Raw genomic sequence first — 60,948 nt, 5'->3', positions numbered from 1 at the left:
TATCAACAGACGTACCTGAAATTCTCCCTATTTTAACTAGAAATGTTTGTAGTTATTTAAAAGATATGCTTCCATTATTTACTTGGTCATAGATTGAAATTTCTGCATATTTTGTGGCAATTTAGCATAACTTTTAGTAGTGTCTTACTGTATACCTAGAGTAAAAAAGAAATTGTATCACACCTGATGGCAAAAAGAAGGGAAAATATGGTTAGTGATGAAATCCTACAAAAATGAAAGGCTCAAATGTAAGATTCAGATGCTTATCCATTTCAGCAGTGTCATTCTGGCTCTGTAGTTTTTGAGTATTATTCTAATATTGCTATGAAGTCCATTACTCAGAAGATTCTTCCCGTGATTTCAGATGGAGATGCTTGAATATAGCTCTTCTATTTGTTTTTTGAAGTAATCTCTCAGTTCTGGTCTCTTAGCCTTTAATGTTGGTGTCAACAAACCGTTTTGCACCGAGAACATATCAGAGTGAATATAAATGGCTTTGACCTAAATTAAAAGAGGAATATATTTATAGCAAAGGTTACAGGCATCACACTGAATAAACATTAACTTTTTTTGCTGTGCTTCCCTCTGGTGGTGCCTTAAATCCAGAGCACTCTTCTGCTGAGTCCCCAAGATTTCCATCCCCTGCCCACAGAAGGGAGCTCTCCAAGAGAATGAGCGCATAAATTGCTTTTCTGTATCAAAGCCAGGCCAGAGCACAGCGAGGCAGCGCACAAGGGAGAGTGTGAGATCATCACTGCAGTTTCACACAGCTGAAAGGCACTGGAGGAGAGGGCAAGGGCAGGGAGAATTGTGCTAGGAAACCTCAACTTAACCCCACTGTAAAAGCAATCAAAACTGATTCAATATTGCAAAATTATCATGAAGCTTTTCAGGCACAAAGCATGTACATGATGATCATCTTTAGCTAATTAAAGTGATACAAATTTTTTAGCCTGTGCAAATGGCATTTCACAAGGCTGCCCTTGTTTGAGGCAGTGGCTCTGAGCACAGTGGGGAGCCTGGCAGCACAGATGGGAGTGAGCTTTTCCTTCCCGTGCTGGTGTGGGAGAAAGCAGAAAACTGCTGCGTGACTGGTCAGAGCCCACTGATTTAAGACAAAATTCCCCAGCCATCTGCTGCTTTTGTGATTCCCCAAGCCAGACTGCTTTGCAGTTTGTTTGGCTGGGAGCTGCAGCGATGTAGGCTGCAAATCCATTTTCTATTCCTTAGATATGTGATTCATCTTTCCCTGCAAGCATCATGGTCCAGGCCCTGCCCCCATGCAATCCTTCATAAATCAGTGTTCACACTATTAATGCTCCCCTGTTTGCTGCACTAGCTTTTAGATCCTGGAAGCTGATGGTTATAGAAGTCACACTTGTCATTCCCAAGACAGAAATCCAAGCTGCAGACGAGGATGGGGATGATAAAGAGTATCCCTATAAACAGGGGATCCCATTCCATGTGAATATTAGCCACAGTATCTGGCTCAAAATTTGGTTTTAAGATTACATACTGCAACAAAGATGAAGTTTTGAACCCTTTAATTTTGAAAATGGTATAATTTTTTATTCTATTCTCTTATTTTATTCCAATTTTTAGAACGATGACAAGGCTTTCCTCACTATTTTATACTTTAATAATTGTAAACTGCTGGTGGAATCAATTACTTGAGAATATTTCATACTGTGAAGACCATGACAGAGGCAAACAAGGTTTATTGGCACAGACAATTATGTGCATTAAAAACTATGCTTTATACTAAATTATTTTAAAATAAATTTCTTTTTGCTGTCATTTCATTTGCATAGGTAACTGAGAAATTAATAATAGGGTTTAATGATGCTTCTGCTCCACTCCAATATGGTGAATTACTCATTAGAATTATCACCCAGAAACAGTCTAAACAAAAAAGCCCTTGCTAATTATATATAATGATTAGGATGTTTGTTTTTTTCAACAGAAATAAGCGTTTGACATTTTAAAATGGGGTGGATAATTTTTCTGTGCTTTTAATTCTATGTGGACCGTGGTTGATTTCAGATCTCCCCTTCTGAAGTGTTTGTAGCTCTATTGCAGAAATATTTACACAAGCAGGAAAGAACTAGTGCCCAGACTAAAAATAAAGAAACCAGCAGCATTTCAAGGTCAGGTATAAGAGTAGTAATTAGTGACCCAATTTCTAACAGAGCTTTCAGTGGCAGAAAAGTCAGACTCCTACAGATGTTTATCTTGACCTCTGGTTGTCAGTCTGGAGATTATCCATGTCTCTGATTAAGATTTTGACCTCTGCACCCAAAACTTTCACTAAATTTAATTCAAATTTTAAACATGGGTGGTAAACAGAATCACAGCAAATCCATTTTTCTAGAGGAATAAATACAGCTTGCCAGGAATAAAGCTCTGTCCAAAAACATCATGTACAGCTGCAACAAAGATTTGTAGTAACATGATAAATGCCGACAAATCCCTCTTCTGTACAGACAAATGGCCTGTCTGAGCACACTGAATGTGTTTCATTTTACCTGCTCAAAGGAGTGAAGCCCACTCTCCTTCCCTAACCGTACCATGTCTTCCATTATCGCTTGCTGCAGTTCCTGCGTTAAAACACAGAAATTCCTCATGAGCTACCATAGTCAACCTTACATGCAATTAATGCTCACTGTTCACCAAAAAAAGTGTTTCTGAGCAAAGTTCAAGTGCCTTACTAACAGTTAGTATGTAATTAGCAAAACTCTGTTGTAATGTATGAGCATTACACTTAAGTGTGGTGATGTTAAGTTTCTCCTTGGTATGAAAAGTAAGGTTCTATTTTCTAACCAGCAGTGTGACATAGCTGTTAAATTTACAGTCCTTCAGCCATCTGCCAGACTTCAATGCAGAATCACTGCCCACAGACAGCAGTGGAATGGTTCAGTGGCATCAGTATTTACTGATGTGATCCAATGCAGTTCCTCAGTATTAGAGAGCATGTGTTTAAGACTGAGGTCCTTTTTATAGAATCATAGAATGCCCTGAGCTGGAAGGAACCCACAAGGACCATGGAATCCAACTCCCAGCTCTGCACAGAACAGGCCAAGAGTCATACCACGGGCCTGAGAGTGTTATCCAATTGGTCCTTGAGCTCTGTCAGAATTGATGGTGTGAACAGTCCCCTTGGAAACCTGTTCCAGCGCCCAGCCACCCTCTCTGCGAAAATCCTTTTCCTAATATCCAACCTAAACCTCCTCTGACACAACTTAGGCCCTTCCCTCTGGTCCTGTTGCTGGTCACCACAGAGAAGATCAGCAATAAGTCTTGTTTAGTTGTCTTATGTAAGAAATCTAAGCAAACACAAACTCTCCTCCTGCTGTACAGTTGTTTTCTGCAAGAGACTCTTAGCCCTCCCACACCAGTGCTGGTACCACCAGTCAATACATATCACTGGATCCAGGTGAACCCTACTGAATATTCAGTGAGGAAATAATTCTTGTCACTGAAATTGTCATTTCTAGACACAATATTGTGTACACATAATGCTACAGAAAAAAAAAAAATCTGTACTGCAGATACAAACCTTATTTTTACAGAGTTCTGCATATGTTCCTTCAAACCCTCTTTTCTTTGCCCAGCCTGGCATGACTTCAGAATCAGGCACCACAATTCCCACCAGGAAGGCCTGTAGGTAAAGGAGAAGGAGAGTTGCAGGTGAAAGCTGAACCATATTCCAGGGTCTACATTGAAGTGAATACACAAGTCAGCTGAATTTCTGCATGTTTACTACTTCTTGTTTAATGTCGTCAGTAGTTTGCTAATATATCGTCATGAAGTACATTCTGATGTCTGTGCCTTTTTCTCAGATAAAAGGTTGTCTGTGACTGCATTTACCAGCAGTTTTAATACCCTCAGTTGGGTTTGTGCTCCTCCTGGACATAAATAACCCACATGGCCCTGCAAATCCCAGGCAAACTCTGATGCCAAGGGAAGGCTCATGCTTGTGAGCCTTGAATGCAGAGGATGAATTGCCATGGCTTCAAAAGCTGTAGGTGTGTGTTTAAATGTGCAAATTAACAGAACAAGATTGGTCAGAATGGGCAGGCAATGTGGGGGGCAGCAGTGGCTTTGCCTTTTCCTGGCTTACCACAGGCATGGTGGCAAAGGACAGCATTTGAGACTCAAAGAGTGACACCAAAGCCAACTTAAAAGCTTGATCTTTGGTCACAGCATTCTCTAAGCTGCTCAGGGTCACACCAGCAGCTCAGTTCCTGCCTGGCTGTCAGCCAGCTCCAAAGCAGGAGGGAGCAATGTGGCATGATCCACTCCCATTTTCCCTTCCCTCAAGCCCAGCTCTCTGTCTTCTAACTCCTAAAAGTAAGATTTTCTGAAAGCTTGGTTTGTACCTGCAGGCTGTCTCCATGGACATAGATCTGAGCAACAGGGTCACTGCGGATGTAGATATTCTCTATCTTCTCCGGTGCAATGTATTCTCCCTGAGCAAGTTTAAATATATGCTTTTTCCGATCAATGATTTTAAGGGTCCCATTCTGTTAGGAGAAAGAAATGAGAATTCCCAGAGAAGTTATTTTACCACAGAAACTCAGCAAGCAGTCTGCCTTTAACAGAGCTTTCAATTGCCTGTAGTGCTTTCAAATGTTTATTCTGCCAAATATAAACTCAATCCTTTGTAAAGATAGAGCTGCTTGGAGACCTAAGTTCAGTCTTTGAAAATTTACTTGGGACAATAAAATTGTCATAAGAACTCTGTGTCCAGTACGCACAGGTAACCATTTTCCAATGTCTCCTGTGTGAAGCCAGCCGTCCTGGTCCAGTGCCTCAGCTGTCCTCTCTTCATCTTTCAAGTAACCTTTAAACACATTGGGTCCTTTCACACAGATCTGCAAAACAGCCAGGGGTGATGATGAATTATTTTCTTATTCTGCTATAAATACAAGTTAAGTATTAACTCACTAAAATTGAAATATTTTGATGACTGTGCTCCATGAAACTAAAATAGATTGAGTTATTAAACTATCTATGGATTTTTTCAAGCTAATGGAAATATGAAGTAGGGTTTACAAAACTGATTTGTTTGAAGTTGATTTGCATTCCATTTGCAGTTAAAAATAACAAAGTTATTTCAATAAGTTTAATATTTGTGTAGAATAGAAATCACAGCAATGTAGAGATTATAGCAATGTAGAAATCATAGCAATTCAGCTCTTCTTAGATGAACTAATTAATTCAGTCTTAGCAGTTCAAGGAATCAGGCTAGAAGTACTGCCACAGCTCCTTCTTCAATAATTATTTGCTGCTCTATTGTTAAACTTCCATTTTCCTTTCCTGATTGCACGATGTAACACATCAGCAACCATACACGCTACAAAGGTAAAATGATTCTATAAACTACTTCATACAGTGTTAACTAGTGAGAATTTGATATAAAAATGTGATTTGCTACCTCTCCTTCTCCTTTGGAAGCAAAATAATTCAGTTCTTCCACATCCTTCAATCTGATTAAGTTACAGGGCAAAGGGGCTCCTACATGACCTGGAAATCAAAGTTATCAAGTCACTTGTCATCTCTCCTATAAACAATAATTAGCATTTTATCATTAGTTACTTGCATAGTTGTAGATACACTGGTTGTTCTTGCAGGAGCTGTGTCTGTGTGCAGAAATAATTCCCTTAATTAAGGTTTTGCACTATTAAAACTAAATACCGACACCTCCTTTTTGGATATAAAACCTATTCTGAAATAGCATAGAGTGGTTTAGTTTGGAAGGGACCTTAAAACTCATCTCATTCCAACCCCCTGCTGTGGGCAGGAGTACCTTCCACTAGATCAGGTTTCTCCAAGCCCCATCCAACCTGGCCTTGATGTTACAGTCCATAATTTCCTAAAGGAATGTGCATTTCTTTTATTTCTTCAAATGGTGGAAGAAAATAATTACCTGATGTCCAGTCACCTGGAGTTGTAAAGGTGCATCCAGCTGTGCATTCTGTTTGGCCATAGCCTTCATAAACCTGACAAAGAGACAGGTATTTTTAAAGGATCCTAAAAGATTTTGCTATTACAAACTGAAATCCCCAGCATTGCCCTCTTTGCACAGCCCTGTGAGCTGAGGCTGCAGCTGCAATGTGTGGGTGCCCATTTGCCATGGGGACACTGTTCCTGGCTTCCACTGTGTACAAATTCCATTTACATGGCTCTATATCATTGAAAATAGGGAGATGATGAGTTGAGCACTTAGCCTTTGATTCAGGACATATGCTACACTATGAGAGGAACTTATTAGTGGGAAAAAGGTATTTTTGTGGTACATTTTGAAAATCCACCCTTTTTTTTTTCTGACTGATTTTAGGCCCTCAAGTGAGACCTTTCAGTTGCCCTGGGCATCCTCTCACAGAGAAATAGTGCAGGGACATCTCAGGTGGGTTAGGCTGATGTCTGAGGATAAGCTCTCTCCATTTATATGTAGAATAAAACTCATGTAATGAAGTTCCCAGCACTTGGACAAACACATTTAATTTCATATACTCAGTTTGGTGCTGAGAGATGGGTGGGATGAGCCTGTGGGTTTTTTCTGGGAGATGCCCAAAGTGAAAACATTTCTTGCCTGTTACTGCCATCCCAGGGATGTTCCCACCCCACTGAGCCCCAGGTGTACCAGGACTTTGCGGCTGCCTGAAGCCCTTCTGTTCGATCCATCCTGGTACAGATGTCCTAAATGCAGTTCTGAGGGTCTAACCCATCTCCTTTCTTAAACACCATGTGTTCTCTTGCTAGCAGTGGATGAACATCCCTGAGCAGGCACACAAACCCACCTGGCATCCGAGGGCAGCGCGGAGGAAGCCCAGGACAGTCGGGGACGCGGGGGCAGCGCCTGTCACTATCATGCGGACACACCCCCCAAGACTTGCCTGGTTGGTAGCAGGAGGGAACAAAAGAAAGCATCAGAAGCTACTGCACGTGGCAAAAACATGAGCTTGCACAAAATGCTCTCTCTAGGATAGATGTGCAGGATCTCCTGCCCATGGCATGGGGTCAGAATTAGATGAACTTCAAGGAGTCTTCCAACCCAGCCATTCTGTGGTTCTGTGATATGGCCATGTATGGAAATATGAGCTAGCTCTGAAGTTTTCCTGAGGGATAAAACCCCATTCAGTGTACAGAGACAGGAGTGCTCATGTCCCTGGCAGGACAAGCTGCTCAGCCTGGGCTCCTGCAACTGCTGTGCCTGGGCAGGCTGCAGACCCGGCTCTGGGAACTGCTGGGAAAAACAGACTCTTCCCCATCCAGTCTTCTTTGCTTATTTACACCTCACTGGTTTTAATGAATTGCCTCCCAAGCCCTCTAAAATAACGTTGTCCCTTTTTTAAGGCAGATGACCTTCAAATATTTCTGGAGGGTATTACATCAATTCCTGTGTCCTATTTCACTTCTTTCTCCTCCCCCTTCATTTCCTTTTCTTTATTCTAGAAGTAAAAAAGAAAACCCAGCACAAAAGAAAACAACTGCTGACTGAGTCTGCCCGTCTCGCCAGCCCTTGCATCAATATGCAGCCTGGCTCGCTCCCGGCTGGGTGAACTCTGCTATCTTTGCACACTGAGGACAACTAATCCACAGACCACAAGTACAGTCAGTTTCTTTAGTTAAAAATAAAGTGGCATGTCTCCAGATAAGTCATCCGATTAAAAAAATGAAGTAATTAGAGCCTCCTGGAGTAGTACAGAGCCCAAAAAAAACCTGGTTTAGAGCCAATTTATTTTCTTTTTTTACTGAGATGTGTGGGAAGCAGAAGGGCATTCTGATTTCTTTCTTCATGGTTGCTAAACCATGATTCATGTGTTCATTTTTCTTTACAACTTTATTCTTTTCCTAGGAGGGAAAGCAGGTTTGAATATGCCCAATTGAAACCCAGCCCTAAATCCAATCTTATTTGTTGAGATTTTGCAGAAAACTTTGGAGCAGCATCTCTTTGATCAGTGACTCCTTTCCATGACCACCTTTCTGAATTTTATTCCTAGATACCTTTCCTCCTCCCTCTCTCTTCTATGTTAGAGCTGCAAAAAATTTTTGGCCCTATTCCATAAATTAGTGCTGCTGAAGAGGGATGTGGCAAACATCATCTTAGCTTGCCTTGTGTTTCTCCATTTCCCTCTGGAAAGTTGTCCCTGAGAGAATTGAAATTTTGACAATAATTATGCATGGTGCTTAAAAACTAAAACAAACAAACAAACAAAAAAGGCAAAACTGAGCTACAAACTGTGCTCAGTTTCCTTCTTCTATTCCATTTTCCAGTCTTGTTCACTAGTGAGTAGTGATTGCCCACGGTTCATCATCAGGCCAGTGGACTACACTGACTTTAAGGAATCATAGAATCATAGAATTGTTAAGGCTGGAAAAGATCTCTAAGATCATCAAGTCCCACCATCAAACCAGCACCATCTTCACAACTAAACTATGTCCTGAAGTGCCACATCCACCCCCTTTTTTAACACTTCCATCATTCCCCTCGGCAACCAGTTCCAATACTTCACAATCCCACCAATGAAGAAATTTTTCCTGCTGTCTGAAACTGCCTTGTCAGAAAACCAGTCATTACTAGAAGAAACAATAATTCTTTGACTTAAGACTTATTTCTTGAATCTCTTACCTGTATTTTATTAAAGAAAAGTTTATCCCACAAACTGTCATTTCTAATGATGCCGTTTCGAACTTCAGCCTTTTTCCGTCTCGCTGCAAATTCCAGGATCCAGCGCTTGAGGGATGTGTCAGCCTGGCTGAAGATCTGCAGGAGCATGGGATGGCAGATGAAGTGTCACAGAGGAGAAAGAGCACTTCAACACCTGTTCTCCTCATGACACCCACACAGCCAGGTGGGCACAGTTACATTTGCAGCACAGGTAAACAAGGCTACACTGCGGTTTGTTAGTGGGGAAAAAGGAATGATGCGTTTTGCTCCATTCCCTATTGCACACATGGTTCCTTTGGGGGTGAAAAAAGACAGGATGGTGGTGCAGGCTTCAACTGGATTGACAGGGCTGCTCTTACTATATCATTTCTGTGGTAGGGTTCTGTGAAGTTCATGCAACCTGAGCAACAGGGAATAAACACCATGAACAGGTGTCAGTGGTGGCTGATGTGGTGATGGGGCTGCATTTACCTGAGCTTAATCAGGCACCGGCACAAACTCCACCTCAACAAATGAGAAATCCCCAGTGCCTGTCCCTTAATAAAGCACAGAAGCCTTGACCTTTGGGAAAAATTACATCAGTAGCTTGTGCTTAAGCTTGTCTTTAGCAGATAAATCTTCTGAGGAATAAATATTCCCAGCTAGTCAAACAGATTTACCATGATGACCAGACGTGCCTGTCTTAAATACCCTGCAATACCTTTACCTTAGTTTTAAAGATTTCTAAATCCAAAAGCCACTGTCAAATTTACACTGCCTAAATCCTCAAAGACTTTTTGAAATTTCTGATTTCCAGCTGCTGTTGCCACCAGAACAAGAGATTTGAGTTTCAAATCTGTTGAAGGGCACAAAAAGTCTTCATGCAGCCAGGTTTGGCTGATGTTTCTGTGATGAAAAAAAATCCTGTATCTCTGGAAACTTCACTGGTAACCTTAGAATAGTATAGGAGGCTAATACAGAGGGATTTCATATTCATATGTGATAGCTTTGTCTGGAGTCTGTGTAAATCATAATACAGACTTACACACTGAAAGAGCTGTATCCATTACACAGGGTGAGAACGTGTCTGCAGCAAGGCAGAAATAGTGTAATCTGCTTGAGAAATCTCCATGGCTAAGAATTCTTCCACATGAGTAGCAAAGGGACACAAACTCCATTGTTCCAAAAAGAGTGAAATCAAAATCCAGCTCACCTTGTCATACATTCTGTTCAGCAGCCGTGGCACGACGGGGAAGATGGTTGGCCGCAGTGCCTTCATATCATCAGACAGGAGGCGAATGTCGCCCTGGAAGAAGCCAATTCGCCCTCCGTGGCAGTACACTACAGACTGATGGGGAGAGAGAGGAACACATGTAACCCCTTGGCTTTCCATCCCCAAAGCAAAACATTCCTCCCAAGCACAGAAGCTCCTTTTCTGAATTTCTGCTTTGCAATGTGGCAAAAATGGGACTTCGGAAATACAATAAAGTAACAATAAATTTTGTGCAGAATAGAAATATCCAAATAGTTCTGGGCATTTTTCAGTACAAGCAATTCAGCATCCACCAGATTTACTACTTGTTCTGGAAGAACAAGGAATCAAAATTTTCCCTTCATCCCCTGCATATGGGGATGGAGAAATCCCAGTTAGGGTCAGAGTCTGGATCAGAACTTTCCTAAAGCCCAGCCCTCCCATGGCAGCTCACAGCATGAGGACCTATCATCAATACAGAAATGCAAAGTAAGAAACATCATAAAACACGGAGCAGCAGCCAATTTTTAGATGTTAATACTTTAGTTTTGTTTAAATACAACAATATAAACTACGTTAGCAATACAGTGCCTGATCCTGTATCCCAGAAATAGAAGCCCACTTCATGAAAGGTGCTTGACTTGTATGGAAACTACAAATCCAGAAGCCTTGTACTTGAAACAAAGCAGGGTGTTTTCCTCATCAGCAGAATGGAGCTCAATATGTGAGGTGGGGCAGAGGGGCTGCTGGCCATGAGCCAGCTGGTAGCTGGTTACTGGTAACCAGTAACCCTGCCAAGGAGCCATCACAGACTGAGTCAATCTGGCATTTTGTCACTGAAGAGCATTTGGAGACCAGCACTTCTCCCATGGTTTTACAGTGCATGGAGGAGAAAGTGTCCTCAGCAAGTGCCTGTGATGCCAGAGCTGAGCCCAGCCTTCCTGAGTAGACTGAAAACTTCAGCTCCCTTTTGTGGGCTTGTGTTCCCCAAACAAGTTGAAAATTCTTTAAGAGACATCTACATCTCTTGTGCAGCTCCTAAAAATCTGCAGTACTAACCAAATTACTCTCACTGCTCTGTCAGGCAGTTAGAGTCTCCATCAGCTGAAACCACAGGAATTTTACACATGTGATGTGGGTTTAATGAAAATCACACTGCTGAATCTGTGCTTTACACTGCACATGAATTTTAAAAAAAAGTAACCAGTGTGCTCATTGGGAATTGAAAATGACTAGAGGTTTTTAGCTTTAAAGAATGCATCTGTATGATTTTATTTGTAAATTACAAGAATGAATAATATTGGCTAAAACTAGGGACCCCGATGCAGTGCTTGCTGTTCAAAATGCTTTTGAAAATTACTTTTCAGCCCTTTTGAAAAAATCTTTATATTAAGCTGTTTCAGATGGAAGGTTAAACCTGGACCTCCTTTGGAGGCTGTCCCTTTCAGTACAGCAACATCCTGTGAAATTAAGGATTTCATTGTTTCTAATTTCTTTCTGAACAGATGAATTTTGAATAATTATATTCTTGTTTGCCTGAACAGTGCTGGCACACTGACCAAATTGCCTTGCAGGTGGAGAAAGGCTGGGCTGTAATTCTCTAAATCTTTCATGGGCTTTTACTTCCAATTTGTGAGAGTTTTAACAGGGAAAAATATATTATTTCTGGCACAGATGTTACTAAGAAGTGGGAGCTTTATATTCAGATGCTTGTCTGACTCAGAAAGTGTGCTTTCAGCCTGAAACAGGCCTCCCTGAGAAAGTACAGAGCTGCAACTGGATCTAGATCCAACCTTCACATACTGGATCTATTTTAAGTTTGCAGCTTCTCAGGCCAGGAGACCTGATGTGGCTGTCTCACCTGACTTGCCTAACTCACCAATTACAGCACAAGTCATCGCCCTTTTTTTTTCCCCCAAAGAGACATGGAGTCAGTTCTGTGGGCTGGCAAGAGCTTGAATCTGCCATAATTCCCAGGAGACACAGGCTCCAGTGAATGAACACCATGTGCTGCCCTGCCAGGAGGATCATGTGTCTCACCATGATCTCAGTTTCTTCTTTTTCAGCGTCTGCCAGGTTGGGGTTGGTTTTTTTTGGTTATTTATGCAAAAAAAATCATTTTAACTGATGTAGAAAATGGCATGAAATTATCTTGCCTCACACGACACTTCATCCTAGAGTGCTCTGAAAGTCTGCCCCACAATTGCTCAGGTAGCAGTAGCCATGAGCTGCATGAGCCATGAGTTTGGCTCATTGCTGAAGGGCTGTTTTTCAATCCCTGAGCCAGGTGTAAGCTGGAGAACTTGGGAAACTCTCCTGGCCTCACTCTGGACTCACAGCCATGTCAGTGAGACCATGGCTCTGGTGTTATGCACATGGCACTTCTGGAGTACAAGCCTTTTTAGTGCTACAAGATATCGCTGGTTATTTAGTATTTTATTCATTTTATTTAATTTTTTTTGTGGTTGGCGTGGAAAAAATACGATTTCCACTGACACCATGACCTTACCTGTACCATTCTCTCAAACATGTGTGCTAAAGGCAAATAGGAAATGTGTACATCCTCACAAGTAGGAGACCACTGACTCTGGAAGAAAACACAAGGAGCCCCACGAGGCCTCGTCAGTTCAGGCACGTTTCTTACCTGTATAACTCTTTCAAACATGTGAGCCAGAGGCAGGAAGGAGATGAGCACATCGTCCTGTCTCGGAAAGATCACTTTCTGCAGGTGGAGGGCATGGGAGACAGAAAGGAAAGAAACACTGACAGGAAGACAACAAGAAAGTCATAAAATAATAAAAAGAAAAATGGCACCAGAGGAGCAAAAGGGTAAAGATTGTCAAGAGAGGAGGGAGCGGCGGACACAGGGAAGCGTTAAAGCCACAGCATCATGGAGCTCAGTTAGCAGGAGGAGTAAAGAGCACAGAGATGTACACACAGGGCAATGGAGAGGGCTCTCCTTGGCAGAAGGCAGATTGTACCCACGCAGCTCTCGCTGGCAATGGAGGCTCACCCTGATGGAGAATCCCATTTTTATTCACTGCTTTCTACCAGGAGGTGCCAAGACCCTGATCTGTGCTCTCAGCTGTGTGCAAGCAGCAGGATCCTGGTGCAAACCTGCAGGAGCCCCCTGGACACCAGCAGGGCTCTGCAGGAGCAGCACTTTCCCACACTGCATACAGCCCATTCAAAAATCACAGTGTTACTAGAGTCAAAATTAGCCTTTTTTTCCTTTTCCTGGGTTAATAATTGGTTTGAATCAATGTGTTGTAAAACTAATGATTTAATCTTAGGCTTCAAAAACTAATTACTTCTGTTAGTGTTTCTCGTCATTTTAAGTGATTAAAATATTATTTTGAGGGCATTATGACTGTCCAACCAACAAGGGAAAGAAGGGAAGAAAAGTGGCCAAAGTCTTGATTTTGCTTTTTAACTCTCTCTTGAAGGCTGGAATAAACAAAGGGCCCAAGAGCCTTACCTAACCCATTCCCCAAAAGGAAATAACCTTTCTACCTGCATTTCTAGGGTACAGCTAGCTGTAATATTATGGATTAGAAAAACTGAAAGTTTGACTACCCAATAATTTGCATCAAGGCCAGTGGTTAGTGGAAAATGGGTATAAAAATCTATCAGGTCACAGTATTAACAGTTTATACCCACTTGCACCTCCACTGGTCAGAAGGAATCAATAGCTCATGACCTGGGATACAGTGGAGACAGACACAGGAGTTCATCCCTCAGGGGATATTTATTGAAGTTAAATCTGGGCTGGTCAAATTTGGGTATGGCCTCCCAGCCATCAGCCACCAAAGTCAAACATCTTTGGCCATGGGGGTGTTCTCAGCATCCCATTTCATATTATTGTGTCTGTCAGTCTGAATGAAGCCATTAGGGCCTGCAGATCTATTTATACATTATTTCAATTTGGCTTCATTTTCTACAAGCACAGTAATGCAAAACCTTCAATATCAACCAAGTTTTTTTTTTTTTTTTTTTTTTTTAATTACAGCTGTAAGAGCCCAGACAAAATAATCTGGTTTTAAATCAGACCAAAATTATGCCATTCAATTGCATTTCACAGTTGGCACAGTTGTCCAGTTAAATGCAAAAATGCAAACAGCTTCTTGGTATTTGAGAACAACCTTATAATAAAGCTCTGGACTCACTTAAAAATACATTTGGTTTGTAAAAATCACTGAACTAAGCAAAACTGCCACAAGAACTTGTAAACAACAAACCCAGAGAACTTCTCATTTTATTTCTTTAATTTATACTACCTTCAAATGCTTCACACTTTACTCTATTTCATTACTATGGACAGACATTACCCAAATCTTGTGGATCAGCTACAGACATTTACCCTCTGCTAGCAATACTCTGGTGACTGGAGATAAATTTACAATCACACCAGACTTGGGTCTCAATCTGATACCTTTGAGATTAATCAGGGTCCCACTCCATCAGCAAACACTAAATCCATTTTAGTGGACCAGTTCTGGAAGATGCCAAGTTCCCTCAGCTCTAAATTAGTGCCCTTTCAAAATAAACACCTGCCCTTAGAAGCTCAGGCCTCTCCACACCTCAGCTTTCATTTGTGCCTCTTGCTGCCACTGAAGCTCCATGCTGAGGAGCCCCCACTGGAATTTTGTCCTGCACACTGTGGAGGCACAGTCCTGCAAACATTGGAACATGTGAGTTCAGTGGGATTTCTTACATCACATGGCTGAGTTTCTTAACACCAGTGGTCTGGAAATCTCAGAAAATTCCAGGATTAAAGTAAAAAACTTCAGTAATTTCAACATCAACAATAAGACCAGTAAGGGGTATGAGGTAACCAATTGTCCATCCTATGTGCATGTAAGTACTTTATAGAATTCCTGTTCACTACCAGAAATTATTTAGATTTGTCTTATATAATATGTATAAAATCCTTACTATGTCATGATCAACTGATTTTGCTTCCTATATTGTTTCTAAACATGAGTTTACAGTTATGTGAAACAGATTATAAAGGCACTTGGCCAGCACTCTGCTATCTATGCTCTATTAGAAATATGTATAACAAAAACTGAACTATACTGGAATATCAATGAAATTAACCATTCTGGTAAAAAATCATGTATGTTCTTATATATATACACACACACACTTTGTATGCAGAGAGGTTTCAAATAAATGGTGACATTTTTGGGCACAATGGGACACACAGAGCACAAGAGGAGCTTGAACTCCTCTTCAAGCACCAGTTGTAACTGTATAGGGCTTGTGTGCTCTCCTAATTCTTCAAAAAGAGTTAATGAACTGATTTACAGAAGTCAGCATTGTTTCTCAGAAGCCCTTAGTGCCCTACAGAGCCTGGGAGCCAGAGCTGCAAAGAGGATTTAATGCCCTCCAGTACTGTAGATTCAGCCTTGCTCCATTTCCATGGATTTGGCCCTCTGAGCAGAAAAAATGTCATCTTTTATCTGCAAGAGCATCCTTCCAGCCCATATAGGGCCACAGCTTAACCCACACACCCTGCACATGGCAATGTTTTCTAGCTCAGGGTAATCACCTCCGTCACTTTCAAAAAGCCTGAAAAATCCGCCACCACATTTCCATGGGTCAGCATAGCACCTTTGGGATTTCCTGAAAGGAAACAGAGAGGAAGTTTAAAAGGTAAGCCAGAAGGTAACTTTCAAAAACTAAACAAATAAACCAAAACAATAAATGGTTAAAATATTATCTTTGATTCTTCAATTTTAAAACAGTAATTTTCACCATCATTTCTGTGCACTAATATGCACCAAAAACACTTCAGTACTCAAAACTTCATAAAGTGATACTAAAACAGAAATATTTCTCTTGGAGACTCTGGAAAACAGGTTCCAGCAGAAACTGCAATTTCTGAGAGTGCTCAAATGGAGCCACTCAATGAGCACAGCCGTCTGACTTGGCTGGCTGTTCCAGCCTCTCTTGGGAGGATTTATTTCATCCAGATTTTGACTAAGAATGATCTTGAACACCAAGAAATGCTGCTAAAAGGCTGTTATACTCTTACTTAGCCAGTACTCTGGGTAACATGAGAAATGCAGAGACCAGTGCAGGTAAAAATTAGGCTACAAGAAGACCCTTTGAGACTACAATTAAGGGAAGTAATGAATAGTATCAGCAGCAGAGGTGTCTTGAAGACAGCCCTAAACCCACTGGGGAGCCAGCAGAGCCCCTGTGTTTTGTTCTAGAGCTGGGCACTGCCCCTACAGCATTTCATCCACCACCAACAGGCACCTCAGCACCACCAATATTTGCCTTTTTACACTCCTTTTACACATGGTCAGCTGACCATGGTACACCTCTTGCATTTCATATCTTTTGGACACCAAAACAGTGTTTGTTAAGCAAATACACAGGCTGGAACCTCCATGTTTACAAAAAAGTGGCATGGAGGGCTCTGCACATCCTCCTATCACAGCACTGTCCCTTTTCATCACCCTCCAAGGCTTTACTTGTGAAAATAAGGTGTAGCTCAGCTCAAATAAAGATTATGGGGCCAGCCTCTTTCTCTCCAACATGTTTTTAAGCAGATTGTTTTAATTCCATCACACCACTGCCACGTAGTTCCTGCTGCTCTGTGCGAAGGCAGATCAGGGGAGCTTTACCTGCAGGTGCCCAGTGTGTCCCCAGAACAGTGGGCATGAGCAGCCTGGCAAAGCTCCTTCTGCCTTCCTCAGATTAGGAAGAGACTGTGGTGCTTTGTGAATATGTTTCAGCACAGGAATGTATGTTTAATCCTCTCATTTCAGAACAGTTTGAGGGCTGTGTTGCTAGCAGCCCCTCCAGTGTGGGCATGGGCACAGACATGGGCACACTCAGCACTGAGCCCTTTGCCCTGCCAGCACCACCACTATCACTCTTACTCAGCCTCCCAAATAATTAAAGGCAGGCACAAAGAGCAGTAGCAATTGTTGCATACATTTATTGCAAAAGAGCAGGGTAATTTTAACACAATATATTATACTGAAAATCCCTATTTGCTGCTCCAAGTGCCTTGAGTAATTCAGTCCCAAACTCTTGCAGATGAAGCTGGTGCACAGGAGGCTGGTTTGGTCCCATCTGAAGCTCAGGGGTGAAGCTAGCAGCTTTGCCAGCCATGGCTACTCCCATGCTAATGTGTTGTACCAGCAGGCTCACACACAGGTGCCAAACCAGCCTGGCAGGTTATTTTCACAGCTGGTGCACACATGGATGCAGGCTCCAAGGAGCATCCATGAACAGGTGTCAGTTGTGCATAAACACCAGGACTCCAAAATCCCTTGTGTTACTGAGCTGTGTCCAGCCAAACACTGGTGCTCAGCCCCTGCAGTTCTAGAAGCAGCTGTGCTCCTGCAGTGTCACAGTGGAGAGGATGTGCTCAGTACTGGTTTGGAAACTCAAAACTGTGCCCTCTGGCACACATCTGATCCCTGCGCCCTTACAAAATTCTTCAGATGTTTTTTTAGAGGATTTCAAGTGTTCAGTGCCAGACTGGGTGGGGCTTGGAGCAAACAGGTCTAGGTGAAAGTGTCCCTTGCTGTGGCTGGGAATTGGAACTAGACATGCTTTGAAGATCTCTTCCAAGCCAAACTATTCATGATTCTATGAGATTTCTCAGATGTTTGATTCATTTGCTCACTCCACCTCTGACTTGAATGCAGATTCAGCATCTCTGCCATGCCTGGAAGCAGTGTTAACAGTGTTAACATCCTGACTCCTTCTTCTGCATTCCTCTTCTCACACAGGCTCAACACCCTGGACAGGCTGCAGTGATGATGGTGTCTAAGCAGAGCAGCAGTGTTGGAGCCAGGAGAGCCTCCATCAGGAGAAATCCAGAACAAACCATGCTGTTATGGGACAGCTGCAGCTTTTTGGGTTGGGGGACTCCTGCAAGCTTTAACCTTCCTTAGTAGTTCTAAGAGTTAACCTAGCAAAAATAGCTGCCCCTTTCTATGAGCCCTTTCCCAGAATTACCACTTTGAGAGAAGAGGGTTGGCAGGGATGCTGCTTTTCTATTTTAAAAAATCAATGCAATTTCTGTAGCACTGTTCTTGTTTGAATTTCCTCACAAAGACAGGCCCAGTGAGTGTCCTGTTACAGAATGGATACCTTGCAATCCATTAATAACCCAGGAATGTCAAGTCCTCCTTATCTTGGTGCCAGGCTTGTTTGGTAGTTCTTATAAGCAGTAGTAGAACCTTTAAAAGAATAGAAGAACTTTTTCCACATTGCCAAAAGGATCTTTCAAGTGCTCCAGGACAAATTTGATGGTGTGATCCAGGAGTGTTCTGGGATGCCAGCACTTTCCTCTACTGGGGAGCTCTGGCAAAAAGGAACATGCACTGCCAGGCTGAGAGAAACCACTGGGAAGCAACTTTTATCCACCTGGATCAGTAGATCCTTGAGGGAATGACAGCTGATTGATTTCTCTGGAGTAGCCAACATGAAAAATTGTATCCTGACAGTTTGGGGATATCTATGTATCTCTGGCCCATTTCCAAGTGCTGATGGCTTCTTGGCACAACCATGGAAGTTGCTCTTGTCATCCAAGATCAGCAACCTCAGCCTCTCTTCTCTCCCTGAGGAGGCATTGGGGCATCTGTCAAAGAAAAGCAAGTGTTAAAGTCTGCTCCTGGGGAATTCTTTGCAATTCTACAGTTTTCAGGTGACAAATTCTAGAGCAGAGATTTTTTTCACACCATATAAAAATATTTAAAGCCCTTTGGAATTGGAAAAGCCCTAGAGATCATATCCTTTGGAAGAAAATTCTAAATTTAGTCACTAAAAATTACATGGGCTATATAAAACTCTTGCATCAAGCACAATGTAGAAAATGGACCAGAGTGTTGATGCAACCTCTGGAAAAGGCAGAGAGTGATGTGCAAAGTCCTGCAGCAGCAGAGGATGGGCTCATGCATCACAAGTCATTGTTATGAGAGGGTTCAGTTTGAGATGATTTGCAAAATTGGAAATCTCTGATTTGGATGGGAGAAGGGAAATGATCTTCCTGGTTGTCCTATTTCTGTAACTGGGCATGTTTCTAAGAAAAGCACAAAATCGGAAACTGGCCCATGATTGCATCTGCAAATAAAAAAGAAAATCAAAAGAAACCTTCTCTATGCAGAATTTCTTATTTAGAAATAAAAATATCAACAACAACGTGACTTGAAAAATAATTGCCCTGCACTTGAACATGCACAGAAAAACACTGCCCTGCTGGATCCACAGCATGGCTCCTTCCATTTCCACTGCTCCCATTTGTGCCCAGCCACTTTGCACTCACTCTGTACATGGCTGTGATGTTCATGTCCAGCACTGAGTTCAGTCTTTCCCATTTAGGAATTCCCAGTGCTGGACCAGAGCAGAGTCACAGGCTCCTTTCCCTCAGTGCTCTGCCCTGGGCAGTCTGAAGTGCAGATATCAAGACTAAGGACCATACACAAAGGTAAGACACCCAAACCCTTTTACTACATCTTGAGCTTGTACTTGGAGCTGATAAAGCAGTTGCCTACCTGGTCTGAAGCACAGGTCTCTTCTGGGAGATGGAGGATGAAGGTGTTCCCTTGTGCTCAGCCTGACCTGCCATCTGAGGAGCACCAGCAGCTCCCAGCATCTTCTGCTGAGACCAAACTGAGGATGCTTTGGCACAGGATCAAGCATTAGGCAATCCCAAGAGCACAGGTGGATCTGGAAGAGCTGCTCCAGCAGTGCCTGGAGTGTGGACCTTCTCTGCAGGCAAGTGTAAAAGCAGTGTCCCAAGCAGTGATGCCTTGTGCATCTGCCCATACAGCTTTCAGGGAGATGTTACAGAGGCTGAGCTCCCAAGAGTAGGAAATTCCTGCAAGCTGATGAAGACCAGGGTCTGAAGAGAGGAGAAAGAACTGCCTCTGCTAAGAACAGGCAGGAAAATGATGCTGCCCCTCTCTCCAAGTAAAAGAGGCCAGTAGCACACGAGTGCCAGCACCACAGGCTGCCCAGGCTCATCCCAAACCTCTCCAGCACTTGGTGCCATGAGCAACACACAAGAAGAGGACCTTGGTGAGGCTGGAGACATCAATGTGCTTAGGATACAGAGAATAGAAAGCTCTGGAACCACATTTTTTTTAACATTTTCAAAAGATAAATACCAATCAACCAAGTGCTTTACAGCTACACAACAAAATGGGAAGCAGACACATGGATGGATTTTCAGACAACTGGAAAATCATACTGGCAAAGTGCATGTCAGAGAATTCAATCGAAAAATAAATATATGATTATTTTTAATTTACAATCTACAGAAGTATATAAACCTATATAGTCATAAGTATTAAAAATGCCTAGAAATATCATTACCATATCAGTATAATAGCAAGTTTGTATATAGTGAGGTTGGATTATTAATTAATTTCATAAGATATTCTAACATTTCTAGATTAAAATGCCTCTTTTACCTGTAGTGCCACTAGTAAAACAGACAATTGACAGATCTTCTGGTCGAGGAGGCTAGAAATACAAAAGGAGATAAAGAAAATCACATCAGTCAAATGCAGATGTGTCAGTGGTAGAGACTGTTGACATTGTACAAACCTAAAGATCAAACCAATTATGTTTTTGCTCTGACATAAAAAGCTATAATTCCCCTCAGCATATATAACCAGGTTTCTTCAGCTGATGCAGGCTCTATTCTTCCCTTTATGCTGTGCTCCAGCTGCACCAAAAGCATGCCTTAATGTTTGTCTCACAGTTCGTATTTTCCAAGCCACCACCTATATCTTTAGACATGTGGGACAACTTGAGATAATTCATCAATTTCCAGGTCAATTCTGGAAAGAACTCCACAACAGGGGACAAGATTCCAAAGCTGCTGACTGTTCTCATTTCCAGCAGCATCTCTGTATTCTCAGCACCACCCTGTATTGCACTACTTTGGGTCATGAATGATTAAATAAACAGCTTGAATATCAGAAGCTGCTTTTGAGAGCTTTGTATGAATATGAGCAGCCAGTGAAAAATATCAAAGCAATTTTCCCAAAATATCCCATATAAATACTGCCAAGTAGTGTTTCTGAACTGCAGGAACCCCAGCAGAAAGTGAAGGGTAGAGACACATTCCCCCAGTGCCACCAGGGTAAGGTAGTGGAATTAGGGTAGCTGAACAATGACATTTAATTACTGTCCCATTAACACATTCATAGAAGGATGAGCTATCTCAATTAAGTGTTCCAGGTAGAGGGAATGAAGCAAATACTGCTTTATTCCCTCTATCTGGAACACTTAATTTATACCCCTATGGGAGTGGTGAAGCCCTGGCACAGGTTGCCCAGGGAAGCTGTGGCTGTGCCATTCCTGAAAATGTTCCAGGCCAGATTGGACAGACTTGGAGCAGCCAAGCACCCATGGAAGGTGTCCCTGCCCATGGCAGGGGGTTGGAACAAGATGAGCTTTAAGGTCCCTCCTGCTGCAGTTGTAAGTGGGAAAAGCAACAAGCCAACACTCACCACAGGCACGTGTCGACTCTCACGGCCACAGTCCTGGAAGAGATGAAAGCAACAAAAGTGATTTCCACCTTAATTCCTGCAGTGTAACCCATTTGCTAATAATCTGCAAACCACTAAGGGAGAGTGTGAGCTAAAGCAGACAAATTCCTAGCTGGCACTGAGGACATCTTCATTATCCTGAGCTTTTTGCCTTAACTGCAGCGCCTTCCTTGGATTTCAAGTAGTGTTTGGGTTGGTTGAGCTGCACCCAGGGTGTTTCAAACAAGTGTGAGGCTGCAGGCTTACATGTAGTGTGGATGAGGGTCCATAGCAATGCAGAGTCCCCAGGCAGGTGCAAAGGAGAGCTGCTTCATTGCAAAAAAACAGGCCTTTTTAAGCAGTTAACCCATTATCAGTTACATGGCTTTAAAGCATAGCAAACATAATTCAACCAACCACAATGTGAAAACACAATGGTTATATAACTTGTTTTCCTACCCCTAATTCAGCTGAGTCTCTTTCCCACAGTCCTTTTCTACTTAGCCAAAGTAGCAGGCCTGAGCCATGATTTTATAAGGCCTTCCTTTTGTACAGTTTTACGTATTGGTAACATTGTATGGGGACAATGTCTCAAATAACAACCCCCTTCCCATGCTTAAATAGCAGCTGATAGCATATTTGAGGACAAGGAATTGAAATGCTGGCTCTGCTACCAACAAGGAATAACACCAAGAGGCAAGTGCACCAAGCATCAGCATTATCAGCCACAAGCTGCTCTTTTGTGCTCTCCAGACACTGACCCTGGCACACAATTCACAAGTCCCTGTGCACTGTACTGTCTTTTTACAGATATTACAAAAAATAGTAAAAGAGGAGAGAGAGGAAGCTCACCTCCACCTCCTGCATGGTCTGGATCCGAACCCCACAGCTCTTCCCTCTCTCTGCCAGTTCCTTCTCAAATGGGTCCATCAGGATGATAGACCTCAGGCCTGGTGTTTCTTTCCTCTCCACGTGGTCAAGGAGTATCCTGGCTTTTTCAGGCTTGTCACAAATGACCGTGGAAATGTCAGCTGCAAGAAAAACAGCCAAACAAGCTGTTTGCAGTAAATCTTTAATGCAAGACTAGCTCATAGCTAACACTATATCACTTTTGATGGACACTCCAGGCTACACCAGAAATCCTGGCATTCGACACATGCTTCTCTTGAAAAATGAGGAAACAATGCAGTCTTAGCTAACCTAAGTCAATGTGAAAGCTGTAGCTGACATTTACGATTATTCTGGGAGTCAGTTCAAAATATTAAAATTGGTCCCCACATGCATTAAAAAATCTAGGAGGCAAAATATCAAGCAACACAGGAGTGGGTGGCCATGGAGTAATTCCCACATCCAGAGCAGCCCTTATCCATGGCTATGCAGCACTGGACACGTGGAAAATGTAACAGAGGCAGCACAGGGACACACAGCTTCTCAGGAACCTCTCTAAGTGAATTTAAGACACTCAATAAGTATAATCACAGTGCCCCATCCCTGGAAGTGTTCATGGCCAGGCTGGATGAGGCTTGGAGCAACCAGGTCTGGTGTAATGTGTCCCTGCCAATGAAGAGGGAGCTGGAACCAGATGAGCTTTAAGGTCCCTTCCAACCCAAACCATTCTGGGATTCTATGATCATCTGTCTTTCAGAAGCAGAAAATGAACCACTCTGAGCAACAAAACTGAGATCACAACAGTTTGGATTTTACCTGTGTTGACAATGTACCGAATGGCTCCAGGACCTAAGGTGTCATATAGGGGAACCACCACCATGGAATAGGTGTAGCAAGCCAGCTCAGAGATGATCCACTGAAGGAGAACATGGAAGCACAAAGGTGAGAAGGGGTCTCAAGAGCAGATATAACTTGAGAACAAGCTGACAGGTCAGGAACATTATTAATACAATATCAAATTGGACATAAAATCTCACCTCTGGGCGGTTTTGAGCGAAGACGCCAATGAACTGCTTCGTGGATGGCTTGCAGCCCTGCTGCAAAAGGCCTGAACCCAGAGCTTCTGCTCTTTCAGCCACCTGGAATTTGGAGAGGAAAAAATACATTAAAAAAGAGGAATATAAACAATAACAAATTAAGCAAAGACTTACAGGGAGGCTCTCAAATTATTGTATTTCCTATCTAAAAGTCCAATTTTTATGTTATCATGAACCATCATTAGCTGACTAGCAGTTGATGAGGTCGGCGATGCCCCATGGCTCCAGAGTGCCTCAGTGCAGCTTTCAGGAGTGGCCTCATGGCTTGGAGCCAGCCCCTGAAAGCTGACACACCCCTGTAACACCTGGATGTGCCAGGGTGGGGACAGCAGGAAGCATCACACAGTGCATGAGCAACCCCCTGGTCTAACGTGCAGGCACCCCAACACCCCTTCTTGGGTTGGGCAGGGGAAGAGGATGCACAGTGGGTGTCACATCCAGCTCACCTCCTTGTAGGAAAGCCACTGGTAGGGCTGCTTGGGCTTCCTGAAGCCCAGGCAGGGGCCATTCTCTGAAAGACACAAGCAGAGATGATGAGTTATAGGGAGGCAGTGCCAGGAGTTAACACATGGGGCCACGATGTGGGGGAACCCTCCAGGAGTGAATTCATAGTTAATGGATTGGTTCTCACAGCAATCTCCAGCAAATTACACACACAAGTGCATCTGATGGGAGATGAGCTGCTGGGATCCCCCAAAAAGGCTTCAGTCCACCCCACTGACAGCAGCAGTTTGCCTCAAACCGCCTCATTAAAAGACACTTCTCCAAAGGTCACATGAGCATTAGTGTCTGAGAAGGGCACTCATCCCACTACTTGTGCTGCCTTTTGATTAAAAAAGGTGAAAACTACTATATTTAGCCTGGCCTACTCTGGAGGAAGGTAAAACAACACACAGCAGTGTGTGACCAGATGAAAATTTGAAAAGTTTGAATAATTTGCTAATGGTATCTACTTGCAGAAATCCATTCCTCCATACACCTACTGAGTCCTTCATCTACCCCTTGATCTTATGGGGCAGAATATGTGCAGATCTTCTGGGGTTTTTTACGGTACCAAAAATACTAATCTGACCATGACATTTGTGCATCCAATGAGGCAGGACACCATAAACAGCAGACATGGAAATAGTTATGGTAGAGCAGGGAAGAGTCATCGTGGCTCCCTGGAGTGGGAACTGATGTCTCTCATGAGTGTGAGAGCTCTGTGACAATACCAGTGACCACGGAGTAAGAACATCTGCATGGCCTGGTCCCCACCTCTCCCAGCTTCTGCTCCTAGACCTCCTCACCACTGTGCTCTCACCAGAGATGCTGAATCCCCTCCTGAAGACCTCGTACATGGTCCTGGCATCATCGTAGTAGTGCGTCAGCAGCTGCGGGCTGTCCCCGATCACCGAGCGGCGCGCCCCGGCCAGGCCCTGCGTGAGATGAGGTGACACGAGATGACACAGCCAGCAGCACTGCTCAAGGGGTGGGAGATGGGGAAACCCCCACCATAAAGCAGCACACTCCCCAAATGCCAGCAAGACTTCTGTGGCCACCACCTGACCCAAGACCCAAAGCGATGCGGTTGGAATGAGATCATCTTTAAGGTCCCTTGCAACCCAATCTGTCCTATGACTTCCAGGCATGCAGATCGTGGGGAAAGCCAGCTGGGGTTGCCCTCACCTCGACCTCAGCACCTCAGGGATAGGGAGAGCCCTCTGGTCACAGAGGAACACTTGACCCAGCTCATTGTCACTGAGATCATTGATATTTCCCTAGGGAATTTAATAAGGAATTATGGATCTGGAAGTAATGGAGTGGGGATGTGCTGGGGGAAGCAACTGCTCTGGGCTCCACAGGTCTCCAGACTAGTACCATGAACACTTCCACAAGGACATCCAGACCTACATGAAGGACAGACCAAGGCAGAGGCCAGCCCCCAGGGCCATGAGCTCAGCAGAGGTGTTTTAGGAGTGAGCAACCAGGGTGAGAATGAGCAAACCAGGACTGCACTGGGAGTCAAAAAAAAAAAAAAAAAAAACTAAATCTAAAAACAACTAATTAGTTTCTCCCTAATCACAGGGAAAAACTGCCTTGAAAAATGTAAATTCCTCCCACCCTTTTAAAAAGCTGTTGGAATTAAAGACAATAACATCTTAGAGGGAACATCACAAAAGGCTTTAAAAATTCTCATCCCACTTTCAGATATTAAAATAAGCAGAGACAATACTCAGAAATATTTCTGTTATTTAAGACAGAGCCACATCATTAAAGCCTTTTGCAAGGATAACAATTAGTAACTCCTCAGCCTCTAAGCATGGATTCAGGTTTACTTTTTCTTACTATTACCAAGTTTGCAGCACCAAACTCAGCAATGGGCACACATGGAAGAGTGCCAGGTGATCTGGTCTCATCAGCTGTTGCCTTTCAGTTGTTTCTCCCATGCAATGGCAGTGCCTCTAATTTTTGGCCATGGATGGTTGAGCAAAGCTAAGATCAAAATTTTACTGAAAATCTAAGAGAATAACATGCTGTATTCTAGTTTTTTAGTTTACAGGAAAAGGTGAATTAAGGGGTGAAGTGATCCCTGGCACAGTGCATTACATGGTTGAGGTTGGAGTACTACCAAAACAACAATAACAAAACAGCCTTCCTGGAGTCCCCTTTGGACATAGATCTGTAGAAACAAGTCCAGAGGAGCCATGAAGGTGATTAGAGGGATCCCTATGAGGAAATGCTGAGAGAGCTGGGGTTGTTCAGCCTGAAGAAGAGAAGGCTCTGGGGAGACCTTAATGAAAGGGACCTACAAGAGAGCTGGAAAGTGACTTTTTGCAAGGAAACATAGTGACAGAACAAGAGGTAGTGGCTTCACATTGACATAAAATAGGTTTAAATTAGATGATAGAAATAAATTCTCCCCTGTGAGGGTGGTGAGGCCCTGGCACAGGTTGCCCAGAGAAGCTGCGGCAGCCCCGTCCCTGCAAGTGTTAAAGGCCGGGCTGGATGGGGCTTGGAACAGCCCGGTCCAGCGTCCATGGCAGGCGGTTGGAATGAGATCATCTTGAAGGTCCCTTGCAACCCAATCTGTCCTACGACTTCCAGGCATGCAGATCTTGGGGAAAGCCAGCCGGGGTTGCCCTCACCTCGACTTCTTCCGACTGCATGCGCAGGTCGCAGGGCGGCTTCACGGCCCGGGGCCGGCTGGCAAACCAGTAGGCGACGACGGCCGCGAAGGCACCGATGCCCACCAGCGCCGTGGCCGGCAGGTTGCGGAAGAACTGGCTGAGGTCATCGAACTCGGGCAGTCGCAGGCTCCGCAGGATCTCCTGAGCCTGCATCTTCTCCACCAGCGAAACTGCAAACTCTGCGAGAGCCAGAAGGATGGGTCAGGTCGGGTGAGGTCAGGCTGCGGACGGGCAGAGGCAGCACGGGGCTCTGGGAAGGGGAGAACATGCTTTGCCTCATCAGCCGTCACACACAGCCTGCTCTGCTGAGCCACGGGCTGCCTGCCAGTGGCCACCCTAACTGAGAAAAACTGCATCTATGGAAGAGACAGAAGAGAGGAGGAAGCATCCGTAGCAGGGTGAGCTGGAACAGACAGCTCACTCCCTAAGGACAGCTGAGTACCAATGTACAGGAGGTGATGCAGCTGCAGTTATCTGAGTGAGAGATGCTGGAACAGGCTCTGGGATCCAGCTAGGACCCCTCAGGGCTGCCAGGAGCTTTCTCTGCCTCACCTGAGCAGGACTGCACAGACAGTTGTGCCAGGCTCACAGAGTGGGAGCTGCTCCTGGGAAAGGCAAGGTCACACTGTGGATTGGGCATTGATCTAGACTCTGCCACAGCAGGTTGCCTTGCTTTTCCCTTTTGCACAAACAGAAACAGCCACCAGAGAGAAGGAGCCAAGCAGGTGGCTCACTGCTCCAGAGTGAGAGGTCAGGTGGTCCTCGGGGACTCGTGTTTGGGTGTTGAGTGCACAAGGAACATTTTAAATAACTCCTGTTTACAGTGACAGCCCTGAGCTCCTCACTGAGGAGTCCCCAGTATCGGCCAGCCCTCTGAGGAATGAGCCAAGCAGGTGCTGCCCAGGGGGAATCCAAACAGTTCAGGTTTCCCACAGCTCTATTTATGACTTTACAAGAGTCAAGGTCTTAAAAAAGTTTTTCAGCCACATGAGCCCAGTCAGCCCTTTCCCTCTTGCCCTCTGGACTTGCTCCAGCTTGTGGAGTTCCATGGCTTCACTTCCATGAGAGGGCCAGGACTTCCCACACAACAGCACCACTAACACAAACCTGCTTTTTTCCTCCTGGGAGCAGTGTCTGGGCTACACTACCCTGAAAGTCCAGAGGGTCAGGACTAGTAGCTTTCTCCTGTCTTTGTGCCAAGCGAGCATTGGGGCTGGCACAGGTCAGGTGGTGAAGACAGGGGCACTCTTTGCACAAGGCTCTGGAGAAGGTTGGTAAGTTTGCAGAAGAGAAAAACCAACATAACAAACAATTAACCTCACTCACTTTTGGGCTGTGAAATGGTGAGGGCAGCAGCAAAGGGACAGCAACACAGAGCCCATATTCAGGATCATCCATTTGCCCCTGAGAGCTCTGGCCCAAATGTCCCTCTGACCCCATGCTGCTCCCTGATGCTGGCCAACATCCCACAGCCACCTCTGCTCCCAGAGAACTCCTGACTCTGCAAACTCTCTGGGACCACAACCAGCCTCTTCAAGAATGGTTAAATCCCTCCAATAATCACATCCAGATGATGTTACTGGGAGATACCCACCATCCTCCTGAGATTTGAGGACCTTTTCAGAAATTTCCACATGTGATAAAATACTGACTATGCAACTGCAATAATGTTAGTATGAACTGTGAGGGTGGTGAGGCACTGGCACAGCTTACCCAGAGAAGCTGTGGATGCCCCATCCCTGAAAGTGTTCAAGGACAGGCTGGATGGAGCTTGGAGGAACCTGATATAATGTAAGAAGTCCCTGGTCACGACAGAGCAGTTGGAACTGGATGAGCTTTAGGGTCCTTTTCAATCCAAACCATTCTAGGATAGAATGATTCTGTGAACTGAGACAGAGTACTGATTTCTCCCCTCAATATTTCTCAACACCAGACTGTGGAAAGTAGCCTGACAAACATACTTTTACTACAAAAACTAGGAGAACTTAGCAAGGGAGCTATTAATTTACTGATGAATTGCCTATTTGTGCAAAAGCATTTCAGCAAGTCCCAATTAAGACTGTCTGCTCCCAGAAACAGCCTGTCCCACCAAAAGCAGCCACCCAGCTTGCTGGTTACACTGAAATCCTGGGAACTACTCCCTCAACAGCAGCCTGTAAATGCTGTTTTGTATCCATCTGTGCAGTTAAGTTGAAAATGGAAAGCTGGGAAGGTGCCTGTGGGAACAGCACTGCCATGTGGGGGTGCTTGGCTAGAGCCATATGCTCCTGTCCTGCTTCTGCCCTGCTCAGCTGCAGGCATTGCCTGGGTAGAAGCAGGACCAGGCCTTTACACCTATCTGGGTCGAGAGCATCCAGGGACATCTAGAGCTCACAGCATCAAGAGAGGGGTCATGGGAATCAGGGCTGCAATTTCTGTTCACGTTCAATTTTGGCACTGCAGAGTTCATACAAGTTGCCTTTCACAAGAGTTAATCCTGGGTTTTGCAACCCCAAGTGATTCATGATAAGTCCATACTTGATCTGCTCAGAGCAGCCAACCTGCCCTGGGATGGTGGCCAGGAAAGGGGCCCAGGTGTGTTTGGGATGATCAGAGAGAACTGCCTTACCCCCTCCCTATACCTACAGAATGAGGGGTCAGGGGTGCCTGGATCACAGCCTCCTCTGACGAGTCATGACAAGCGGGTGAGCACCTCATGGTTCACATGCTCTGCGAATACATTTCTCATGTGATCAGGAAAATAAATCATAGTAATTGAAACCCAGCACAGTTGGGCTGGGTTACCCATCAGCAAGGCAGTTTTGCACTGCAGACTGCACAGCAAGCAGCTGCTGCTGTCACCTCAGGCTCAGGATCAGCAGCAGGATGCTCTCCACACCCCTCCTCTACATTTCTGTTACCTTTGTGCCCCATTTTTGCTACCTCTTGGCCCCATTTTTGTTGCCAGAAGTGGATCTACCAGCCTGCTACAATTCATTCCCCACAGGCAAGTAGCCCTGGCACCCATGCATGTGGCACATGGAAACACTGAAATTTTCATTTATTCCAAATGGCACTTCTCATCACTGGATTTCTGAAATATTCCCATGGCAAAGAAAAGAGAAACAAATATGCAAGGAAGGACAGAAAAAAGTGGTTTGGAGGAAGGATGGAAGAAAGACGTGCCAAGAGAGCACAGCCACGGGTAAGAGATGGGGGTGCCTGGCACAGGGGAACTTCCCAGTCTGGGTCTGGGCTGAGCCAGGCTCCTGCAGCCTTGGGGCAGCCAGCAGTGACACTGGGCTCCAGGTCACCCACCAGCCTGTGTTCACAGCAATTACCCCCAGAACATGGCTTATTTATTTATTTTGGCAACAAAAGGCTCCCTTGTACAAATTAGTTTTCATCTTTTTCTCCTGGAAGTGATTCTGTAACTCCAGTTGATGGAGTTCAGTGACATAAGCCAGTGTGGGAACAGCCTCAGACTACTGGTGTATGCCTTATGCAATTAAAATTTTACTGGTCCTATGCAATCACATCCTCTCTACCATTCCATCAGTGCCTGCTTGGGAAGAACAACTCTCATTGGGGCATCCATATCCTCCTGCCCCCCTGCACTCACAGTGGGTGGAGAAGAGGTAGGTTATCGATCCACTTTATCCTGGAAAATGGGCAAAGTGTCCCATCACCGTCCCTTTGCTCAAGCCCCAAAAAAGGCTATTTATATTAGACTTCATAGCACAAAACCAAACCCAAACAAGCAGCTTTTCAATACGTCTGAGAGAATTAACAGTTTGCAGTGGGGAACTACAGAGCAGAACGAGTGCCATGCAGTGGCTCAGAGCACAGAGACCCTCTGCTTCTCCCAGAGCAAGCTGGAATACCCTGTCAGCCAGCAGTCACCATGGATCCGTGTCCTTGGCTATGGCACTGGCTGCTCACTCATTTCACTGAGGAAACAGAATTTCCAGGATCTAAAACATCTCAATCTAGACAGGCTGATTTAGAGGGATTTCACGCCAGTGAAACACTACAAGCTTTTTGAACTCTTTTCTCATGTTCAGCTCTGCAGAGCTCAGACCCTGAGATTTATAGTTGTTTTACTGAAATGGGGTCAGTTACAGAAGACTTGCACAAAGAAGCATCCAGCAAAACTTGAACCACTCTCCTTCACCTTCCTGTGCAGAACAAAAAACATGCCTGTGCTCTGTACAGAGGGCCTGGGGAGTTTGCAATAAGGATTCAAATCACGAATGGCACTCAAATTATGACTATGTCACTACAAGAGAGTTTCCATTTGCCAAGGGGAAAGGGAAAATCAGCATTCTGAGGGACACATAAAGCTATTAGACTGCATCACTGGAAGCCATTTGTTTATTTAAATGGAAGCTGTTGCAATAATTAACATCTTCATGAAAACATGCACAGAGGCTGTCACAGCCATGCAGGCAGAGGCATTTGGGGATGTTTTGTATTGCTTGCAGAGTATAATTATTCTTAGTTTTCCGTTTTCCTCTAACTCCATGTAGGCTCCTGGGAGGAGCCCCTGCCATTAAATGCAGCTCAGTACCTCTGACCTTCTCCTGCTTGGCCAGGGAGCTCCTGGGACACCACAGGCTGTGAATTCCTAATCACTGCTGTAATTAAAACCAGAGAGGTGATGCCAAGTCAGCCTCTGCTCTGCAGCTCCACAAGTTTTCCCTGTGTAGGCACAGAGAATGAGAAGCTGGATGAGCCTTCAGTCCTCATCCTGAAGCCAGTGTGGGTTGGGCTGGGCTCAAGTGAGGAAGAGAGACACCGACCACTCTGCAGCAGGAGGCTGGACTCACATTTCTCTAGATTTTATGGGAACAAGTGACCTAATGAGATCTCCTACTACAGGCTGTGCTGTGCCTCAGACACAATACACAGTTTAATCCAAACCTGCAGATTTTTTCTCATTTGTTTCACTTAAACATGAAAATTTGGAAAACTCATGGCATTTGGCTACCTTTCTATTTTCAACTAGAGGTCAGGTCAATTTATTCTGTTTTAATGATTTTACACTATAGTGTTTATGGAAATGGGAAAACCAACCTTTACAGCAGAACAAAACCAGTGTTAATTACAGAGAGAAAATGCCACTATGTATTCGTTGGGCATTACAGAGAGCTACTGAAAACCTTAGAGATTCCCTGCTGTGAGACAGGAAGCCAGGCAGTCTGCAAGCTTGCAAACTGCTTGAGAAAGAGTAAAGGGTGTGATAAACATGAAAGGGAAAATAAAAACAGCAAAAGTGGAGAAAATAGGAACACCAGAAGTATCTGAAACTATGAAAGAATTGCTGTGTGGAAATCCAGTAAGCAGCCCCAAAATGAAGCAGGAGCCAAGCAATACTTGGCTCACATAGTTTTGCAGGACATCTAACAGCTTCTGTCCCATGTGCAATTGGGCTATAAACACATGACAACAGTGACCCAAAATACTTCACTGCTTGTCCTACATCCCTCCAGAGCAGCCTGGGCAGGGGTGACCCCACAGCCCTGACCCACCACACGTACTTGGATGCACATATAGGGACCCTCTGTACTCTGCAAGGGTTAATCAGCCACACATGCAATTCAGCAATTACTAGGATTATTGATCAAACCAAGGCTAATACTACTTAAAACTTCCTGAAACCTGCTTTTGCTCCTCTAAAGTGGCCTATCTCACTACAGCCCTTTTCTCCATTTAATGTCTGTCACCTTCAGACACATCACCTTAAGCCAATCTCTCACAGCCTCCACATGATGTATCACTGCTTTGATTTTTGGGACAGCACATTTTCATAAAAACTGTGTTTTCCATTAAAAAATGCCCCCTACCTAACTAAAACCAGACCAAACTGAGCTCCTACAGGTGCTTAATTTTACCCACTGAGCAAAATAATTACCTCTCCAGTGCACAACCACAATTACTGTGTTTTACTTAGATCATGCAATTCTTTGCAGGGTCAAATAATAATAGAGGACTCAAAGCCAAGGCATTTGGCCTCATTGACTGTGGTTCCACTACAACTCAATGAGTTATAATTGGGAAGGGGAAAAAAAGAGAGGGGAAAGAAAAGGAACTGGTTTTGAGATAAAATTTCTTTTTTTGGATTGCTACGCTGGTGCTCAGGCAACATAAGAGAGGGTGAGAAGCAAGGGATAGCAAACAAGGGAGGACAGGCACATGGTGCCTGTGAGGCTATGGCACTTCTTTGGGGAGCAGATGCTAGAGAAGCACCCCGTGATCAAGAAATGTTATAAAAGCAGTTTATAACTTTTATATTCTATTTCTACTAACAAAGAATATCCTTCTCCCTTTCCTTTGAGAATCAGACACATCCAATCTGTGAAACTGGCCTTTTGCCAGCATGACTATTAAAGAACAGGGTTTCAATAGTACCCAAGCCTCTTTAGCTCTAATTGCTTTTGTGCTGGCAGAGCTGCCTGGGGGCTCAGTGCACCCCAAACTCAGGGTCTGGGGCATAGGAGCCTACATGGGGCTGCAGCAACACCACCGGGGACTGTCCCCATGCCCCTGCCTCCCAGTAACCCTCTCCCAGTGCCCTCCCTCCCACTCAGCAAGGCAGAGTTATCCACAATGGAAAAAGGCTTTGCATCCAGGTCAAGCCTTGGCTCTGTAGGAGAATAAGGCAAATAAACTTCATGGCAAGGAGGCCAGCAGTGCTTTCCTGTGTCCTCTGGTGGGTGGGTGAGTGAGTGAGTGAGTGAGTGAGTGAGTGAGTGAGTGAGGAGAGCACAGGGATAGATCAAAGAGATCAGTTCAGCATCAGCATGTAGTTGGGGCTGTGGTATAAACTTGGCCCAGTGGTGCATTATTTTTTTTGGAGAGACAGGCAGTTTCACTCAGGACAGAAGGAATGTCTCAGAGAAAAGGCTGCTGAAGTACTGGGTCCCATTTATACACAGTAATTACACACATTATATATCTGCATGTGTGGCTGTAAATGCTTGTGTGTGCATGTGTATATATATAAAATATATATAAAAAGCAGAATTTGCCCCTACTCTGTGTGACTGGTGATTAACAGCACTAATTGCATAATACCATGTGCCCCTAGCATTATTGTAGAAACATCTCACTCCTTAAAAAAGGCTAAGTTTAAAGTAGCTGGTGCATTAACAGCCTGGGTTGACCACAGCACCACATTCCCTGTGGTTCCTGGGGACAGAGCTAATGGCAGACCACAGCACTGGGCTCAGGGGCTTTGCTGACCCTCCAGCTTCTATCCACCTTCCTGACATCCCCAACCCCAAAGGTAGGGCCCAGACAAAGGATGGGAATCTCCAAGCAACCAGAGGAGCAGCACTGGCCTCTGCTCCCTCCTGCTCTGCACTGCTGGCAAATGTATTTGCAAAACAGAAGATCTTTGCAAGCATCCACTAAAAAGGGAAAAATGCTAACAAGGAGCTCAATGTCCTGAAATGGACCAGTAATCACACATAAATAGAAGTATTTAAAGTATCTGAAATATCTACAGCGTATTGGTCCCTTGCCTAGAGAAATTATTCAATAAATAATTCAGTGCTATGCAGAGATCTTACTTTAGACATTTGAGATCTTTCAGAGAGCAAAATCCAGCCCTCAGCTGTCTGGAAATGCTCCTTGCTCAGAGCCATGCATGGACCACCAACTCATCCTCATCTCTCTGCATTGTGTCCCTCTTCATCCACTGATACCAAATCTTCATGGAAAGCTCTGTCCACCATCCAACACCTTCTCACCGACTCAGCACAGCTCAAATGTGTGGACCAACATAAAAATACCTTTTGCATACCTTTTGCACCCTGAGCAGAGTGGTGTAGTAGCCCTCAGAAGCCACTATGACTCACACATATGGAAAAGCCATGACTGGGAATCTGGTCCAAATCTGCCACTCCTCTGGATAACAAAGCATCAGGAAGTCAGTGCAAGCATTTTAAGTTTCATACCAAAAGGGAAAAGCTCAACAACTCTGCTGTCTCTGAAGTCTATCAGTTGCCTAAGGCACAGTAACAAAAAAGCTCTTCAAACTGCTGAAACATCCTGAAAAGGTTACCCAGCACCAGCATGAGCCAGAGTCATGAGGTTTCATTGACCAGGCTAAAACCCTCAGCCTGTGGTTGCAGAGGATGGAGTTCAGATGGGAAAACCTAAATGGGATAATTTTGTACCCAATATCCTCCCCATCATATTCCTCTTGTTCCCCTTATGCCAGTGTAGCTTCTGTGTGCTCACCTCAAGCGAGCTCAGGCCATCCTTCCAAGCTAAAGCATAACCCAGCCAGAAGGAAAAGCAAACCACCAAAGTTGTGGGGTTTTCTGGCTGTCTTCAGCTCTCTGGAGCCTGCTCACACAACTGTGCCAAAATCAGCACAGGGGCTGCAAAGTTCCATCTGGGGAAACCAGAGCCTGATCCCTCCCTGTTGGCTTCCCTGCTCACAGGCAGTGTAGTCTACAGGAACATCCCATTGAGGCGACTAAAGCAGGAGAGAATTTGCCACTCAGCCTTATGGCAAAGCTGGAAGGTGGCAGTGAACCCTGCAAATGTTTTCTGGGCTCGTGCTGAAGTGCCACGTGCTGCTGGCATTGTCACACAGGGCTGGATCCTGACAGTGCATCGTGGGGCTGCTTTTGGTAGGGCTGTGGCTTCGTTCTGCACACTGCTCACAGAACATCTGCAAAGCTCCCCCCTTCCCAGAAGTACACATAAGTAATTGTCAACTTCAGTTCTTGTGAAGAATGAGGTTTGTTGGGTTGGGGTTTGGCTTTTTAAATTTTTTTACTGACACTGATGGTTGATTGTCCCATATACTATATGATTCCTGAATACTATATGTCAGGCAGCAAACAAACAACTTAAAGAATGGCATAAAAATAGTTATCTGGGGCAGAGTACAAAGAGAAGCACTGAATGGAAAGGGAGAAGGGAGCTGTACCCCTGACAGCTGGCTTGGCAGAGCAGAGATGTGAAAGCACTTTGCAAAGAGCTGGATGGCTTGTTGCCAGGGAAAGTTTTGATGCTTGCCTTTTAATGCTGAATTTAAATAAACCTTAGTATTGTCTGTAGAGGCCCTGGTCCTGCTAGGAACCCCAGTCACCTGAAGGCTCTGCAGCAGTGTCAGTGCTGGGCAGTGCAGAGGTGCAGGGACCACAAGGGGCTTTACCCTTCCATGCACCCAGGAGGGATGTACTCCCCTCCTCAGCCCACTGCCTGGCTCATTTTCAGTCTCTCCACACGAACATGCCATAGCCAGGCCCTCTGTGGCCATCTCACTCTACAAAGCCCCTAGCCCACGGCTGGGTGGAGGCATTTGGGCACAATGCCAGGCAGGGAAGAAGCTGATACCACAAGCATGCAGTGCCCTGGCTGTTGAGGGCTGGGGCTCTGCTGTCCCCACAGCAGGTCACTGCCAGACAAGGACACACATGTAGGCAAATTCCTGCACTGCCAGCTCCCAGCTCTCCATGACCATTCACACCCTGCCCTTGGCTGCACCTGAAGGGTCACTGTGTGTGTGACACTGGTGACAGTGATACAGGGACAATTGAAGGGAGAGCCCTGGCTGCTCTCCTGCTGCACACACAAACTGCAGAGGTCTGATTCCTGCTGGCTTCTGGCAGGGTAGGATGGATGACCCCACCTCACACCACTGCTGGACTGGGCCATGAAGGGCCCCTCACCTTATGCCCACGCTGGGGCACATGGCTGTTGGCACAGAAATAACTGTCCTGCTATAGTGTCAGAAAAAGTGGTTAGTTTACAAGCAAATACACCTGGCATGATCAGATGGCATCCTGGTGCCAGGGTGGGGTCCTGTCCTCCCTGCATGGCTTCCTGACGCACCACACACCCACAGCTTGGTGGAGCCCACACAGGCTGGGATGCCCCACCATACTCCAGGCCTGCCAGGGCAAGGAGTCCTCCTGACCATCTGCCCCTTCCATCACTCCCACACCCACCCTGCCTTTCCCAGGCACCAGCACAAATATTTGTGCACCAGTCCAGGGGTACTGAACCAGCTGCAAACCTTTTTGGGTTCATTGCTGCCGTTTCTTTTGGCAGCAGTACCAGAATAAATGGTTTCTGAATAACACTCTGAGGATCCTGCCAGCCAGCATTTAGGCAAGCATAGGAGTCCTTCATTCAAAGTGGCACAGAAAACTAAACAAGCTGATAACAGAAAATCTTCCATAATGCTTAGGACATGCCACAGTGGCATCCCCAGAGTTAATCCTGCAGAAGATAGGGAAGAACAGGAATGTTTTGAATACCACTTCCAAGCCAGGTGTTAACCTGCCTTGTCTCTCTGACAGCTCAGACTGGACCAGAACACTTATTAGGTCAAACTTCAATTTTGTGTTGCCTTCTGCAATATCAACAATTATGTAGCAAGTGTTCACAGCAGGGCTAAGCAGGCCAGACTGCAGCTGGCATTGCCTCCAGCCACAAAGATCCTGGAAATTTGGCCTGTTGCTGTCTGCAGGAGGTTGCCTGTGCATTATCACACCACAGATTTTCATCTTCTGCTGCAGATGTAGAGAGAGACCTCACAGTTTGGGCCATATCGCAGCCAAACACTGCCTTTATTATTATAAGGAGCAATTCTCTTTATGCCAGTCCTACAGCTTGAGGAGCTCCAATACTTACTGGCCTGCCACTGCAGTTAAAGCAACGCCATCTGAAAAAGGAGAGAACTAAAAGGCTCTGCCAGCTCTATGTCAAACACATGCCCATGAAGACAGTATTACAACTGTTACACTGGAAAATGAAACAAGAAAATGACATCAAAATGGGAGCTTACAAAAAAGTAACAGTAGTATCACTAACTAGAACAAATACAGTTGTTTCCCTCTCTTAGAGTAAGCTGACTGTAGTTAGACCAGGTTAGTTAACAGGAAAGTTCCCTGTAAGTTCATGGAATCACAAATGGGTTGGAAGAGACATTGAAAATCATCCAGCCATCCCCCACACAATGGGCAGAGATGCCCTTCACTAGGGCAGATGGCTCAGGGCTCCATCCAAACTGGCCCTGTAGCTGCAGTGCTTTTCTAAAGGACCCTGTCTGCACAGATGGGAAGGAGTGAGGGGGTACCAAAGGTTAAGTACACATGGAGAGAGCAGAGTTTTATCCAGACCCTGTGCACACAGAACTGTGACTGCCTGAATCCGCTCCAAGTTTTATCCCAAAACAAACCAGAAACTGAAGGCAGCTTTGAAAGTTGTTCAAGGCTTAGTTGGCAACCTTGCAGTGCAGAAGGGGCAAGAAAATAAAGAGGCAGGCCGTGTGCCAAAAACCCAAAGAAAGGCAACTGCCCCCTCCCCCTGCAGGTGGGGGACAACAGGCAGGGCAGGAGCAGCGTGATGCAGCAGCCTTGCCCTGCACAGACCTGCCGGCTCCTGCCGTGCCCTCTGCCTGCCTGGGCCCCGTGCCAGTAGCCTCCAGTCAGAACTGAAACACACTGCCTGCAAGAGCCAGAGCTTCTCAAAATAATCTCTTCTGTGCTCAAGAGTATCACCATGCTTTTAAAGGAACACAACTTGATGTTTCTCTCTTGCATGAGATCAGTAAAAGCAGAGTGATTAGTGCAGAAAGGCTCCTGGCATTAGGGACACACACTGCCCAGGTGCAGAAGGTTTTCCCAGGGGGCCCCATAGTGCACACAGCCACCCCTGCAGCTGTACCCGGGGCCATGCCTGACCACCACATGGTATAGCTCCAGGAGCAGGCAGGGACCCTCCACCTTCCAGGAGGCTCTCTGAAACTGCTGCAAGCATCATCCTCCCGTTCTCTTCACATCCCCAACCTGCTCTGTCCCCAGCATGCCAAAGGATGGGATGCACCATCAACAGGCACATACACAACACAGCAAGGCAGAAACCACAGTATGTCCAGATAGGGCATTTCATGGCTACAGATAAGGTTTTCCTGTTCTCTCCCTGACGCCGAGGTGCAACCCCATGAGCTCTCACACAGCAACAGGCTCTTCCCATGTGGATGGAGTATGCTCTTGCTATGGTTCTATGCTTGAGGAACGTGGGAATGCACAACATGGAATTAGGAGTCAAAAAAACCCTCACACACTACACTGAATGCTTGCAACCTACCACTGCTGCATAGCTTTGGCAAAGACAAGTTTTGTCACCAGCTCCGGGAGATCCCTCAGGCAGAGACGTAAGTTGCAAAGAGCCTGCACTGAAGTCTGGGTGGCTGAGAAAAAGCATAGAAACCAGCAGGATGTCAAAGAATTCCACAGTCATTTAGATTGGAAAAGCCCCCTAAGATTATCAAGTCTAACCATTCCCCCAGCACTGCCAGACTTGCCACTAAACCATGTCCCAAAGTGCCATATTTACACGTTTGTTAAATTCCTCCACAGATGACAACTCCACCATTCCCCTGGACAGCCTCTTCCAGAGCTGAAAAATTCTTCTGGTGAAGAAATTGTTCTGAATATCCAATCCAAAGTTCCCTTAGTACACCTTGAGGTCACTTAATCTTGTTCCTCCATGTGTTACTTGGGAGGAGATGAACCTCCCCACCAGCTTCAACCTCCTTTGTAGAGTGATAAGGTGCCTCCTTTTCGCCAGGCTGAGCTCCCCCAGCTGCTCCTTATCCGGCTTGTGCTCCACACCCTTCCTCAGCTCTGTTGCCCTTCTCTAAACACACTCCAGCACCTCAATGTCTTTCTTGGAGTGAGGGGCCCAAAACTCAACACAGGATTTGAGGTCAACCACAACTAAAAAGGTGTGCCATGCTCCACAGAGCTCCTGCTGTGGGAAACAAGCCCCGATACGTAGGTTCAAGAGTTTGGGGCAATGAACTAAGAGGGGCAGAGTCCTCCAGGACTCCGTCTCTGCATCCCAGTGAACTTGTCCCCACGCAGGTAGAGCTGTCCTCACCGCTGATCCCAGGGCTGCCGAGGAGATCTCCAACCCCCACGGCTGTCACCCCGCAGCCCACGCGGGACCCACGGGGCAGTTACCTCCAGCGCTGGGAGCCCCAGCCAGAGCCGGGCAGGAGCTTTCCCCGCTGAGGCTGCTGGAAACACGCGAACAACGGGAAACTGCCAAAGCCACGTGCCAGCGCCCCCCAGGAGCTGTCCCGCATCGCCCCCGCGGAACGAGCCCACCCACCCGGCAGCACCGGCTCCCTCTGCGCCGCAGCTCTCCCGCCGCCCGCCCTGCTTTTTGCGGCTTGGCTTTGCTCGGCATCCCGTAGCACGGCTCCGGTGGAGCCGGCGGGGCCCCGGAGCCGCCCGGAGGCCCCTGGGATGGGGGTCCCGCCTGGAGCCCCCCGGGCCCTCCCAGAGCCACCCGAGCCTTGCCCGGACGCAGCTCCCGGATCCCGCTCGGTTGCCCCCGGCTCCTGAGAGGCGCTGCGATAACAACAATGAAACAAACCCCCGCCGGCACTCACCATCCGCCGGTGCCCCGGTCCCTCTGCTGCCCGGTCAGCTCATGGCCGGGGCTCTGCCCTCCCGATCCCCGCACAGAACTGCTGACTCCAGGGCGTCCCTCCCCCTCCCATCTGCAAACGGCTGAAAGAAGTTAAGCTTGGCTAATATCGGCTTAGGCTGTATTAGCGCAGCAGCAGCAGCGATGCCCGCTGTAACCCTTGAGCTTCCACACCCGGCGATGGGAGCCGCCTCCCAGAGGAAAAACCCACCCTCTCCGCTCCTGAATATTGCAGTCTTTTCGCACATCTCCATCATACTTTTACAGGCTCGAAGCAACGCTTTTGGGTGTAAAACTGTAAAACCTTTCTGCAACTGCGCAGTTTAAAATTAGAAACGGCTTTTTTTTTTTTTTTCTTTAGGAAAAGTCATCATAAAAGAAAGTTTCTGACACTGAGAAAGTCTGTGCCACCAGTTCAGGTCTGCTGAACTAGAAACTTCATAGGTCGGATATCGGCAGATATTTAAATGGGCAGATGGTGACAGGACAAAGGGTAATGGCTCCCCACTGACAGAGAGCAGACTTAGATGAGATATTGGGAAGAAAGTCTTCCGTGTAGGGTGGTGAGACACTGGAGCAGGCTGTCCTGAGGAGCTGGGGATGCCCCACCCTTGGATGTCCAAGATCAAATTGGACAGGACTTGGAGCTACCTGGTCTAGTGGAAGGTGTCCCTGCCCATGCAGAGGGATTGGAACTGGATGACCTTAAAGGACCCTTCCAACCCAAAACATTCTGTGATGATTGAGTAGAAGAAATACAAATCCCCTGAATCAATAAAATAGTAAGAGTAACTATTGCCAACATCATCCTTATACTGCTATATATATTAAATGAAAAACCCAACACCCCCGGTATTCCAGCCCAAACCAGGTTTTGTTAATTTACACTCAAAATAACAAGACCAGAACTTTGAAATTCATTTGTCATGGTAAGTTACTGACATTTACATTTGAGAGATCTGGCTGAGATACTCTCAACTACAAGAACATTCCTTTCAACTGGAAACCAACAGGCCAACGGTGTCTGATAGCTTCCAACTCCTCCCTCCTGAGCAAAGATAACACTGGGTGTGCCACCCCTGGGCCCCCGGGAGCCCTTGCTCCATATCATCACATTATTTACTGCTCATTTTTTACTGTTCAATTCCTGCTTAGGACTCTGGGTGTTAGGAAGGCATTTGAGGGGTCCTCCCTTCCAGTGGCTGAATATCTGGCATTATTAACACTGAAATTATTGTTTTCCTCAACTCCTTTTTTTCCTGGCTGGCTCTCCACAACTGCTTGGCAGAAAAGTAGGGAGCAGAGGGTAAGAAGCTGTGTGAAGACTTACTATTACCATAGTTAATAAAGTTTCTGTCTGACCTGTCCTAAATTTTACTTGTGATATTGGAGTTTGTAATTGAGAATCCTCAAAGAACACTTAATACCCATGAATGAAGAGACTATTTAATGAGATTTCAGGCAAGCTTGTCAAATATCGCTCCTTTGGGTCACATGGGGAGTGTTCTGCAATCAGGCTTAATTCATCAAAGTGCCAGAGTAGGGCAGGGAGTACTAGACTGAATGGTCTGCAGGTGCAAATCAGCATCACAGTGCTGGGCTTAATGGGACCTCAGCAATATTCACCAGCTCAGATTCCTGCCCCTTTGTTATTTATGAGCCACAGCTTGGCAGAATCTTTGTAGTCAGGAAAATATTTCAGGTGTGTGAACAGCCCTGGGCTTGCTGGGTGCTTCAGTGCCAGTAGCCCACAGTCTCAGCACATCTGTGCTCATGCTGAAATGCCCTAAAGGGGAGGTGAGAATCCTGATTTCAAATGAATATTGGATTAAAACCAACATACTGTGTATGGAGCTCTTCTTTCAAGCTCCTGCTGGTAGGGCTGGTCTTGCCTACCAAGATGAAGCTCACCATGGGCAATATACCCTCAGTATAAGTAGTGAGATTGGGCAAAACACGTGTTTCATGGTAGAGTCTGACCCTTTTACCCACTCTGTAAATACCCTGAGCAGTAATTCCCTTTCTCTTGTTTTGCTTTCATTGCAGTACATACGCATATGGACTCACTCTCTGAAACAACCATTGGAGGTATCTGAGGGAGAACAAAGAGAGGAAGCTGGATGTGGGCTGCCTACCTTAAGGGAAAAACGATGCAAGCATACTCTAAGTAATAAACTGAATAAAAGCTTTCACTCTGTCCCCGAATTTTCTGCCAGGTAATTCTGCAGGGCAGAGTGAGGGGACAGGGCTTTATGGGAAGACAACCTAATTTTTTGGACTCAGAGCCAAGAGAAAGCGTTGAGTAGCAGGAATGTTTATATTAGTACAAAGGAAATTAGACTACATCTTTTGTGCTTAGTCTAAAGCCCAGAAAGACCCACCTACCAGTAAAATCAGTGGAAAGACTTCAAAGAACTTCGCTGGGATTTGGCTGAGACCTGACCCATCCAGGAAAAAAAAAAAAAAAAGATGTATCAGTAAATCACAGTGCATTTAATGTTCTCAGCCAAAGACAAAGCTAAAGAGTCCTATAAAAGAGAGTAACCTATAGAATCTCTCTATGCTTTTCTACTTTATCAAAATAAATGAGAAACACAGTTAAGGTTGAATTTCAAACATTGCTGCTTTTAGCCTGGAGAATACAGGATAGGACATGGTGTAATGGTTTTAAATTAAAAAATGGCCAATTTAAACTAGATATAGGGAATGATTTTTTTATAAGGAAGGTGGTGACACACTGGCACAGGTTGCCCAGAGCAGCTATGGATGCCTCAGCCCTGAAAATAGTCAAGGTGAGGTTGGACAGGGCTTGGTACAACCTGGTCTAGTTGAAGATGTCCACTCATTGTAGGGGGGTTAAACTAGATGAACTTTAAAGTCCTTTCCAACACAAACTATCCTATGACTTTACATCGAGTTATCAGAGGAGCTAAATGAGGCTGTACCACCAGGAAACCACACAGAGCTGAGATAGCCTGGGAGCTTCCATTGCTCTGTGGAAGAGTTCCACTTCAAGATTCTGAGCATAACTCAAAAAAACCCAGTTGCTGCTATGGTTTTCAGGACATTCCCATAAACCAGAGTGATAGCTTCAATTACAGAACAGAAATCAGCCAACAGTATCTCTACATTCCTGAAGGCCCATCCTTGGAAGATTGTGCCTCAAGTAGAAATAAAAAACCGCCACTAATTCAAATAATATGTAAGAAAGGGGGACTTTACTGCTTTGTGTGTCTTTTTACTGGTCTCCTTTTCTTTTCTATATCCTCTGGTCAGATATTATGCTTTTATGTTTATACAGCCTATATTTTTGACCACTTCCAAAGAGCAGCAGGAAGGAAGCATACAGCACAAACAGAGGATTTTTAATTGAATAATTAGGAACATTATTATTATGTTACTGGGCAAGTGTTGCTGCCTTCTCTCCCTCTAGCCCTCAATTTCCTTACACCACAGGGATGCCAACTGACGGCAAGGTAACAAAAATAAACCCAGGATGATGAATTTATTGCTTATGCATCTCTTCCCAGCTGTCATCCTCAGAACACTTTACAGGCACCCAGAAGCACAGTCTCCACATTGCAGCTGAGCGTGGTAGGTGCAGCACACAGTGAGGTGCAGGGGCCGTGTCCTGGCCCTGGCCCAGGGGTCTCTCCTGCACCCTGGCATGTCAGCAGGGCTGGCATCCACCACTCAGAGACCCCAGCCAGATCCCACACCCAGCTTCTCTTCCCCTGGCAGCAAGGGCCTGGCACTGTGCTGGAGAATGAGGGAAAAGAGGGGATTTGGCATCATCTCAGGGAGGGTTTTTGAGAAATCTGTGGTTGGGCTGTGATTTGAGATGTCCTTAAATATTCCAAATTAAATACTTCGCTGAAGTCTTTTTTTTCTCCTGATACTAATAACAAGCAGTTACATTGTTTGAATGATTTTTAAACACACGGTTTCTGTCGCTTCAGAGTTTTTTATTTATTTTGTTAACTAAAGCAGCAATTAGGTTATTTCTATTTTTGTTTCTAGAAAGTTCCCTTTGCTGATGCCACATCCTGAAGCACCCTGCACCTTTCTGTCCCTGCCACTGCTGTAACTTGCTTTTGCTCTCCTGTTTTCACAAGTACTTTCAAGTCACCCTGAAGACATTTATGTCCGTGCTAAATTTTGCAAACTCTCTGCAAGTCAGTCTGTGGCTGTATTCACAGAAGTGAATTTTCAGTTCAAATATATATGGCACATTTTTGGTGACTTCTGTCAGGGCTTTCCCTGTCTACAGCCTTCTCCTCATACCTGCTGCAAAAACAGCCTTAAAATCTCTTTTTCTGAATATTTTAAGCCTCCAAGATGCTGGAACATGGTTCTAAAGGGTTAAGATGGAGGAGGCCCCCAGACAGCTCATTCTTCGGTCTCAATGACACAGAGCTTTTGCCTTTTCAAATATATTTAACCAAATAAAGTGAATAGAGGATATGCAAATGCCTTTCCCGAAAGGAAACACAGCCCTGAATTGTTGTTGGCAGGTCAGAGCATCACACCACCCTCAGCAGCCTCTCAGCTGCGGGAGATTGGGGCTGGAGGAGGTGGCGGCACAAAAAGACCCTTTTCAGGCAGAAAAAAAAGCAGGACTCGGGTATTCCAAGGAGACAGAGGGAGGAGGTCACTGGGGATGGCTCCCCTGGCATCTCAAAACCCTGGTTCCCTGTGAGGGTGGTGAGGCCCTGGCACAGCTTGCCCAGAGAAGCAGGGGCTGCCCCATCCCTGGAAGTGTTCAGGACCAGGTGGGACGGGGCTTGGAGCAGCCTGGTTTAGTGGCAGGTGTCCCTGCCCTGCAGCAACACAAGTGGGTGTGCCAGGGAGACCCACAGCGAACAAAGGTTCAGGGGACGTCAGGACGCTGGCACCACTTGGGTGACCTTTTACAAGCTGGTGCTCACAGGCCAGCCACCAGCTGCTCTCAGCTCCAAGGAGCTATTTGAACATTTGGCTGAAGAAAAGATAATTCTGAATGAGACTGCCTGGAGTTATGGAGAAGGGTTTTACGTAAAACTGAGGTATCTTGGTTTGAAAGACAGGGGTCTGGCAAGGAACCTCTCTTGAAATGGAAAATGTGACTCCCTTCCCTCCAGATTATGATAACATTTTGAAATTACAGGGCTTTCAGGCAAATACAGCAATAACAGCTCTTTGCTGGCGTGTGTGTGTGTAAGAAGGCAAACCAAGGGCAGCAGCAGCAGCAGCAGCCCCAGCCCAGAGCCGGAGCCCGAGCGCGGCCTCCTCTGGGCCAGGGCCGTCCCTGCGCTGCAGTTCCGGACACGGCCAGCAGGGGCGCTGCTGGCTCCCGGCCGGGCAGGGTGGCTGCAGTGACTCCCCCAATCCTGCAGGGGGCGCTGTGGCGCGGGCTCGGCCCCACTTTTCACAGGGATGACGGTAGAGAGAGGGAAAAGGGGCTTCCCTGGCAACGGCCCAGGGGCAGCCGGGCCCTGTGCCCTCCTGATGGCGAAATGGTATTTTATGAAAAATCCCTTCACCAGGATTTTTTCTCCTGGGAAGCTGGGAAGCTTCAGCTTCTCCCTGTTTTGCTGCTTTGGAATGTGATTTGGAGAACTGTTTATCCCAGCATATGAATTGTTTTTACTTAATGACCAATCCCAGTCCAGCTGTGTCGGACTCTCTGGTCAGTCGCGGGTTTTTATTATTCATTCTCGTCTAGACTTAGGATGTATCCTTTCTTCTATCCTTTAGTATATAATTTCATTTAATATAATATCATAAAATAGTACATCAGCCTTCTGAGAACTTGGAGTCAAATTCTGATCTCTCACCTCGTCCTGGGGACCCTCACAACCCCACAAGGGCAGAACCTCAGAGCAGCACTGGAAGGGCAGAGCCCAGCACACCCACACTGGCAAACAAAGTGCAGCACTAAGCCCCAAGCAGTGGCAGAGGCAGAACAGCAGGGGGTCCTGGCAGGAGCTGGGTGCCCAGCTGAAGTGTGGCAAAAACCCCAAAATAATGGCAAAAAAATGGCTGGGGCTGTGCAGGAGCAGCTGGGCTCCCGCAAGCAGCTGGGGGAGGCTCCCTCAGGGGGGCTCAGGGGCCTGGACTCTCCCCTGAGGCACCCCAGTGGATGGTGAGGGCCCTTTTCCAGTGAGCTCAGGGGCTGATGAGGTCCAACAGCTGCTCTTACAAGCAAAGACTCACCCATGGTAGGAGAAGCAGTAAAAGACTGAACTGTTGGAGCTAATATAACTTTAAAATTTTTAATTTGTCTCTCTAGTTGCGCTTGACTTTGCCTCGGAGAAAGGAATTTTCTTTAGGTTTTTTTAGGAGATGTAACATCACTCTAAGGAGATGGGCGTAGCATACAACAGACTGGGAGCAGCCCGAAGATTCCCAGAAAGATAAAAGGCCATCAACAGAACATCAGCAGCCACCTAGGAACATCTACCTCACAGGGACATCTCCCACCCTCACAGGAACATCTACCACCCTCACAGGCCGCCTCTGCTTCCGAAAGGACTGATAAGGAAATCGAAGAATCGAGATCTAAGTAATATCAGAGGCAAAGAAATTTGGATCCAATGGAAAACTGAACACTAGGGGTTGCTCAACTCTAGACCAATGTACTTTGAAGCAGTGCATCTCTATGGGTTTTGACTGCATACAGTTTGGGGGGAAATCCTGCAAAAACATGTGTCGTGGAATGATTCTCTCTGCACACCCGGGCTATGTGTGGATGAGATTATTTCTGTGGTACATCCTGGCCAGATCAACATCCTGGCCAGAATAAATTCCCTCCTCCTCCCATCCATATATTTTGTTCTCTTAAGTATCAGTCGTTATCATCTCTTGGGCATCAAATGGGACAAAATTCTCTGAGAGAAAGGAAAAAAAAGGAAAAAATCCCAATCTCTGGCAATTGGAGATACTAAATAAAGTATATTTAACATTTCAAAAAGGGTTCTAATTTATTTGTCTTTTTTTTGTCCATCATTGCAAAGAATCTTAAACTAAATAATATCCTCTCCACTTCTTATAACTAAGTACTGTTTTCTGGAGAAAAGACATTAAGTCTGCATCTTTCCTGCCTTCTGTAATTTGACTGCTTAGATCACCTCCAACTCACTTCAATCAACAGCAGAATGATTGACTGTTTTCTAGATAATTTTTCAAAGAGGAAAAAAAAACTTAAATCAGTTTAGCAATCTGCATGCTGGTTCCTGTGCCGAACAGCTCATACTTGCCTTTGGAGATGGGGGAAAAAATAAAAAGAAAGCCAACTTAGTAAATGCCTCAGTGCTTTGCCTGCTGTAGCTTTTGGCTGGGGCCATCTAGCAGCGAGTGAGACATGCCAGCGGTCACTGCGATGTCAGTATGGCTCCTGAAGCTGATTTTAGGGATTTCATAGCCCTTGGGAAGAAGTTGCTTGTTGCTCTGGAGGCAAAGAGGAGCAGGGCTCTGACCCTTACCATGTGCAGGCCCTTCCCTGAGGAGGCTGTTCCTGAGCCCTGTCCCTCCCTGGGCACCATCACTGGCCCACATGGGTGGGCACAGCCCAGGGGCTTCTCTGCCTCGTGCACGGGGGCGGCTCAGCCCCAACTCCCTAAGGGCTGGTGGGAGAGGAAAGGTCATTTCAGCCAGCCCCTGTGATTCTCAGCCATGAACAAGCACAGTGGCTTGCCCAGGAAAGGCAGTGAAGGCTGTGCAATTTTTCATCCAACAGCAGGTCAAACAGCAGCCCAAAGTGAGCCGTGGTGCCTTCTGCACCCATCCATGCACTGCCCGTGCTCTCAGCAGCAGGGAAAACCCATGCTTTCCAAAGGCAAAAGACGCCAGGCTGAAGAGGGGGCACAGCCCCAGGAGCAGACAGGACAGGGCAGAGATCTGCCACATGGGCAATGTCCCAGAGAGGAGGCTGTGCCATTGTGTGGGGTGAAAACATAGGGGAAAAACAAATAGCATGGCTGAGACATCATGTTGGCATCCAAATAAGCAGGATCTGGATTAGTCATAAGCAAATGAGAGGAAACTTGGAAGATTATTCTAGTAGTTTCTAGAACTTTCCCAAATGAAAGTATGTTCACAGCAGGGAGAGTCACACTTGTGTGGAAGGATCAGCTTATATGGCACCACACACCAAGTCCCTGCCACCTCAGCACTTCTGCTTCTTGACCCAAAGTTGTACCTTAATAATTACAGAATCATTATGGTCGGAAAAGCTCTCAAAGGCCGTTGAGTCCAATGGCTAATCCAGCACTGCTAAACCCACCACTGAGTTAAATCCCCTAGCACCACATCTATATATATTGTTGAACACTTTCAGGGACGACAACTCCAGTACTTTCCTAGGCAACCTGTTCCAATGTCTGACCACCCTGTCCATGAAGAAATTTTTCCTAATATCTAACTTAAACCTCCTCTGGCAGAGCAAAAAGTCCCATTGCAGTGACTGATCTGGCTGACAGCTTTGGTGTGGCTGTCGTTCCTCTGTGGTGAAAACACAAACTCAGGTGGCCAGGTGGAGCATCCAAGTGTCTGTTCCCAGGTGTGGGACTGATGCTCCCCTCCTTGCCATCATCAAACCCCTCACCAGTGAAAGCAGTGAGAGGTCTCTTGGAATCTGGCCACTAAAAGATGGATTTACACAGGTAACCCTCCACCTCTGCCACAGGCAACAGTGGGCAGAAGACCCTCTGCTGAGGTTGTTTTTTCCAATAACCCAGCATTTGGAATTTCTGCTCCTGGGCCAAATGACACACTTGGCCTCAGTGGTAAAAGTCACCTAAAAACCCCCAGGTCCTTTGGAGCTGTTACTCTCAAAGAGGTCAGCTCATCCAGCACGGATTTTGCAGCATGACTGCACAGTGGAAACACCTCACTGCAGTTCACATGCGGTGTCTCTGAGATTTTATCTACACAACCAAAGCCACTTTGTTGAGCAAATGGAAATGTGAGCTGCAGTCTTGCAAAACCATGGCACACAGGTCTGAATAAAAAGACTTTTCTTCCATGAACTGGGGCTTTCCTAGAGAAACCATGATTTCCATTGAATGACACGCTTTTTTTTTGACAAGTGACATTTTCTTCCTGTGGTGTGGAAGAAAATTATTTGGACAGGTTGGTTGGATTTAGCTTCTTTCCATGATTATGGGATTGGAATATCCCCCACAACACAGAAGACAGAAAAACCCCCTGTGTGGCTGACTAATCCAGGGGTTGTGGGGGAGTCACCATGTGCTCTTGCCAACACCTTGCTGAGGACTCAGCCCAGGACAAGAAGGGGCTGCATTTTCAGCCATGCTTTTCTGAAGTATCTACTACTGAAGTATCTGCTACACACTGTAGCTGAAGCAGCTACATCACTGCTTGCAAAAGCCCCAGCAGTGAGTAAAGGATGCTGAAGTATAGCTGCAGCAAGGAGCTGGGGACCAGCTCGCAGGTGCTAAACTCCCCTGTGGCTTTGACACTCTTTCCTGACTAAAAATCTCCACTCATCCCAGTGTATTACTTTCTCACCACCAGCTACCATATTTTCCATAGTGCAGTCTCCAGTAGGATGGTAAAATATCTATAGTTCTATCTATGTACAGAGCGTAGGAAGAAGCAAAATGAGGCAAAGCCCCTGGTCTGCTTCCTCACCCACCTTCCCACCAACCTCAGGTCACCTTGGAGGCTCTGTGACAAAGTTTATGGTGCAAGGAGGCTTTGACACAGCAAATGACTTGTCATCAGTAAGTCCTGGTGGCACTCTACAATAAATCCAAGTCCAGCAGAACATTTCCCTGTATCATGCTGTATAGAATCATCGCTCAGTTCCTTGAAGTCTCCAAAAAGGATTTGCAAAGACTCTGAATCAGCAAATATGGGAAGAAAAGCTCCTGGAGAGCCAATCATGGCTCACAGCAAAATGCAGGAGGAGTGTGGAAAGGAGTGTGAGGGTCCCTGCTGGGGATTCAAGGATTTTACATGTATATTTCAAGCATATTTATATATATTTCTTATGGCCACATGCTCTCTGATACACCTTTCTCCACTCTATTTGAGTGGTTTCACAGGGTAAGAGGCTATCTGGGTTCCCAAGCTCTGTAAACCCTCCTGCACAATGGGAGAAAAGGTGAGAGGATGGAGCAGTTTGGACCAGCAGTACCTTCTCCAGAGGGGACAAGACCAATGAGCTGCAGGAGCAGAGGTCTGCACTGTCCCTCCTCTGAGCTGTCCCTGCTCCCGGCACCCAGAGCCCTGCAGGAACAGATGGGTGCCCAGTGCCAAGGACCTGCAGGGCTTTGGCTTCACACAGTAGCACAGGAGACAGAAATAGCAGTGAAGGAAAAAACCTCATTACTTGTATTGGCCTATCCCCAAAGAAGTGTATGCAGAGCACTTAAAAGTAAAAGTATAAATAACCACATGTTTTTCTTTCATGTTGATTTCTGATCAGAAAGAGGGTGAGTAAGTTAATTTATTTGGGTCAATATGAAGAAATAATGTAGCAAAGTTAAGAACAAAGCCATGGGAAAAGAGTTGTCCTGTATGCCTGTGAACCCAGCAAAGGATAACTGCCTGCATCACGTTACCCACCATCTCTTTCCATCTCACCCAGACTTGCCTCCAGTTACCTTTAAGATATCCAGGTGCTGACTGCAACTGTGCACTGATGAAGGAAAAACAAGGTATTTCTCTCAAAGTGCTCTCAGAAATGTACTCACAATGAAACATTTAAACCCTCTGGTGCTCTGCAGTGTTTGGTGACATCAAAAGGGCAATTATACCCTTACTGATGTAATGTTGTATTTCTTTGTTTCTGGCTCACTCCCAAGTCAGCTTTCCTATTTTTGAGGGTATCCAGTTAATTCCATTTACCATCTGTCTTCAAAGCTTCTCTCCTATTTTTATTACTTGAATGTAATTGTAATATCCATAGTTCTATAGTGGAGACAAGAATCAAATAAATGTCCAGATTAGTCAGGAGCAGCAGAGAAAAATTGCTATGTCCTATCTTTTCCTGTGAGGGAGCAGAGAAATTCAAATGTATCTAATCTTTTGATAGTATCTAGCAAATGTTCAAATGGAGCAGTAATAGAGGGATGGAGAATAAAAGTAACTAAATATACCTCAGCCAACACCATGAGCTTTGCCTCCAGTGCAGCACCTGGCACTCCACAGGCTGGGCTGAGCAGCCTTGGGCATCTCCTCTGTAAACAAAGCATCACCAAGGACTCCTGTGTCACAGCATGAGAGCCAGGATCAGGAGTGGGATTGTACAAGTTTACTGTAACCTCCGATGAACCTCCCAGCCCTTTGCAAACATGCACTGAGAAATGTTTGGAGATGCACTGGTGCTGGTGGGAAGGGACACTGTGATGGCAGATTTCCCTTCTTGTGCCTCCACACGTGAATGCAGGTGCCTGCCTGGCCTCCAGCTCCAGGAGGCAAGAGAACAAAGACTTCCTTTTTGTAAGGCAGGGCTGATAGGGCAGGCAAGAAGTTCATGGCTGCAGCCACAAGAAAGAGAATAGCAGAGGAGTAAAAGCAGGAAATCCCAGAGGTTCAAGGGGCAAGGTGAATTCTTGGACAATTTCAACCAAACCGGCAATGTTCAAATCCCTACGGGAATTTGCCATTAGGTTTGTGTTTTGTTTACTATACCACTCTCTGCATCCATCAGATCATCCAAGACTGCACAGTAGGAAATAATTGGCTCTCTCTTTCACTGACTTCTACCTTTATTTCATTGAGATGAACATTATAGACCTGTTCTCAACTTGTTAAAACTTTCCTAATGTCACCAGAAATTATTTTGAATTAAAGAAGCATGATTCACTGGGCTATGATGGCCAAGGAGCCCCTTGTTCAGTAAATCAGCACAGCCACTCCTTTGCAACATGACTGATGGGATCAGAAAGCCAAAACCAGACATGAGAGCAACAGCTGCTGCTCCAGGGCTGAGCAGGTGCCATGCTGCCAGGTCAGGCAGAGCCATTGGCTCTCTGGTGGGATCCATCTCTCAGAGATCACCTGTGGTGGCCACTGCAAAAGGCAATAACAGCACACCTCACTTCTCAGGGCACCTATTCTGCAGACACAAAGGTTGGGCTGAAGTCATGTCCGCACTATAATAAAGAGAGCACAGCATTAAGTGAGGCCCCAGACACACACTGTGGGATAGCCAGATGTACAGGAGAGAGGAGCTGGGACACAGCAGAAACACTGAGATGTGAAGCACAGAAATCAATACCTCAGGGCAGATGTGGGGGACTGAGGGTAGGAGCTTACACAGGAGACCTGTTCCCAGTGGGTCCTGTTCTCCTGCTCTTGTCATAAACAAGCCTGGTGCAACCAGTAATGTGGCTCAGAGCAGTCCCTGGGGCCTTGGGGCCCAAAACACAGTAACAAACACTTGCCCACAGCTTCCCAGCCAAGTCCTCCTTTCTGTTTCACCCATGTAATTCCCTCTGGGCCATATTTCACTGCATGACTTTTGCTACAGTTCTGAAGCAGCTGATTTAAGCTGCTGATATAAGCAGCTGTAAGGCTACTGACTTTAATGAGAGCTAACAGGATATTTTCAGAGGCAAAATTCAGGCTAGCAATTTTAGGTTCCCTTTTTTTCAGTGTAAAACATCCTTTTTCATAATCAAAAATAGCAAGTAGGCATGAACATAAATAATTACAATCTTTTCCATTATCAACACTCCCCTCAGAACATCTACCTAAGGATGCTAAGGTATTGTCTTTTAAAATATTTTTCCCCTTTGTATTTCTTCTCCTTGGAAGTCTGCCTGTCTACAGGGAAGCTCTTTGATACATAAAGGGGGAAATAGCACAGACATTGAACATTACCTTTCTTTAGAAAAGGCACTTCAAACAGATTCAAAGGAGTCAATTTCAAATCAGCACAGCAGATCAATTCAAGATGAACCTTTAAATACCTTACAGAAATCCTCCTGTTTCAGACTCGCAAGAATTTCCTAACGCAGACCCACTTGGAATCGTCACTGCCTGCCCACAAAACAATGGGATCCAGCATCACCCTCTGCCCATCAGCCCTTAACACGCACACACCCCTCCAAGCGCGCCGCCCTATTTCACATACCCACTACGAACAAAGTGCCCCAACAAATTTACCACAGATGGACTGGTGGAACAAACCAGCAGGACAGTTTGAGAGATATTATGTAATGCATCCCGCCGAGCTCTCTGCACCACTGCCATAGCGGCTCATGGTGCCGGCTCCGCCGCGCGCATCACGCCGAGCATCATGCCATCCCCATGCAGAGCGCCGCTCCCGCCTGCCTCCTCCCTTTAAAGAGCTTGGAATACCCTTTATCCCAGAGCAGGGACGGCCACGGGGAGCCGGACCGCGAGCCCAGAGGCCGCTTCGGAAGGTTTAGGCCGGTACCATCGTGCCAAGGCGGGGAGCGGGTCCCCACCCGCTGCGGAGAAAGAAAGGAGCCGGGAACCAGGGAGAGGGGCGGGGAGAAGGACAAACCCCGCAGCCGAGGCGGGCCGGGGGAGCGCTCACCCAGCAGCAGCCAGCCGGAGCCCGCGGAGCCCAGGAGCGGGGCGAGCATCCCTGCGGCGCGGCCCCTGCGCCCCGCTCCGCGCACTGCGGCGCGCACTGCGCACCCCGCCGGCCCGGCCCGCTCCGCCGCGCCCCGCACACTGCCCGCCGCTCCCCCGGCGGAGGGCGGTGTTTTTAGCAGCCCTCCTCCTCTCCCCATCCAGCCGAGCCCTCCAGATCCCTCCTAAAAGGAACTATGCTGCCGGCGATGCGCGGATGCTCATCAGAACAATCCCTGCCCGCTGGGATCCATGAGCGGCGGGGGCAGCAAGGAGGAGAAACTTACTCCTTTATGGCTTTATTTTCACCTTTGACAGATGAAATTGCAGCTGGGCGGTGACCTGCACAACAGCGGTACTAAGGACCATCAGAGATGCTGAAACACAGCCAGCTTCATCAGCAGAGACAGCTCAGCATTGCCTTTAGACATCTCATCATCATACAGCTCGTGGCTACTTAAACCAAAAAAACCCCCAAAAAACTGTAATCTGTGTGTGATACTAAATACATGGAGACGAGAGAGGAGAGAAAAGCAGATTTGTGCTCTTGACTGTTCCCTGAACAAGCTAGTTGTAAAAAACCTGATGTCCCAGCTCCATGGTACATGAAGGGCTTTGCAGAAGAAGGTGTTAAAAGGGCAGCACCGGTGGTGAGAACACATCTTGCATCCTTCTGGAAATCACAGTGCCAGTGGAGTAAACAGGATGGGAGTGCCAAAGGGTAGAAGAGATGCTGTCTTTTTATTCAGCCCTTTGAGTCACTAACATGGCAGGTCTGCACAGCAGGCAAAACTGCCTGTTCCAAGTTGTGATATGCAGCTGTTTAACTCTTTGGGAACATAGGCCAAGATACACCAATACAACTACCTGCTTGTACCAGGAATTAGCACTAGCTCAGGTATGATTACAGTTGTGAAGGGCACACATTTCCTTTGCAGATAAAAGCTTTTGGTTTTCTCAAAGGTGAAAATGAAGCATATAAAAATTAAGAATTTCTATTCCGTGGCAAAAAAATTTCACCATGTGGTTTCCTTCTGATTCAATATGGGAAGGATCTAAAAAAACTTCCTGCGTACAGAAGCCCAGAAGCTGATTAAACCTGATGTACTTTGTATTAGAGCCATCACTGCCCACTCCTGAAAGCTGTTATAAAATTGTCATGTCCCTTTTAGTCAAGGGCTCTTTGTCTTTCAAGACTCACAATCTCACGGCAGAAAACCATCATCAAGCACTCTAACAAGTGAGCTGGAAACCAAAGAGAACTGTATCTGCTTCCTCAGTAAATGCCTCTAAAGCAATTGGGACTTCAGCTACACCTTCAAGTGCCATCAAATCAAATATAACAGCTATAAACTAGGACTTGGCAAAATAATTTCTACTGTCATCTGTTTTGCTTGAGAGTGAGATAAATTATCGATTAAATATTGCACAATCTAATTCACTGAAGAACATTTGTAATCTATTCCTACAGCCTTCTCTTTCTTGAAAACAAAAAACAGTTTCTACACCAATTTTACCTGCCTCTCTGTGGCAATTTTTGTGTTGCAAGGCTCTTAGCATGTCTCATCTTCTGCAGGCTGCCTGGATCCTACAGTTTCTGTGCCTGAGCAAGCCCAGACTTCTCTCTGAACCACCAGTGTCCTTAACTGAGCCTTGCTTCTGGACTCCTGAAATCTGTTAGCTGGAAATCGCAATACTGAAGCTAACAGATACAACAAAACAAATTGTCCTAGAAATATTCAAGGCCAGGTGGGACAGGGCTCTGAGCAACATGATCTAGTTGAAGACATCCCTGCTCACAGCTGAGGGGTTGTACTAGATGACCTTTAAAGGGCCCTTTCAACCCAAAATGTTCTATGATTCAGGATGTCTTGATCTTTGAGGAGACGAGTGTTTTAAAATAATACTTCCTTAGGGAAGTTGAGGGATCAGAGGAAACTGGCTGAAGAGTACCAGCTCCCAAAACTTCACTGAGATTGATGCAAACAGATCTGTGCAGGTGGTTGCACAATGAGAAACACCTTTTGTTCATCTACCATAGGAGTGAAGATCATTGGCACAACAAATCCCACCTGGACCTCCATGCCCTTGCCTTGGGGAGCCACAAGGTGTCTGCCTCTGCTCTGCAAAGCATCTCCTGCAGCAGCTCCTCCAAACCCTACACAGATTAAAAAAAAGACAAGTGACTTCCTGTGTTTCACCACAAACTTCCTGCCTCTCTGCAGAGTTCTCATAAACCTTTCTCTAATTCTTGACTTTAAAACCTTTGCTAGCTTTCTACTTGGCCAAACTGATCATCAAAAGGCCCTCCTACGGTTTTCTGAAATTGTCCACACCTCAACAGCAATTTAAGTGCCCTCACTTACTGGTATAATAGTAATGGATGTTCTGCCTTTGGAGGTCTCACAGTGACAGACACCTGTCATAATGATGCTGAAATTTTCCATGCTAGGAAACCACCCAGAATCTTATGATTCACAGAAGTGCCCCAAATCACTACTACACCAGAGCTATCTCTCCTGCAGGGGACCTTCAGCCACCAAGATATTAAAGCCACCATGAGCATGACCTTCCTAATAGTCAGAGCAGAGGGCAACATCAGGAAAAAACTGGCCAAGGAATCTGAGCTTACATCTCTCTGAAATGGGTTAATTTTTCCAATCCACCCCAGAAGTTGTTACTACCAGAACTCTCATCTTTTCTGTTTGCATCACAGCCTAGGTTGGGTTATAGAAAACAGGCACTCTATCGCCTCCCCATGAATAGAAAGCAGTTCCTACTTGCTCTCACAATTAGATACAGTAATATTAGCCTAGCTGGGAAGAAATCAGTTTATTTCTTGCTCGAGTACATTTATGTGTCTATTCAGTAGTCCAATATAATCTGTTTGACCCAAGTAACACTAATATAAAAAACCTTAAGAAGTATTCAATTCTGTTAAATATTTTTAAAAAGCATATGAAATGTATTTCAGGCTGGGATTTATATGATTTTTATTTCAAGTTTTTCAGTCTGTCCTTGTTCCCAACCAGCTGGTAAATAGTTACTATGGCAGCACCTAATGCAGAGTGACTCAGCACTCCCTCACATTCCAGTAGCAGTGCTGTCTACCTTTCTGGTTTCTTATGATTATAACCTTGTCTTCTCCTTATTGTTTCATAGCAGAATTATGATGTTTTAAACATCATTCTTTCCTTGTGAAACTCAGCATTTATTGGTGGAATCAATGCAAGAATCTGCTAAATAAAGATCATATCTAGTCTGAATGCTATTTCAGCTTTCCTTTTGTGCTGATGACAAAGATGTTTGAATTGTTTCCATAATTTCTCAGTGTTTCTTTGGAGCTTTATATTGCTAAGTGAGTTTGTCTCATATCAAACCACAACACACCCAGCTCCAAAATATCCCTGTCTGATTGTGAGAAGAAGCTCCCCTTCCATTACTTAATGTTGAAAGCTCCTTGCTCTCTGTTCCTGTGGGTTTTTTTTTTTTAATTTACTTTGATTTGAAGGTTGTATTTACACCATGAGTCTTCTCCTATATCCTTTCTTTGGGTTTCGGTTCAACCCAGAGGTCCCTGGCCAGCCAATTACCATTGTTACCAAAACTCTTTGAGTGTCACTATCAGCCAATTCTTTATCTACAACAGTCATCCAAATTATAAAGTCTGAGAGCATGAAAGGGCCACAAGTCATCAATTGGCAAGTCATCAAAAATTTAGAAGAACTTTTTTTTTATAACAGTGAAACTTGTGAAGTCTGTGGTTTCCCATCTCATGGCTGGATTTCCCCAGAGCTAGAAGGGTGTGAACTCTCCCATCATGGAGTTTTCTGTCATTGAGGTAGTTGTTTTACTGTATTATGACATTCTGGAAGAAAGTGCCTTTAAAGTGGCTGGCTGGGGATCTCAGCTGAGTTAGTTTCTCAACTTTCATTTTCTAAAACTGAAGCTGACAGATTTATGACAAATAATATAACAAATATATGTGGGGAGAGTTAAGGTATTTTTTCAGTGTACTTTAAGATAGTTATTTTAGACCTGGAATGCAAAAACATGTCTGAGGAAGAATAATTAATATTTCTCTCTAGCCCTGCAGGCATCTTTCACTTTTTCTCAGCTGTTCCAAACCCTCCCAACCCTGACGCCACGCAGGAAGCTCGAGGCCCTTCCCTCCAGGTGTGCCCCTGCTCAGGTGTTTGCAAAAACCAGAGAAATGAGGCGATGGTGGCTGGGGCACGGCTGGTCCCCGGGGGCTCAGGAGACACCTCCAGCACCACGGACAGCGGCAGCTCGGTAATTATCCTGTTCATTAACAAACCCTTTCTTTGCCCCGTTAAATCACTGGCGGTTCTGAGGGACTCCCCACTGTGTTCCACATTGCTCCCAACATTAGAGAGAGCAACAATGATTAATGTGTTACCCTGGGTTGCAGTTGCTCCTTCCTTGTCTTCTGCTTCATCACCAGCCTCATCTGCCATTTTATCTTTTCCTACCTGTGGAAGAGAAGACATTTAAGTCCATTCTGCATCAGAATAATAGAACCCTTTAAGTTAGTAAATGCTTTTTAGATAATCAAGCCCACCACTAAGCCATGCCCTCAAGATGTGCCACAGCTACACCTTTCAAATCCTTCCAGGGATGGTGACTCCACCACTGCCCTGGGCAGCTTCTGTCAGTGTCTGAAGAAATGTTTCCTAATAACCAATCTAAGTCTCCCCTGGTGAAACTTGAGGCTATTTCCTCTTGTCCTGCTACTTGTTCTGTGGGAGAAAAGACCAACCCACTTGGCTCCAGGCTCCCTTTTGGGAACTAGAGAGAGAAAAATTCCCCTCTGAGATGCCTTTTCTCCAGGCTGAGCCCCTCTAGCTTTTCCTCATACTCCCCAATGGCCATCTCATATAGAGGATTGTGGGCCTCTGCCTAAGGGCTGGAGGCAGCAGGTGTGCTCAGAATGGGCATGGATTTATTTACCAGAGGGACAGATCAGTGCTATCTGGCAGCCCAAATCCAGATGAAGAGCTAGGACTGCCATTACAATAAATCTGTTTTGCATCTCATAGCCAAGAGAATGGTTCCAATTGCTGCTGAAAGCTACACAAACATGCTACATGGTGCCAACAATTTTTGCATGTCTCATTAGTTTCATAAAATTTCACCTATGCATCACTGTTAGCTGAGATCAATGACTTTAGTGCCAAAATCCTCATGGCTGTAAGGAACAAGCTAGAGACAAGATCTGTACTCAACTATTCATAGGAAAACTCAGTTGATCGACTGTGAAAAAACAAGGAAAAATAGAACATTTCATTTTGAGGATACAGAAATACCAAAAGCATTAGATAAGAAGTGGTATGATGACCTAGTTTGTTCTCTTGGTTTCTCCTTACATCCGTTCATTACCATTAACTCTCTGAACTACTTCTGGTGGGGTTATGCAAGGAGTGCACAGGTGCTACTGCTGCTCTGCTGCTGCCCCAGCTGCAAAGACAAAGCAAAAAGAGGGGCTTTAAAAAAAAAAACAGATCCCAGACCCACTCTTTCTACTTTGCAGTAACAAGGGAGAAAACAAGTAGTTCTATTATGGTTGTTATGGAACAAATGAAGATATCAGAGTTTGATGGAAGTCATTTAATCCCATAACCCTTCATGCCAGCTATGCTGAAATCACATTAGGAAAATAAATGATATTCACTTAACCTCTTCTGACTTAGAGGACATACAGCTCAAATCCAAAAAGATCCTGTCAATAAAGCAGACCAAGCTCTGGTCACACTTCTCCTGTGGCCAGAAGAGCTTAATGCTGCTGCAGGAAATTATGTTACACCTCCATCTGACTGGAAGCAAAGGTTTAACCTCTTTATATAGATATAAACATACACTGTAATGACCTTTGAGCCTTCTTTAAACAAAAGCTCTTCTCTTTGGATTTGGGTAGTGAACAAATGCAGGTATTGTGGTTCAGCTTGCAGCTCATGAGCCACACCTCTAAAGTAAGTAAAGGACAAAGCCAAGACCTGAGCATATCCAAACTTGAGCATATCCTCAACTTTAGGTGGAGTTTTAAGCGATATCTAATGTATATTAAATAATTTTGCCACAGATTTTGGCTGGAGGCAGCTGAATGCTGACCTGTTCATGGCAGAGTTGTGTGGGCAGTGAGGTTGTGCAGTGGGTGCAAAGCAACTGACTGTTCCTGCTGGTGAGCCATTGAGGTGTCAACCCTATTATTTAAAAAGCATCCAGGCTCTTTCAAGCTGTAAGTGCTCCAATAAAGCACTGTGCTTCACCAGCCTGTGTGAGCACAGGCACAGAGAGTGAGCACAGGCACAGCACAGAGAGTCCTCATGGCCACATTTTGCTGTTGATCCATGATGTGACCTTATCAATGGCATCAGACTGGCAGAGCAGGGCAATGAGCTTTCCACCTTGTTTCCTCCTGTAGCAATCCCTTTTTGATTTCTGTTTTTGAGGAAGATGCCATCTGTTGTCAGTAGCTCATTCAGACAATTGGGAGAGAGTCAACTCCAGTAAAAGCATCAGAAGTCAAAGAGCTGCAGAAAAATCCCCATTGAGAGTGTAGGCTGAAATGCCTTTAATAAAAATTTTTATTACTATCTATCCTCTCACATATTTATTCATTATTTTCTCTTAGCTTGTACTCTAATGGAACATCTTTTAAACAAGCATTTGTGTTGCAGACAAAGAGCCCTTTAGCCCGGTCTATCAGGGCTTTTGATCTCATTTGCCTTCTTGCCATGATCATCTGCCAGCTGCCTATTTGTGCTGGTTTAATTAAAAGCTAGAATTGATTGGTCATGAAATTTTTATAACAGCAAGGTTAAGAATTTAGAAAACCATTCAAAAACAAAGATGAAAGAGCTATGGATATCAGAGCTGAACCTTAATATGGTCTTTAAAAAATACTGTAGAAGCATCAGCAATGAGTTTGTTGCACAGGGAAAACTCAGTATTTACCTAGGTAACAGCAAATATAGCTGTTACCTAAGAGAAATAGTAGATTTTTCTAAATAGTAGATTTTTCATTAATATTTTGAATCAAATATTATTTCTTGAAAGGGAGTAAAATAGACTGTATGGTCTAATAAAATGGATGTAAGGGAAACAAATCCCAGTCTCAATGAATGGATGGAGGACTCAATGTGCAAAAAGGGGCATAAATAAAACTGAGGTGTTAAGGGATTGGATCACTTCAGTCAAAGGGAAAAGTCATTGCATGAAACTATTAATTTCTCATAAGACCAGCATTTCTCAGCAGCAGCATTTAAAGCCAGAATTAACAGTAGCAAAGATCTGCATTGCTTAATATCCTCTGCAAAAGGAGATGAGTGAAATCTGAGAAGGAGTGGAGTGATGCCAA

General features: G+C 45.4%; 1 protein-coding gene across 1 annotated transcript; it reads right to left on the bottom strand.

Annotated features, from left to right (window-relative positions):
* Positions 1-360: 360 nt before the first annotated feature.
* ACSL6 (acyl-CoA synthetase long chain family member 6) lies at positions 361-26,738 on the bottom strand (the record flags this gene model as incomplete). The annotated part of the gene is made up of 20 exons (XM_084215636.1): positions 26,529-26,738; positions 24,704-24,818; positions 23,847-23,911; positions 23,341-23,442; positions 23,120-23,219; positions 22,268-22,446; positions 21,398-21,430; positions 20,351-20,402; positions 15,460-15,533; positions 12,550-12,627; positions 9,867-10,001; positions 8,636-8,770; positions 6,804-6,899; positions 5,930-6,002; positions 5,438-5,526; positions 4,758-4,874; positions 4,380-4,523; positions 3,557-3,658; positions 2,526-2,597; positions 361-501 (listed from the first exon to the last, which is right to left on the bottom strand). The coding sequence occupies exons 1-20, from the start codon at positions 26,721-26,723 to the stop codon at positions 361-363; spliced, it is 2,097 nt and encodes a 698-aa protein (XP_084071762.1). The 5' UTR covers positions 26,724-26,738.
* Between the last annotated feature and the right edge of the window lie 34,210 nt (positions 26,739-60,948).

Source organism: Fringilla coelebs (genome assembly GCF_963513975.1).
Source record: "Fringilla coelebs genome assembly, chromosome: 15".
NCBI lineage: Eukaryota > Metazoa > Chordata > Aves > Passeriformes > Fringillidae > Fringilla > Fringilla coelebs.
This window is presented reverse-complemented; position numbering and strand designations above follow the sequence as displayed.